Here is a 67,364-nt window from a genome sequence, read left to right as displayed (position 1 = left end):
AATCAATACGAAGATGATCACACAACGTTTGAGTCAGAACTAGAGCCCCACTACGATGACCTCACACTAGCACTATCTCCACCCCGAGAGAGAACACATGTTTCTCATGGAGAAGAAACATCGAAAAATTCTCAACCGTGGCAGATTCAATCAGAGGTCCATCTACCTGAAGATGAAGAATCTCTGTATCCAACAGAGATACTAGGTTTAGTTCACGGTCACCGCGGACAATTAGAGAAATTCAAACTGAAAGCTGAATGAGAACTACAAGCAGAACGAAAATTGCGAAAACAATCGAGCATATCGAGAGGAAATTCTTCTGGGAGGTAAAGATTTGTTTGTTAAAGAAATCATACGAGTCAAGGTTTCAAGAAATTTTAAAATCCCGACATGGATTTCTATAATAAAACTACCGATCCAAGACACTATCATAGCAACACCATCATAGCTAAAGGATATTTACAAATTTATATATATTAATATTAATATTTAAGTGAGCGGTTAAAATCTTAACCAGTTTTGAGTTAGTTATTTGTTAACCAGTGATATATATTTATGTATGTGATGGTTAGTGTGTGAAATGATACATTATGCCTATTCACACAACAAATAAAGAGTTGTGACTATTCACACAGCAACAAAGGGTCACAACCATTCAACATGGTACGTGACTTCTAGTTATTCATGCAACACATATATATAAATATCCCTTATACTCAAAACGGACAAGAGAAAATTGTTTTTCTTTAAGCCTTATTTTCTCCTTCTTCTAAAGTTCAAGAGAGTTAAGAATTTCTTACTATTGCTAATTAAGAAATTCTTAGGTTTCATTGTATCCTGGGAGAGTATTGTCATCAACCCTATAGCAACTAAGTGTGGGGGCAAATATCTCTCTAAAGAAAGCGATCTAATCGTGCCTTGAAACCAATACGCAAATATAAGATTTTGTCATCTTCTCATACTATATACACAACAATTTTAGAGAGATATTTGTTGAAGATGGCACAAGATCAAAACACTACGTTCAAGGTCATGAATCAAGAGTTTGTCAAATTAGATCGCTTTGATGGAACGAACTTCAACCGTTGGAAAGACAAGATGATGTTTCTTCTTTCAGTTCTCAATCTTGCATATGTGATTGACCCAAAGACTACACCAATTGCCGATGCTGCTGAAAATTCCACACCGGAAGAGAAAGAAAAGATTGTTCAATTGAAAAAGAAATGTGATGAAGATACTTTTGCATGTCGAGGTCATATTCTCAATACTTTATCCGACCGACTCTATCATCTCTACATGTCAATTCAATCACCATTAGAGATTTGGAAATCTTTGGAAGAAAAGTACAATACCGAACGACAAGGAACAGATAAGTTTATTATGATGAAATATTTTGAATTTATTATGAATGATATTATGCCTGTCATGGATCAAATTCATGAATTACAAATCCTTGTAAGTAGACTTCGTGATCTACAAGTGGTGATCCCTGAATCATTACAAGTTGGAGCAATTATTTCAAAATTGCCTTCATCTTGGAATGGTTATAGGAAGAAACTTTTACATCTTGGTGAGGACTTCACAATTGAGAAATTACTAAGGCATATACGTATAGAGGAGGAAACTCGAAAACGTGATGCTGTGTATCTTTCTCAAAGTTCTAAAGTGAATCATATTGGTGAAAACAACACCAATAAGAAGAAAAGAAAGTTCTCTAAAGATTCAAAGCAAGATAAGAAGAGACAAAGAGAGTGTTATCATTGTCACAAGAAAGGACACTATATCAAAGAATGTAGACTTCTGAAAAGGGAAGCACCAAAGACCAACTTAGTGGAAGAGAAGGATCTAATTGCTATGGTTGTAGAAAAAGTACAAAACATGCATATTGGCATGGTTACAGAAGTCAACATAGCAACACAAGGAAAATCACTTGAGTGGTGGTTAGATTCTGGAGCTACTGTTCACGTTTGCAATGATCGCAACCAATTCAAAACATATGAAGAAGTGAACAATAGAGAAGTCTTGATGGGCAATGACAACTCAGCCAAAGTTTGTGGTCAAGGAAGTGTGGAATTAAATTTTACATCTGGAAAGAAATTAAGTTTAATAAATGTACTTCATATTCCAGATTTGAGAAAAAATTTAGTTTCTGTGAGTCTCTTATGTAAGAAAGGATTCAAAGTTGTAATGGAATCCGATAAAGTGATCTTGCTTAAGAATGATATATTCATAGGAAAAGGATATTGTACTGAAGGCATGTTTAAACTTAGTATTAATAAAGTGAATGTTTCCTTGTATGTTGTTGATTCTTGTGATTTATGGCATAGTAGATTAGCACACTTAAATTACAAATCAATTGAATATATGCAAAAGAATAACTATATTGATCTTAGTAACAAGGATTTTAATAAGAAATGTGATATTTGCATACAATCTAAAATTACTAAGAAACCTTTTCCTAAGGTTGAAAGAAATACACATTTATTAGAATTGATTCATAGTGATATTTGTGAGCTAAATGGCAATATTACTAGAGGAGGAAAAAGATACTTTATAACCTTCATTGATGATTGTTCTAGATTTACTTATGTGTATTTGCTTAGAAATAAAGATGAAGCTTTTGAAATGTTTAAGAAATATAAAATGGAAGTAGAAAATATGCATGATAAGAAAATAAAAGTTCTTCGTAGTGATCGAAGTGGAGAATATTTTTCTAATGAATTTGATCACTTTTTTGAATTACATGGTATTGTGCATGAATCTTCCGCTCCATATACTCCGCAACAAAATGGTTTGGCAGAAAGAAAAAACCGTACCTTAGTGGATATGGTTAATTCAATGTTACTAAATGCAAAATTGCCTTACAATTTGTGGGGTGAAGCATTATTGACATCATGTCATATCCATAATAGGATACCATCAAGACATAGAAAGGTTTCTCCTTATGAAATTTGGAAAGGAAGGAAACCTAATTTAAATTATCTTAAAGTGTGGGGGTGTTTAGCCTTTTATCGAGTTCCTGATCAAAAGAGAACTAAATTGGGGCCAAGAGCCATAAAAGGCACTTTTATAGGATATGCTCAAAATTCTAAAGCATATAGAATATTAGACTTAGTGTCTAATGTAGTTGTTGAATCAAGAGAAGTATAATTTATTGAAAATAAATTTATCAATAATTCAACTTCTAATTCAAAGTATCCCCAAAATGATACTAATATTTCACAAGAAATAAATAATCAAAATAATAAACGTCTAAGCGACAAAGAGTTTATTGAACCAAGGAAGAGCTTGAGAGTAAGAAAAGAAAAGGACTTGGGTCCAGATTTTATTTCTTCTCAGGCTATCACCTTTTTGGTAGAAGGAACTAGGAATTCTGTAACAAACAAGATTCCTATTGTTATGAACATAGAGGGTGATCCTCAAACATTCAAAGAGGCTATGGCTTCAAGAGATTCTGCTTTTTGGAAAGAAGCAATAAATGATGAAATGAACTCAATATTATCTAACAATACTTGGGTCTTGGTTGATTTGCCTCCAGGATCAAAGCCTATAGGATGTAAGTGGGTATTTAGAAAAAAGTATAATACTGATGGTTCATTACAAACCTTTAAAGCAAGGTTAGTGGCCAAGGGGTTTAGACAACAAGAAGGTCTAGACTATTTTGATACCTACGCACCTGTGGCAAGAATGACTTCTATTAGGGCTCTTATAGCATTAGCATCTATACATAAGCTTCATATACATCAAATGGATGTTAAAACAACTTTTCTAAATGGAGATCTTAATGAAGAAATTTATATGGAGCAACCGGAAGGCTATGTGCTACCCGGAAATGAAAAGAAAGTTTGCAAATTAATTAAGTCTTTGTATGGGCTAAAACAAGCGCCTAAATAATGGCATGAGAAGTTTGATTCAGTGGTGTTATCAAATGGCTTCTCACATAATAGTGCGGATAAATGTATTTACTCAAAATTTACTAAAGATTATGGAGTAATTATTTGTTTATATGTTGATGATATGTTAATCATCGGAACAAATTTAGAAGGAATTCGTATAACGAAGGAGTATCTAACTTCTAAATTCAAGATGAAGGATTTGAATGAAGTTGATACAATATTAGGCATAAAAGTGCATAAGAATGAAGTTGGCTTTACTTTAAGTCAATCTCATTATATCAAAAAGGTATTGGAAAAGTTTGATCATCTCACAATTAAAGAATCCAATACGCCGTATGATCCTAATCTTAAATTAGAAGGAAACATGGGAAGACCTATAGCACAATTAGAATATGCTAGTGCTATAGGAAGTTTAATGTATGCAATGCATTGTACTAGACCTGATATAGCATTTGCTGTGTGTAAATTATCAATGTTTACAGGAAAGCCTAGCAATCAACATTGGAAAGCTATAACAAGAGTTCTTGGTTATCTCAAGAAAACTATAAACTTGGGATTACATTATAGTGATTATCCCGCAGTTTTAGAAGGTTATTCCGACGCAAGTTGGATTACAAATCTTAGTGATAACAAATCCACTTCAGGATGGATTTTCACCATAGGTGGTGGAGCAATAAGTTGGGCCTCAAAGAAACAAACATGTATTATACATTCTACTATGGAGGCTGAGTTTGTAGCTTTATCAGCCGCAGGTAAAGAAGCGGAATGGTTAAGAAATTTGTTATATGACATAAAGCTGTGGCCACAGCAGACGACAGCCATTTCAATCTTCTGTGATAGTGAATCAACCATGTCTCGAGCATATAATAAGGTTTATAATGGAAAGTCTAGACATATAAGTTTGAGACATGAATTTGTGAGGCAACTAATAGATGATGGTGTAATTACCATCACTTATGTAAGATCTCAAGAAAATTTAGCAGACCCTTTGACTAAAGGTTTGTCAAGGGATAAAATCAAAGAAACTACTGCTAAAATGGGATTAAAACCTATTATTGCTAAATGATGGGAACCCAACCTTATTCTAGTAGACCACTAGTTTCAAGGTTTAATGGGTAATAACAAGTTATTTAGCAATTGGAGCTCTAAGGTATAGGATTTAGTGCTATTTACAATAAATTAGGAGGGTGAGTTTAAACTCTTAATGGAATGATAATATTATCTATCAAAAGATTCCACCTATATGAATATAAGAGTGGTGCCGCTCTAATCGAAAATTTTAGAGGTTTTATTCTCGTAAATATTCATGAAACCAGGATGAGCACAAGGCCATACAAGTGCTTAAAATTGTAAACTCTTGAACTTGGAGGGTATAAGTAATGTGTGTGATTTTTGGTACTAGCATATGGAGTATAGGTTTAATCGATTAGACACCTATTACTTCGTTAGAACTTTAAAATTTACACTAAAAGAATGTTTAATCTTAGTGACACATTCTTTATGCATATACTTGTATGGTATTTAAATTTTGTAAATAGTGGGGGATTAAAGGATATTTACAAATTTATATATATTAATATTAATTTTATTAATAATTAATATTAATATTTAAGTGAGCGGTTAAAATCTTAACCGGTTTTGAGTTAGTTATTTGTTAACCGGTGATATATATTTATGTATGTGATGGTTAGTGTGTGAAATGATACATTATGCCTATTCACACAACAAATAAAGAGTTGTGACTATTCACACAGCAACAAAGGGTCACAACCATTCAACATGGTACGTGACTTCTAGTTATTCATGCAACACATATATATAAATATCCCTTATACTCAAAATGGACAACAAGAGAAAATTGTTTTTCTTTAAGCCTTATTTTCTCCTTCTTCTAAAGTTCAAGAGAGTTAAGAATTTCTTACTATTGCTAATTAAGAAATTCTTAGGTTTTATTGTATCCTGGGAGAGTATTGTCATTAACCTTATAGCAACTAAGTGTGGGGGCAAATATCTCTCTAAAGAAAGCGATCTAATCGTGCCTTGAAACCAATACACAAATATAAGATTTTGTCATCTTCTCATACTATATACACAACAATAGCAACTTCAAAAGTTAAATGTACTTAGTCGATACTTCTTATGTTATACGTTGCAAAATCTTCATGACGATGCTGAACAACGCCACAATGAAGTGATTTCATAACTTACCTCCCCGGTCAAAAAATTGTTGTCACATCCTTACTCCAACACATCTTGCTGCACCTTTACTCAAATTTTTTCACCAAAAATCGTGCGTAGTGTGAATATATTTAAGAGTGCTAATTTTAATCTTTTAAATTTCAAAATCTATAATAATTAACTAAAAATCTAAAATTTAAAATTGATTTAGCCTTCTTTTTTTAAATCAGTATACCTACTCACTATAAATATGGAACAATATAAGTAGATAATGAAAATTTTAAACAATGTGAACAATATATATATCAAATGTTTAATTTAATAGGCGTACGGATGGTTATTTTAATATTAAAATTTAGATGATTAATTTGGAGGTACAATATATTTTTATTTGATTAGTGGTTGTTCATATTGTTCAACATAGTCATTGTTTACTTAGCACTCTCCTATCAATATGGAAAATGCTACTTGTACAACAAAATTCAGCCTTTGATCAGCCTTTAATATTATTTATTATTTTTTAATTAAAACATATTCCTATTTTTTAGGATACACATTTATAATTAAGATTAATTTAAATTTTAAAAACTAAAATTTCTCTAACTTCCTACCCACTTCATAGTTAGTTATTATTTCCTTGTTTTACGTTTCTTCTCTCTTTGTAACACAGTTTTTTTCTTTCTTCTATTCTACTACAATATTTCAATTTGTATCTGCAGAAAAAAAATTCAAAATCAGTGTATTTAGAAAAAAATTAATCCCTTACTTATTGTACCTTTGATAAAATGTAGAATCTAAAATTATATACACAAACTAAAATATTTTCAATTGTAGTTTCTTTTTCAATTGTAACACATCCAAAATTATTAAGTTATACAAAAAATATTTTTAAAACACATCCAAAATCATAAATCTAAAATTTAAATTTAAACATTAAAAAACAATTGTAACACATCTAAAATTATGAAGTTATACAGAAAATATTTTTGAAACACATCCAAAATACGGAAATCGCACATACAAAAATAATTTAACATTGTAATATATATGAAAATCTCTTCAGGCCATTTTATTCTATTTTTTGTTTCAAAAAAAATCAAAAATTTATACTGAATAATAAGAAAAGTAACGGTGTTAGAGACCCAACCAAACCTTAGGAAAGTTTTCGGCGAGGTTGATGCGGACGAAAGAGGAGGAAGACGGCGACAAAGATGAGTGTTAACGAAGGAGAACGTGGCGTTGTGAATGAGCACCGAGAAGGAGGAATGCAGCGTCGAAGATGAAGGTGGCGCCAATAAATGACGGCTGAGAATGAATTCTCGATGTGCGCTTCTGAATTTTTCATGTGAGCCTCTGAATTTTCCATGACTTCTCTGCTTCTTTAAGTGTTTAGTTAATAATTAAATGGTTTAAAGTTTATTTTATAATTTTAAAATCAAAATTTTAAATTTTAAATAATTTGATTTTTAGATATGTTTTTAATTATAATATATTAATAATTAAATATATTAAATCTGAAATAGAAATTTAAGATTTAAATTTTAAATTTCAGTTTTATTTAGTTTGTATTTTGAATGTGTATTTAATTTCAAAACGACAGTAAATCTATTCATAATTTTTAAATGTATTTGTTTTAATTTTTTTTAATTATTATAATAAAATGCTGAATATTATACTATTTTTAAAGCATATATAGTTGAATTGTATCAATATATATACTTCACCTCAGCTCCTTGAAAGACGCAAATCCTTATTGTCTTATGAGTTATGAGGACGAGAATGAAAGACCTTGAATACGAAGACAATCTTCCAGGAGATCTGATTAGAGAAATTTTGCTGAGGCTTCCAGTGAGGCTTCTCCTGCAACTGAGGATTAGGATTGTATGCCGTTCATGGAACTCCCTAATCTCCAGCCCTGAATTCGCCATGCACCACCTTCAACGCTCAACCCTAACTCATCCGCCGCCATTGCTATGTTGGAAGGAAGCGGCACAGAGGGGCGACATCATGCATTGCTCTTCACAATCTCTTATTCTTGATCAGTCACCTACATTCGAGTCACATCCGGCTGACGAATTATTCATCGACGGATCTTGCAACGGATTGCTGTGCTTGTCTCAAGGCTTTCCCTTTGAAACTCTTACTCTTTTCAATCCCAGTACCCGTTCGGTATCCCCATCGGTTCCGTTCGAGTGCTCCCACGAGTGTGGAGACGATGTTTTCTGTGGCTTTGGCTATGATAATCTACATGACCAGTACAAGTTTGTTATGGGTTGTACTACCTCGTCTCTTATCACTGATTCCAAGGTGAGATCTGGGGCTATAGTTTTCACTTTTGGTGCAAATCCTTTTTGGAAAACTGTTGCTCATCCGGTGTTTCCGTATGATTTTCTTTGCACAATAAACGGAATATTTGTGAGCGGCACTCTGAATTGGATTGTGTATGATCCTACTATAGATTATGATGAATTGGAGTGGTTCGTTCTTACCTTCGACTTGGAAACGGAGTTGTTTGGTCGGTTGTGTCTGCCTTTTTCTAGAACGCGCTCTGACGTCATCCACATGCCTCGCTTGCAACTCCACAATAACTGTCTTTCTGTTTGTTACAGCACTCCGGATATGCAAATTATTTGCACTCTTTGGATAATGAAAGAGTACGGAGTTGAAGAGTCTTGGATTAAATTGATCGAAATCCCATTCCGTGTTGGAATGAACGCGCCATGTGATTGGGTAGCACCCCTGTTGTATATCTCACAAGATCATAATCTTTTTGCAATAGATGAATCTGATCGCAAATTTCTTGTATATAATTTAAGTAAAAACCAACTAGTTTCTCAGGTGGCTAACGGGAATAATTGTATGATTATATTCTTTTGCCATGAGAGCTTGGTCTCACCGTCACATTATTCATCTCCACTCACCTTCAACTCATGCATTGCTTGGGAACTGGACACAACTCAACATTCGACATAAGTTACGTTGCATTTGATTTCACGAGATACTTGAATATAACAAAAAATTGAATTAGAAATTAGTATTTTGTATTTTTGTTCGACAGTATGAATAATTAAATTTTCTTTTGGCTAATGACACTTTTTATTTAAATATTTTAGAGTTTTTTATTCATTAAATACACTCTATATAATACAAATTCTAAATATTTAAAATTTTAAATGCAAATTTATTATATTATTATCTTTATCAAGTGTCTTAAGAGAAAAAGAATTGTCAAACTAAAAATTTTCTTGTGATAAACTGCAATTTAACAGGTAATTCTAATTTTCAAAATTTACTAATAAAGATGGTTATTTTGATTGGTGATATTGTCATTAGAAATTAAATATGGCAGCCAATGCTACTCAATCGGAGTATAAAAAGTGGAGAGGTATAGTAGAGGACAAGAAGATTCTCTCATTTTTAGAGGAAGACAAGTAAAAATTTAGTGTTCTTGTAAAAGTTGGATAAACTCTATGGATTGTGTTTTCACTAGTAGCACGTTGAAGGCTACAATTTTTTCCACATCTAGAGGAATTAAGGATTTTGGATAACAAAGAAACTTGTTTTAATTCTTTTTTTAAAGAAGAAAAAAATGAAACGAGTGAAAAATATCGACTTTTATTATTTTTTCAGGTATTAAAATAGGCTTAAATCCAAGAAAAGAAAATTAATTTAAAATTTAATTTTGTTAGATAAACAAAAGAAATTGTGAATAATTTGAACAATCAATTGCACTTTTGATCCATAAAAAGTGAAAAAAATACTTCACTCTAAATTACACTCTTAAAAATACTATTTTCACTTTTGACACTTTAATTATCCACTTTCTAATCTTTTTATCGCCACACTCTAACTCTTCAAACCCTAATTGCACTGTCGTTCCCTCTCTCACCAACCAGTCTCATTGCCGTCAAGCTTCTTCTCCATCAAGCTATTAGTGCTGTGCTGAATTGCCTCTCGAAAAATTGTTGTTGCACGCTTATTCCAAGGCACATTGCTGCATCCCTATTCAAAATATTTCACCAAAAACCATACGTGTGAATCTGTTTAAAAGTACTAGTTTTACTATTTTGTCGATTTTTAACAAATCGATGATGATTCGATTCTAATGGTTTGCATTGAATTTAAACAAAGTGATAAGTTGCCTTCGACTGAGTCGAAGGACTTTTTACATGGGAATTAAAAATGTTGAAATGTAAATTTGACAGGAAAATTAAAGTTGCTTAAAAGATAAATTGAACATGAAAAGTAAAATCTTTGTAGAAATTGTAAATTGAAACGATAAAAACATGGAAGGAAGAAAAGAAACTCGAACGCAGAATCATAAATTCGCTGGGGATGTGAGTGTGCTTGAGTGTTTTAAATTCCAAACTTTATGATTTCGAGCCTTCTAGTATTTATAGAATTTTTATGGAATAATTTTTTCACTTTTACGTATATAGAATTAAAAAGAGAAAGAAAACGAGTCTGGTTGTAAATGCATTATTGATATTGAAACTTATTTGTGTAAACAAATGAGAAGACAAATGACATTACCTTGGGGGCTTTTTTCTAGTGTGGAACAACTAATTTGTCTTTATGCATATTGATGATCATGCTAGGCGCTTCAATTGAACTTTTGGTTGGTGGAGTTAACTCAGATTTGATAATATGATATGTTATGGCACTGCAATGCAAGGTTTCTGGGAAGGATTACCAATCATGCTGTACTTTTAGCCATTCTGATTTTATTAGTTCCACACCCTGCTCCCTTCTTTTATCACTTTGTGTCCTTTTTTTCTTTGTGTAGCATTTTGATTTGGCAGTGTTATTACTTACTAGGTTGAAGAATTGATTGGACAATTAGTGTGATCAAGGGAATGGGAAGGAAGGAAGAAAGAAATAAACAAAACAAACATTTATTTCCCATTGCTTGCCTTGTGACAGCGTAAATTTGATTTTGTTGTTATGGATTTAAGTTTGTCTAAATAGAAAAAGGTTTTTCTTTTTTTTCATAGGAGTTACAGCTTTAGTGTTTTTTATCAGTTTTTTTCTGCTAGTTGCAAAGGTGCAAAACTTGGGTCTCATTTTACCTTTGTGTATGCGAAATTGGTTCATTCTTCATTCAATGTATAATGTATTCTTGACTTCAATTTTCTGTATAGCAGTTAATGATCTATATGAGCCAACGTCTTTCCCTGTGATTTTGATTATTGATGAAACGCTGTGTTTGCTGATGTTGCATGAAAATTGTGTGCTGTCAATAAACTTAGTTTGTGCTGTCTTTTAGAGAAGAAACTCTTTGTACTCATTTTCCTTCCAACCCTAAACAAACAACCCTTCTTCACGGTTGGATTGGATGAGGATCTATCCAATGGTAAAGGGTGTGTGTGGACACATATCTTCCAATTATTAACCATTACAGTGATTGAATTATTTTTCTATTTCAGCTATCTTACAGGGATGAGGAGTTGGATGCTATTATACTCTCTGCTTGTACAACAATCTTACATCTGAAGCACTTAAATGACTTGAACATTCTTGAAAATCAAGCTGTTGTTGATAACTTGAGGATTGCTTCGTAGCTTGCACTTTTCATGTCAGATCATTTTAGAAGCAGTAGTAGAAAAAGTGCACCTGGATGCATATGTTCACTTTGGAGGAATAAAATACAAATGCCATTTTATGATTTTTGTATTATTTTTTTCAGTCCTGCTATATTTCCAAGTCATTTTGTCAACTAAGTTCAATCAAATTGGTTTAAACCTAACAAAAACCAGTTTTATTAGTGAAAACGTGTAAACACGCTCTAACTTCTAGCCGCATCGCACGCTTCTTTTTCGCGTTCTTTTTCAGTCATTGGAATGCCTTATGCACTTGTGAGGAAACGATAAAACGTTAAATATTCTATGCAATTAAAATTATATGCAATTTTGTATAAGTATTATTTAATATATGCTAACACATAAAATATAAATTAAAATGATATAATGTTAAACATATAAATACACATTAAAATATAATAGTTGATTTTTGGTGTGTAAAATATTTTCATATTTGTAGAATGAAAATTTAAAAATTACCTTAATAATAAGAGATAGTATAATATTTATAAAAGCAAAATATTTTTGACAACTAAACGTAAATGAAAAAATACGCATATGGTTTCTGTTATAAAAGTTATTCTATTTATTTACCTTGGGTTTCTATTTTCTAACAATTGATACACTACTATAATACATCATCCAAAATAAGATGTGTTTGAAAGACAAGAGGGAGAGAGCAAAGGAAAAAAAAATATGGCTTCATGTTCCAACTTGTGGACTAACTTCAATTCTATTTGTGCTTCTAATTGACTACATAATAGGGTCAGGGATCAAGAAGGTGCTGCTTAATTATTTTTGTTTAGCTAATGCAGTAGATAAGCAAGCACACCATTATTTTCCACTTAGTTTTTTTTCCCACTAACTACTAATGTCTGCCGTGGTTCCATTTCCTCTATTCTTATCACCACTAGTGCATGCTCTGTTTCCGTTTCCACAGATTCTGCCAACACAGTAGCCGGTGGTTCCTTTTTCTCTCGTGGTGCCACCACCGTTGCCTGCTGTTGTTCCTCCTCAATTACTTGTGCTTCTCTTTTTTCTAGTTGTTGCACAACAGGTTGCTTTAAATATCTAAACAATATCAGTTGTTTTTTGATGATTTATCTGCTATAATAACTGAAAGTAGTTAAAATCAGAACTCAATAATAAGAATTCAAGATTCAACAACAACAAAATTCAAGTAAAACAAGATGCAGCGTAGCAAAATTCAACTGAAAATTTTAATAAATAAATTCAGTTCAATGTAGTAGAAAAAATTCAATCATACAGATTAGTAACTCAGAAGAAAAATTCAATACAACACAAGTACAACAGATTGGATTTATAAATCAATCTCAACAGCACTAAGCACTAATTCAATATCAATAAACTGAATTCAAAATCTATAAAAAAAGACGTTTTGAAACATTTTTATGTAAGTGGTCTCCTTTGACTAATACCTACTTTTTTAAATTTCAAAATCCGATATAATTAATTAAAAATAAAAAATTTAAAATTAATTTAGCCTTCTTTTATAATCCGCTTCCGCTATACTTTCTCAATATCAATATATATACTTCACCTCAGCTTCTTCAAAGTCGCAAAACCTTATTCTCTTATGACTACGAGAATGAAACACCTTGGTAATCTTCCAGCAGATCTGATTAGAGAAATCTTGACGAGGCTTTCAGTGAGGCAAATCCTGCAACTGAGGATTGTATGCCGTTCATGGAACTCCCTAATCTGCAGCCCTGAATTCGCCAACCACCACCTTCATCGCTCAACCCTAACTCAGCCGCCGCCATTGCTATGTTGGAAGGAAGCGGGACGGAGGGGCGACATCATGCATTGCTCTTCACAATCTCTTATTCTTTATCGCCAGCATCAGCCAACTGCATTCGAGTCACATCCGGCTGACGGAATAGTCATCCAGGGATCTTGCAACGGATTGCTCTGCTTGTCTCAAGGCTTTCCCTTTGAAACTCTTACTCTTTTCAATCCCAGTACCCGTTCGGTATCCCCATCCGTTCCGTTCCAGTGCTCGCACGAGTGCGGAGACGATGTTTTCTGTGGCTTTGGCTATGATATTCTACATGACCAGTACAAGTTTGTTATGGGTTGTTCTGCCTCGTCTCTTATAACTTATTCCAAGGTGAGATCTGGCGCTTTAGTTTTCACTTTTGGTGCAAATCCTTCTTGGAAAATTGTTAATCATCCGGTGTTTCCGTACGATTTTGTTGGCCCAAGGAATGGAATATTTGTGAGCGGCACTCTCAATTGGATTGTGTATCATCCTACTATAGATCATTTTGAATTGGAGTGGTTCCTTCTTACCTTCGACTTGAAAAAGGAGTCGTTTGGTCGATTGTGTCTGCCGATTACTAGAACGCGCTCTGACGTCGTCCACCTGCCTCGCTTGCAACTCCACAATAACCGTCTTTCTGTTTGTTATCGCACTCCGAATATGCGAATTATTTGCGCTCTTTGGATAATGAAAGAGTACGGAGTTGAAGAGTCTTGGATTAAATTGTTCGAAATCCCATGTGGTGGAATGATCTCGCCATGTGTTTCGGTGTACATCTCAGAAGATCATAATCTTTTGGCATTAGATGAATCTGATCGCAAATTTATTGTGTATAATTTACGTCGAAACAAACTAGTTTCTCAGGTGTCTCACGGGTATCATTCGATAACTATATTCCTTTGCCATGAGAGTTTGGTCTCACCGTCACATTATTCACCTTCAACTCATGCTTTGCTTGGGAACTGGACACAACTCAACATTCGGCATAGGTCAGGTTGCATTTGATTTCATGAGATACTTGAATGTAACAAAAAAAATAAAAAAAAAATTGAATAATTAAATTTTGTATTTTCGTTCGACAGTTTGAATAATTAAATTTTCTTTTGGCTAATGGCTAATAACATTTTCTTTAAAGCTTTTTAACAGGTGATTCTGATTTTCAAAATTTACTAAAGATGATTTTTTTTTTTATTAGTGATATTGTCATTTGAAATTAAATATACTAAATCGGAGTATAAAAATTGGAGAGGTATAGTAGAGGAGAAGATGTATAACATTGAAGGCTACATGGTTATATAAGTGGGAGCTACTCAAATGAAGATGTAAAAAACATCTTTTTATGAAGATGCTTTGTATAAAAGTGTGATTTATTGATTTGGCCACATTTTAAATAAAAACAACACTTTTATAACATATCAAAATCTAACCCTACAATCTATCATTTAAGGGTTAAAAAAAAAAAATCATCACATGAAGACAATTATAATATCTTCATGTGAGTATCCACCTATATAAGTTGTCTTGGTACTCATCTGAATTATAGGATCTTGATTCCTCTCATAAACCCATTTCTACTGTATTTTGAGGAACTAACAAAAGATAAAAATTCATAGGTAAAATTCTATCATAAACCCATTTCCTAGCAAAAGAGAAATGTTTGGGGGCATCCAATTTGAAAGGGATAAACAATTTAAATAATTTTTTTCGAAAAAAAAAATAAAATATAATCATAGCTTATAAATAAATTATTTTATGTTAATTTTTTAATTATAAAAGTACTTATTTTAAAACTATAGTGTTTGAATAAATGATTTAAAAAATACCATTTTTTATAGAGAATAGATATTAAAATAACGATGATAATAAATACTTTTTAATATTAAATGTTAATTTTACATAACTTCATTATAAAATTCTAATTCACAATAATCTTGTTGACAATAACAAAGAAATTATGGTGTTGTTAGTGTTTGGTATTTTATTATGCATGATATAATAGGTAACAATAAAAAATAAATGTAAAATGTATGTTATGTATATTTTGTTATTCTTTTTTATTTTTGTTATTCCTACTATAACTCTTTTCTCTTTTATTGGGTCAAAAATTTGTTGTAACAAGTAACAACTATTAAAAAAAAACTATATAAAAAAAACCACATGTAAAAAAAAAGAATTAAAATTGAGATTTTATACCACATATAATATTAAATATTTAAATATAAATTTATTAATAAAAATAAAGTAATAGAATGACAATAAAAAAATACTTGAAAGTGATGTATGGAGCAGAAGTTTCATGTAGAACATTGTGTAAAAATGGTAGTAGAGGGTCAGTACTTCTATGAAAAATTAAAGTTGACGATATTACTCCTAGGTTTTTTAGATTTTGGAAAGCTAAATAAGTAAAGCAAAAAAAAATTCCATTACATAACACACACATAGTCATAAACTCAAGAATTAAATAAAAAAATATATCTTGACAAAAAAAATAAAAAATAAAAAAATATACATGCCTATTCTTAAATTGAATGATATTTTTATTTTAAGATTGAAGAATATGTTTATGCCATACATGGAATTTTGATTTGTAAAACATTTTTTTTAAATTTAATTTAATATACGATGAATAAAAATTCACATAAAAAACATATTTTAAAAAATTTATAGATGAATATTACCGTTAAATAACTCTATTCTAACAAATTGTAAGACTATAATTTATAACAAAATAAAGTTAAAATAGCAATTTAAATAAAAAATACTAAAACAAATAAATTTAAATTTATAGAATAAAATTTTAAAACAAATTTAAATAAATAAATTCACGTAGAACTTAATATTAAATTTTTTAGATTCATTTTACTCCTTTATTATATGTAATTGTTCATATTTAAATTTAAAATTTAAAAATTAACAATCTTATAAAAATTTTAACACAATTTATAAATTATTTTTTGTTCAAAAATAGTTATAATTTAAAAATTAATTAATTAATTAATTAATTATTTTAGTTCTACAAAGATCAATCACGATCAACAAATTAATTAATTTGGTAAAGAGCAGAAAAAAAGTGTCAGAAGCAAGCACAAGAAAAAAGAGCCTAGTTATTCATTTTGGTGTTGAGGTTTCATATTTAAGATGTGATTACATGGAGCATACACTATATAATAAATTTATTCACCGAAAACCGATTTTGTTTAACAAATTAAAATCCTTGTTAAAATAATAATTTAAATAAAAAAACTAAAATAAATAAATTTAAATTTATAGAATAAAATTTTAAAACAAATCTAAATAAATAAATTTACATAGAAATTAATATTAATTTTTTTAGATTTTATTTTACTCATCTATTATGTAGAAGTGTTTATATTTTTAAAAAAATAATTGATTATCCATGGTTGATTTCCAATTCAACAAAGTTGTTTTTGGTAAATTTGTCATCCTTTTCATGAGTCCTTCACTTCTAAATCTTAATTTCAATAAGATATTCAATAGTATCTAAAATAAATTAAAATAAAAAAAATTTGTTGTCAATAAATTTGTTAAAAAAAATACAATTAAAATTATTAATAAATTAAATAAATTTATCACTGAATTTATTTTAAAAAAACTATCAACTAAATAGGTGTAATCAAACACAAAATTTTAAAACTCACAAAATTAAATCCATATTGTAAAATATTTAACAATTTTAAAGTCTACACAAAATTAAATTCATATTGTAAAATATTTAACAATTTTAAAAGTCTACACACATCAGTACTTAATTTGAATTTACTACATATTTATGATGTGTAGGCTTAAAAATTAACATGGTGCTCAACATCAAAATATATAATCTAATAAACTTTTTTTTCTCTCAGTAAATTCATAAACTAAGACACAAAAAATTTTTTAACTGAAGTATTATGATATGTATTTTTAACTCGTATTTTTATAATTCACTTATATAAAAAAATTTTAAAACCTGATTGACTTTATTTTAAATTTGATTTGAATTTATAGATAAAATAAATAAATTTAAATTATAAATCCTAACAACTATCTAACTTAACATCATAGATTTTTTGAAAATAAAAAAATGTTGAGTATTGATAGTGTGGAGACGGATAGTATGGAAACAGATTTGACCACAACCGCGGCATACTTAATAAGTATCACTTTTTTTTTTTTACCAAAGATAGGAGACTCGAACTCACAACGTCTTAATTGAGTATGGGAAGTCTATGTCATTTGAGCTATTATTCATTGGCACTTATTAAGTATTACTTATTATCTTTTACTTAAGTTTTTAAATAAAATTAGAGTAAAGTATAGTTTTTGTCCCCAATGTTTGGGATAAGTCCTATTTGTGTCCCTAACGTTTAAATCGTCCTATTTGTATCCTTAACGTTTATAAAAGTGATTCAATTATATTTTTCAATTATTCTCACTTAGATGTATTCATTCTCAATTAAGTCTTAATTGGATGTGTTCGATTTTAATATTATACCCACTATTTGTGTTTAGATTCAATTATGTCAGTGAATTATGTAAATGTTGTAGGAATTAGTTTCAACATTTGATGAGTTATTTTTTGGAGTAGATCATCAATTCTATCCTATACATTTGTATTCTAACTTTAAGAAGAGATTTTTAAAACTCAAACTAAAGCGCTCATGATGTGTAATTGACGACATGATAACATTGAATCACTTTTACAAACGTAGGAATACAAATAGGACGATTTAAACGTTAGGGACACAAGTAGAATTTATCCTAAACGTTGGAGACAAAAACGATACTTTACTCGTAAAATTATTATTGTTATTACATGAACTTATTAGTAGCTTTTTTTTAAAGAGTAATGTTATTATAATAAGAATAAAATATAACTATAATTAAAAATTTTAAAAATTACAATTTAATTAAATAATTTATAATTTATAAATAATTTTTTAAATTAATTTAATAATATTAAAAACTAAATATATAATAATTTAAATAAATATATTTAAAAATTTTAAAAATAACAATCTAAAATTTTAAATAAATAATAATTTATAATTTATGTACATGCTTAAGATGAAATTTTTGTATTCTAAAAATAAAAAATAGAATAATAGTCTTGTCATATTTAAGAATTTGAATATTAGAAGAATTATATTATATTAGTGTTAGATATAAAGAAAACCAAGTCACCAAAAAAAAAAAAGATATAAAGAAAACCAATAATTTGTAATGACGATACTCATTCAATAATTAGTATTTAATTTTGAATTTTAAATTATTAGATCTATATTTTAGTTTATTTTGTTATTAAAGTATTAAAAAATTAATTTGTTTATGATTTATTTAATAATATTTTTAAAAATTTTAAATTTAAATCAATTCAATCTAATCCAATAAAATAAAATCAAATTTAAATTAATTTATCTTATTTTATTTTTAAAAAAATTTAAATTAAATTATTTTATCTTACATTTTAGAATATGATTTTGTTAAGTAAACAACTACTTTTTTAAACAATATAAACAATGAAATTTAAAATTAGAATAACTGTACTTTTCCTTTAGAATATATAGGCTTTGTTTGGTAAAACTTGTCGAGGAGGTACTTGAGTTTTTTAAAAACTCAAACTCCTCATTTTGCGTTTGATAAATTAAAAAGACCATATATTTGTATTTGTAGTAGCTTTTAAAATATTGAAGTACTTTTAAAAATATTTAAGATAGAGCTTTTTAAACTTGGCCTACTTTTTAAAATTTAAAAGTCCGCTATAATCTCATATGTTAACTAATTTTTAAATTTAATGTTTGTAATTATATTTATTATAATATTTTTAAAATTTAAAAACTATTTTATCAAACATCATTATTATTACTTATGTTTATTAATAATTATTTTTAATTTAATTTATTAAATATAAATATTACTATTTTTAAAAAGACATTTTTTAAAAATTAATTTTTATAAACTATTTTAAAGAGAAAGTATAGGGAATCAATGGCTTAAGCGTAGAATGTGTACAATGGAGGTTTAGGAAGTATTAGAGATATGATCATTAGTGTTATATTGTCCTGTCAGGCTACGCTTTTGGGATGAGTGGTTTCAAATATGGTATTAGAATTCTAGATCCGAAAAACTCAAGAATTCGATCCTTGGTGAACCCAAAATCAGTATTCATGGACCAAAAATTTAGTCAATTGTACACATTGTATGCTTAGGCCATTCGTTCCCTAGCACTACTCTTTTAAAAAATAAAGCAATAGACTCTTAAAAACGCAAAGCCTTATTGTCTTATGACTACGAGAATGAAACACCTTGAATACGAAGAAGATCTTCCACGAGATCTGATTAGAGAAATCTTGGCGAGGCTTCCAGTGAGGCTTCTTCTGCAACTGAGGATTGTATGCCGTTCATGGAACTCCCTAATCTGCAGCATGAGCCAATTATTTGCACTCTCTGGATAATGAAGGAGCATGGAGTTGAAGATTCTTGGATTAAATTGTTTGAAATCCCATCTCAAACGATCAAGCCATGTTTTACAGTAGGACCCCTGTATATCTCAGAAGATCTTAATCTTTTGGCACTAAATGAATCTTATTTCAAATTTGTTGTGTATAATTTACGTCAAAACCAACTTGTTTCTCAAGTGGCTCACGAGTATCATCCGAGAACTATATTCCTTTGCCATGAGAGCTTGGTCTCACCATCACATTATTGATCACCTCCAGGCTCCAGCCCTGAATTCGACACGCATCACGTTCCAACTCATGCATTGCTCAGTTGCTCTTCATATCGCCTGAATCATCCAAGTCATCCGGGGATCTTGCAACGGATTATTGCGGTCTTAAAAGGATTAAGTATTAATTGTTTTGTTTCTTGTATTACTTATGGTTGAATTTGAAATGTATTGTTTTTCAATTTCGCTACGTTACCAACAGCATTTCTGCCAACTTTTATTTATAACTGTGTTTAATGGAAGTGTCTTTGTGGATGTGTCTAATAAAAATGTCTTTTTTATGGTTGTGTTTAACAGAAGTGTCTTTATAGATATATTTTCTGGATGTGTCTCTTTATATATGTGTTTAAAATATAATAATTAATTATTATTGGCAATAAATTGATAGATAATATGTTGGTATCTTATACTTTTTCATTATTTTTTGGAAGGATTTAGTTCATCTCCCAAGCTTGTTGGAATAATTAAATTAAGTTAAAATTTTAGATGCAGTTAACTTCACTTAAAGTTGATAATTAAAAATTGTTATATAAAAAATTTAGTTAAATCAATCAAATCATTTAATGGTTTGACGGCACATGAATTTTGATCTTAAATAAATATATTATATTGCAATATTCATTCATTTTATGGTAATTAAATAAATTGGTAATTTATTTAGACCAACAGGCATGGGAGATCAAATACATTCCGATACAATTGTGTTTCCAATAGGGATGTCAATGGGGCAGGGCGGGGGCGGGGTGGGGGATGCCTCCCTGCTCCCCATCCCCGCCCTCAGATTTGCTCCCCATCCCCGCCCCATTCCCCACTGTGGGGGAATATTGCTCCCCATCCCCATTCCCCACGGGGCCCCATTCCCCGCGGGGACCCCATTCCCCATCTACATAATAGTTCTAACTAATTGTTAATTTCCATATGAATAGAGCTGCAAGTATCTATCTTATACAAAAACTGTAAGATTTTATACAAAAAGTCTAAATGATACGATGGTGACTTCTCTCGAAATAACGCAATAGGGGGACGCGACGACGAGTCAAAGGACAAAGCAGTGGACGAGGTAAGAGACGTGGCAACAGAGAGGAGAATGGACACGACGGCAGAGTTATGAAAAAGAACGCCGCAAATAGAAATTACGACGCGGTAAGGGTGATGGCACGGTGATGTGTGACGATTCGGTGAGAAGGGTGACGAGGGGGTGGCTGCAGAGAGGTTAGATGGAGTATGGACAGCCTTAGGAATTTCTGAATTGAAGAAGGGTTATGCAAATAAAGATTAGGAGTTTTGGATTTCTATAAATGTGTGTGTGAGAAATGACTAAAAAACATATATGAGAAATAAACTATTAAGGATAATTTAAGGAATTCATAAATTTCGGGGAATAGCGGGGACGGGGCGGGGATCCCCGCTCGGGTCCCCGTGCCTGCTTCGGAGGAATTTTGTCCCCCATTCCCATCCCCGCGGGAAAAATTCCCCACAATCGGATCCCCATTCGGGGCAGTCCCCGCAGGGATCCCCGCGTCTCGGAGAATTTTGCCATCCCTAATTTCCAAGTCGAAGGAAAGACCAAACCACTCAAAATAATCATCTTCCATAATACTACTAGGATCATACGCAATCCAATTCAGGGTTTACACTTTATGACTTTACAATGCATGGTAGCTTAAGATGATAATTTTATTCAGTATCATACCTTGAAGAATATTAAATTATTAATAATAAAACATCGTGCATTTCTTTTCCATAGGAGTATGCAAGAATTTCCAATTATTAACATTTTTATAAATAATTTATTATAAAAAAATTATATAATTAAAACTAAAATCTTAAAAATATTTTATAAAATCACTTGTATTTAAACAATATGTGAAAAATATAATTGAAATTACCATATTCAAAGATATTGAAAATTTTAAATTTATAAAAAAAGAAAATAAACTCTTAAAAGGATTAATTTGATGCACGATATTTAATTTTAGGGACTAAAATGCATCATTTAATGATCTATAATAATTTATAATGCACGGACACAAAATACGGCTATGAAATACGGACACTTTCTTGATTTGTTGTGTCTTGTGTGTCGGACACATTTTGGATACAACACTTCTCAAGCTTAAATTGATTTTGGGCCAATATATGATGACAAATATTTCTTGGATTAAAGCCCAAATGTGTTTACTGTGTATGTTAAGTGTTGGAGGCCCAATGTTAAACTCTCAACCCAACATATTGCTTCAGCATTCTTACAATGTCTCAAGTCAATGCACAAGCCCAATCTACCCATCAAGCATCGTTCGGCAAATAGATGGCCATGCAATTGCTAAAAGAAAAAGAGGCATCTGTCTACACCATAAAGAAAGCAGGACAGCTGGAAGAAAAAGGAATAAACAACACAACAAGGACATCAATAAAGAAAAATTAAGAATGTGGGAGAGCAAAACACACAAGAACAGAAGCAGTAGAGCAACTCCTCGGATAGCAGAGGTAATGGAGCAGAGGAAGAAAGAAATGCATGCCAAATATGAAAACAACTCCAAGGACAACGGTGGTGGAATGGTTCCTCAACTTTGCAAGTTAGTGGAGCAAAATGGAGCAAGGACTGTATGCTATCAGAGACAGCTCCAATGGGTAGCTGGAACAAGAAAATGGAAGAGGCAAATTGGAGAGCAAGCTGATAATATAAGAAGTATCACTTCAATATTTGAAGACAAGAAAAAAAAGAGCACATTCAAGAGCATTATCTCAACTATTGAGCTGAATTTTTTTTCTTCTACTCGAGCTTCATTTTTGATTTTTTGTTATGACTATCTTGAGTCATCTTTTGTATTGAGTAAAAGGCTGAAAATGTGAATGAAAAAGCTATGAGAGAAAAGGCAAAAAGATGCATGAAAAAGCCATCAAAATTATGTGTAATTGAGTTGTTGAACTAAGACTAGTTTTCCTTGCCAAGTTGGGTTAGCACTTGGTGAGTTTGAATTTGTTTAGATTCTCCTTCCAAGTTGAGACAACACTTTGGGTAGTTGAGCTTTGGTAAGGAAAGTTTAGTGGTAGATACTAATTGAATTAGGGTGTAATTCAATAGTATTGGTGATTGTAATAAGTGAATTATAGTGAAAATTCTACTATGGTTGTGGTGGAGACCGGACATAGAATTCATGGCACTTAGAATCTGAACCAGGATACATGTTGGTCTCTTTCTCTTTTTTCCTTCTTTGTTTATGTTCTGTACATGAGACAAAACGAAAAACTCTCCCGCATTTTTAGCTTCTGCAAAAACAGAGCTTGAAACATTCACGTTTGAGCTAACTTGATTCAACCCCCCTTTTCAAGTTCAATCAGTTCCATCAAACTGTGTTTTAATAAAAAATAAAAAAAATTTCGGATACGTTTGGACACACTTAAATATCATCACGTGTCAGCGTATCCAGCATTATTCTTAATATGTATTCTTAAAATGAGTTTAAAAATAGTATATATTATTAATTATTAAAAGAAAAAAATATTTTAAATATTTTATATAATTTAAAATAATATTAAAAATTAATTTATATTTTAATAACAATAAAATACTAAAATATCATTACAATTTATCTAAAAACTACTTTATATTTTATATATATATCGTATCCCCAAATTTTATAAGAATTTTAAATTCGCATGTTCAGGTGTCCCGTATTATACTTTATTCCGTGTTCGCATCAGTGTACATGCATCATAAATTATTATAGATACACCAAATTGATCCCTACCTTTACATTAAGTGATGCATTTTAGTCTCTAAAATTGAATATCGTGCATCAAATTAATCCTTTCACCAATTTATTTCCTTTTTTTATAAATTCAAAATTCTCAATATCTTTGAATGCAGTCATGAACGAATACTGTTGTGATATGTGGCACAAACAGATACATAGTTATACCATTACACTTGACCAAATCATAGAGTGACACATGTTACTAACAGTCCATGTCATCACACTGTTAACAGAATACGGGTCGGCGACTAACGTGGTGCATTTTTGTCAATCACAGTAGGGGTGAACGCGGATCGGATCAGATTGAATATGGCCAAAATCTCGATCCGATCCACACTAAAATCATCAGATCGGATCCAATATCCGCAGTTTTTAAGCTTGGATCTGATCAGATCTGCACATTTGCGGATCGGATATATTCGCAAAACACACAAATATTTTTAAAAGCTTATTTTTATTAAAAAATATCAATAAAATTCATTTTTTCTACTCTTTTAAATATGTTTATTCTTAAAATAATATTAGACATACTTTTCTTAAATAATATAATTAAAATAATACAACATATATGATAATTATTAGTTGAAATAAAACATAAAAAAAATATTTATTTATTTTTGATCCGCGGATATGCGGATACCTACATAAAATCCGCAATTCGATCCTCCAAGTATGCGGATCGGATCCGATAGTCGTGTGGATCGGATCCATATTCGTAGTTTTCGGATCAGATTTGGATAAATATAGCTGATATGCGGATCTGATTCAATCCATAAATACTCCTAAATCGCAGCGATGTAAGTAGTGCAATTAAAATTTTAGAGATAATTTTTATACAATTTACTAATTTTAAGGATCAAAATGAGATTTAGCTCTTATTAATTTACTAATGAAAAAAAAGATCAAACATTGCTAATGTAGCATGAAGTAAAGAAAACAAATTTTTTAAAGTGAAAAATTGATCAAATAAAAAAGTTAACTATTATTAATTTTGTAATATTATCTTATTATTTTAATTTGGTAGTACTCAAATATTTACCTTTTCATTCTAACATTTTTATTTTTTACAAAATTTTTAGTATGGTAAATTAAAGACTAATTCGTCGTAAATCTGAACTTTATTTAAAAATTTATCGCTAACCAATTAGTGGTTACACTGCATAAGATGGGATTCGAATTCAACTCAAGCGAACTAATAAACTGACTATTAGACCAACCCAAGTTGGTTACATTCTTTCTTACTCTATTAATCTAATTCTATAATGCACAAATACTGATACGGATATATGATACAATACCTACAGGACACGCAAAAAAATTTAAATTCTTATAAGATACGGGAACATAATATATATAAAATATTTTTTGGATAAATTTTGATATTTTATTAATATTAAAATATAAATTAATTTTTAATTATTCTTAGTATTTTTTTTAACTATATAAAATATTTAAAATATTTTTTATTTAATAAATAATAATATATATTATTTCTAAATTTATTTTAAAAATATATATTAATAAAAAACTGAACATACTAATATATAATAATATTTAAATTGTGTAAAGTCTAAACATGTTTAGAGATTTTTTTATTTTTTGTTAAAATATAATTAAATAAAAAAACAAACATCAAATATTAGTGAATATCCTGACATATGGTAGCGTTTGTTTTGAGGTACTAGGACACAGACTAGGAGACTGACACAGTATCATGTTTGTTGGCTCAAAGACTAGTACTAAAATTTTCTGTCTTTATCTCTAAAATTTCAGTATTTTAGTACCTTCAAAAAGTAGGGACACATGGGACTGAAATTTGTAAAAACGAAAATTGAAATTTTAATAACATTTTATATCTAAAATACCCTCGTTTCAATTAATTAATTCCAATTTTATTCTTTATGCAAATTAAATTAGAGTTTTATTCTTGTTTTAATTTCTGTCTCTCACTTTGCACCAAATAAAATACTAAAATTTATTTCAATTTCTATCTCTTAATCTCTGTCTCTCAATCTCAATCTTTCAGTCTCTATCTCTCTACCAAACGCTAAATTTAACAAAGAGTTGGTACTTCGGCTTCTGCTCACGAGTCAAGTGCACCCATCATAGAGCGCACGTTAGCACAGCACACAAAGTTAGCCCATAGTAAGCACAGGATGAGGATGTTTTTTTCCACGAGGTAATACAATTTTGGATAAGAGCTAGCTACGCTATGTGTCTGATCTCTGATGTTAACAAATCTGAGATGTAGAGTAGAACTTCATTTTAGAACTAGAAATTATGATATATATTTTTTGTAATTAGTTTCTGAGATTTCAAAAATAATAATTTACATTATGAAATTATATCTTTTTGTTCACTTAAATTATAATATTTCTAAAATTTTAAAGACTAATTTAAATTGTGATGACCATCTCAAAAATTGAAACTTGTACTCATGACTTCAAGAGATATTATATACAAAAAATTTGGTGTGACATTTGTTGTTTGGATAAGCATGATTGGCCTCTTGATATGGATTGCTACATAGGAAAAGAAAATGACAATTGAGTCATTGACCAGTGCAGTTTATCACACACAATGCGCCAACCTCATCTCTAGCCGTACAATATTCCACGTGGCATATAGCCAACAAAAAAGAGATCATAGTGTTCAAATCCAACGGTTGAAATCTAAGGTATAAGATAGTGCATAGTGAAGTGTCAGTAGAATCTAGAATCCTTGTATTCAGTTATTTTATTGCATTGGAATGAGTAAAGTGAAACTGATTATAGATCCTAAGCTTGTCAGCATTGAAATTCATAATTGCAGAAAGAGAAAGAGAAAGAGAGTGAGAAACTTGAGTGTTGGTTATGGCTGCTACAATGGAAGATAGTCCAAGAAGTCCAGAGGCAAAGCTTGGAATGAGAGTAGAAGATCTTTGGGATGTTCAAGAACCACAACTAAGTCCTAATGAGAAGCTCAATGCTTGTTTTGAAAGCATACCTGTCTCTGCTTTCCCTCCACCTCCTTCAAACCAAGGTTGTGTGATATTCAGATATTGTTTTCTAACTTTGTATTTTCTGTTCAATTCACATTTAAATTTAAAAAAAAGAAAGGATTTTGATTATACCCAGATGAAGATTAGTTTAGTATTTTGATGTTTTCAGAAATTGAGATAAAATCAGATGCTACCTTAGCTGAAGCAGTTGAAATACTAGCAGAACACAACATCCTGAGTGCACCTGTGGTGGATGTTGATGCACCTGAAGATGCCAGCTGGATTGACAGATACATAGGGATAGTTGAATTTGCAGGAATTGTTGTGTGGATTCTTCATCAGGTTAGCATGTGAGATTTTCATTAAGTTATCTTATCTTTACTTGAATTGAATGGCAAGTTTTCTTCCCACAAAGGGAAAGAATTTTGCATTAAAAATGATTTAGTAGCTGAATGTTGAGAAATTTGTTGGAGGAAGTAAAACTTATGACTGATATATATCATACCTTGGACTTGGTTATTCTTGAATTTTTTTTTTTCTCTTGGGGTGCTTCATTATTCACACTAAGCTAATTAATTAATGTGAGAATTGATGTTGGTGACATTGCAGTCTGATCCTACATCTCCTAAGAGTCCATCAAGTAGATCCAATGGAACTGCAATTGAAGCTGCAACTAATGGCATGGCTTCTCTACAACTTGAGGGCAAGGACCTTGGATCTTCTACAACAACTTCAGGGAACTTCTTTGAGGATCTCACTTCTTCTGAACTTTATAAGAATACCAAGGTTGTATACTTTTGTTATTTTTCTATAATGTGTGAAGGGAGGTTAGTTTAAGTGCGTCAAAAATCATTAAGAGTAGTATAACTTAATTTTAAGATGGTCCTAGAGAAACCGAGACAGAGACCGAGACAAAAACAGTATTAAGGTAGCGTTTGTTTTGAAGTACTGAAATAGAGTCTGGAAGACTGAGACTCAATATCATGTTTGTTAGTTTAGAGACTGGTACTAAAATTTCTGTCTCTGTCATCAAAATTTCAGTATTTCAGTAATCAGTACCTCTAAAAAGTAGAGACACAGGAGACTAAAATTTTTAAAGATAGAGATTGAAACTTTAATAATATTTTATAACTAAAATACCCTCATTTCAATTAATTAATTCTAATTTTACCCTTTGTGCAAATTAAATTAGAGTTTCATTCTTATTTTAATTTCTGTCTCTCACTTTGCACCAAACAGAATACTGAAATTTATTTCAATTTCTGTCAATCAGTCTCAATCTTTCCGTCTCTGTCTATCCACCAAACGCTATTTTTATAGATTTCAAGTGTGTATATCCCAAGGTTGCTAAATGAGGCTTAACTGGTTTTATTGTTCTTTTAGGATTAAAGTAACTGTCTTAATTCTTACCAGTTTAGCAAACACAGGTTAGAGATATCTCAGGATCATTTCGGTGGGCCCCATTTCTAGCACTGGAGAGGTCAAACTCATTCTTGACCATGCTATTGCTACTCTCAAAGTACAAGATGAAGAGTATTCCTGTGGTGGACTTAGGTGCTGGAAGAATTGATCAAATCATTACTCAATCTGCTGTGATACACATGTTGGTTGAATGTGCTGGTCTTCAATGGTTTGAGAGCTGGGGAACCAAGAAAATATCTGAAGTTGGTCTTCCCCTAGTCACACCAAATCATATCATCAAGGTATCTACTAATTAACTTCTCCATTAGGTAATTATGAATGTTTCTTTATCAGCTTGATTCACAATAGATGGTAATTCATATTTTTCCAGGTATATGAGGATGAACCAGTGCTTCAAGCCTTTAGATTGATGAGAAAAAAGAGGATTGGAGGTGTGCCTGTAGTGGAAAGGGGTGGCAACAATCCAGTTGGTAATATAAGCCTCCATGATGTTCAGTTCTTGCTAACTGCCCCAGAAATATACCATGATTATAGGTAACTTTTATTAAAGTAATTATAAGCAGTTGAGAGTTAGAAGTTAGTACATGAATATTTACGAGGTTAGTTGATAATATTTCTCTCTTTATATATATATTAGAAGTTAGTAGAGGTTAGTTGATAATATTTCTCTCTTTATATATATATATATATATATATATATAGAATCCTGAAGAAAAAAGTAGGGCGGTTAAACGGATTAGCCCGGCCCATTTAGATCCGGCCTATTAAACCCGTGAGTTAAATAGGCTGGACTGTTTAAGCCTGCTTTATTCGCGGGCTATAATTTTTCAGCCCGGACCGTTTATGGTCAGCCCGTGGGTTAAACGGGCCAGCCCGTTTATTCTTTTATTTTATTTTTTAAAAAATATTTTGACAAAAAATATTATTTTTAGGTCAAAAACCTTTAAAAAATATTTTTTTTTTTTAGTTGATGGGTCGGATTTTCGGGTCGGATCGAAAAAAATATCGACTGGAAGTGCTACTTTTTTTTAAAAAAATGTAAAAAAGAAATTAAACGGGCCACCTGTTTAGCCTGCGGGCTAGCCCGTTAACCCGCCATTTTTTGTGGGTTAATCGGACTCAACCCGTTTAGCCCAAAATTTAAACGGACTTAATTTTGGAAACAAAACCCGTCCATTTAAATGGGTAAACGGGCTGGCCCGATGGGTTTGGCCCATTTTGACAGCCCTAGAAAAAAGTGAAAACAATAGAATCCCGTGTTGTGTTTTCACTTTTTCCTTCACAAAATCCAGAAAACAGAAAATATAGAAAATAAAAACGCAAACCATTCTTAGATATTATCTTTCATTTTTATTATCCTGTTCTATCTATTATATATTAATTGCATATTTACATTGTATAATAGAGCAATTACTGCCAAGGATTTCCTAACAGCTGTTAAAAGCTACTTGAAGAAGCATGAAAAGGTTGTTTCTATGTCAAGGGGTTTGATTACTTGCAAAAAGGATTGTACAATAAAAGAGTTGATCCAATTGCTAGATCATGAAAAGATTCACAGGGTCTATGTTGTGGATGATGATGGAAATCTTGAAGGACTCGTCACTCTAAGAGACATAATCTCAAGGCTTGTACATGAGCCACGTGGCTACTTTGGTGATTTCTTTGATGGCGTTCTTCCCATGCCTCCAAATAGTAGGGTTTAATTTTAGGGTTAAGAACATTTTGCATGTTACTTGAACTTAAGCAGATAAATCCATTTTTAACTTTTGTGAGATTTTGTGTAAATGTAAAAGTGCTGATGGAATCGTACTGAGTTTTGTATCATATTTTCTTTTGAATAAGAGTAATCATAATACCCAAATCCAATTCAATCTTTTACTATTCTAATCAAGTTTTGATAGTTTAATAAGATTTGAACCACCGTAGCTACAAAGATTGTTAGAAAAAGTAGTGATATAAAAAAAAATTTTGCTAGGAAGCTAATGGAATATTTGTAAAAAATGAACATCACACATACTATCCATAATAAACATCTTATGTCATGAAATCACTCATTTTAAAAGCTTAAACTGATTTTGGGGTTTACCAAGGATCAAACTCTCAACTTTTTTGATCTAGAACTTTGAGACTATGTCATGACATCACTTATCCCAAAAGCTTTAAGCTTATAGGAAAATGTAACACTAATAGTTATATCTCTAATATTGAATCGGACATCTCTAAACCTCCATTGTACACATTGTACAAATATTCCATTGATTCTCTATACGGGTTATGCTACGAGTACACCAAAATCAGCCACTAAGTTTGAGTTTAGATGTTGTGACATAAACAAAAATGATCACTTTTTTTTTTTAAGGAATGATGGTTCATACTTGTGTAATCATAGAATACATTGTAAAACTCTAATGAGATTTGTTTCAGACATGGCATCCGGGCCTTAACGGGCCCAAATATAACCCGGCCCAAGCACATCTTGCCATCTTAACTATCCAGAAAAGTCTCCACACCGCCAATGAGCTTTGGCTCTAATGGCATTTCTTCCCCTTCTCCACCTCAAGGTCTAGGGTTCTAACCCTAGAGAATGCAATTGAGGAAAAATGTGATAAAATATGTGAGGAGTGTGTGGGTGTGTTGTGTACCTAGGATTGAGAGTTGTCTAATCCATTGGGGTACCTAGGATTGGGGATTGTCCAATCCACCGACCACAAAAAAAAAAAAAAGAGTAATTACCCAAATCAGTCCCCGAGGATTTTAGAATTGGACATTTTAGTCCCCAAGGAAAATTAATACATAGATCAGTCCTCAAGGTTTTACTCCGGCAGACAAATCAGTCCCCGATTCATTTTCCGGCAGAGTAATTACCCAGATCAGTCCCCAAAGATTTTAAAAACGGACATTTTAGTCCCCAAAAAAAACTAATGTACAAATTAATCCCCAACATTTCTCTCTATTAGACATAATAGTCCCCCGTCCAAAAATAAAATAAAATAAAATAATTATTATTATTAATTACACAATAATATTGTACTATATTTTTTGTATTTTTTAGACAAAAATAATGATAAATTTATTCATTAGATTCATATATATATATATATATATATATATATATATATATATATATATATATATATATATATATTCACTCAATAATAACAACAACAACAACAACAACAACAATAATAATAATAATAATAATAATAATAATAATAATAATAATAATAATAATAATAATAATAATAATAATAATAATAAAATTATTAGATATTATTTTACAAGAAATTCAAAGTTAAAATCATTTGATATTTTTGTATTTAATATAATCAAAAGATGTCCTATGTAAAAAAAATTATATATGTTTATATTAAAAAATATGTATTAAAACAAAATATTTTAATTTGAATTTATATTAAATACATATTTTTTTAATACAAACATATTTTTTAAAATAGTATATCTTTTGATTATATTAAATACAAATATATCAAATGATTTTAACCTTGATTTTTTTGTAAAATAATCTCTAATAATTTTATTTATTTATTTTTTATTATTATTATTATTATTATTATTATTGAGTGACTATATATATATATATATATATATATATATAAGAATCTAATGAATAAATTTATCATTATTTTTATCTAGAAAATACAAAAAATCATGGTATAATATTATTATGTAATTAATAATAATAATAATAAATAAAATTATAAGAGATTATTTTACAAAAAAATTAAGGTTAAAATCATTTGATATATTTGTATTTAATATAATTAAAAGATGTACTATTTTAAAAAATATGTTTGTATTAAAAAAATATGTATTTAATATAAATTCAAATTAAAATATTTTGTTTTAATACATATTTTTTAATATAAACATATATAATTTTTTTTTACATAGGACATCTTTTGATTATATTAAATACAAAAATATCAAATGATTTTAACTTTGAATTTCTTGTAAAATAATATCTAATAATTTTATTATTATTATTATTATTATTGTTGTTGTTGTTGTTGTTGTTGAGTGAATATATATATATATATATATATATATATGAATCTAATGAATAAATTTATCATTATTTTTGTCTAAAAGATACAAAAAATATAGTACAATATTATTGTGCAATTAATAATAATAATTATTTTATTTTTGGACGGGGGACTATTATGTCTAATAGAGAAAAAAGTTGGGGATTAATTTGTACATTAGTTTTTCTTGGGGACTAAAATGTCCGTTTTTAAAATCTTTGGGGACTGATCTGGGTAATTACTCTGCCGGAAAATGAATCGGAGACTGATTTGTCTGCCGGAGTAAAACCTTGGGGACTGATCTGTGTATTAATTTTTCTTGGGGACTAAAATGTCCAATTCTAAAATTCTCGGGGACTGATTTGGTTAATTACTCAAAAAAAAAAGAAAGAAAAGTCTCCACACCTAACCACTTTAAATTACCTTAAGTTGTGAATTGTGATTTTATTTTCAGGAATATTCATGCATTTGTTTTAATAGAAGAAGCACATTACTTGCTGTTTGTGCAACAGAAAACAAAATCAAAATTTTAGAAATTGGTAATGAGAACTTGGGAAATATAAGCATGCTCGCATTTACTCTTTCTATGTTAAGCCTTGAACATTTTAATGCACCAAGTCCAATTTTAAGTGATGCTAGAACTGGAATCACATATGCAATGTTCTTAATGTTTTGTTGTAAATTATGGAATACTATGATGTACTATGCATCTAATAATAAACCTAAAATTCTGTTGTATAAATTTAAGTTACCTACGTAAACATAAACATGGTACTTATTATTTGTTATAAATTTTCAGCAAGTATACATAAAGGAAATATCATAGATATGCATTTAGTTTTAAGATTATCATTGTAAACATGTCAATCTAGTTTAAATCTCACAAATACAAATTATAAATAGTTTCTCTTATCATGAAAACATATATTGATAGACTGCCTTACAACAGAATTTCATTCTTCAAATGGTGATAATTTGTGTTGGATATGGTCACATGGTCACTTTATCTCGGAAAGGTAAAAACTCACGTGTAGTTGACTTCACATGAAATTGTTTTTGGATGGTTGATACATGTTACCATTTGTTTTAAAAAAATCGGTTTATTTTATATAAATGATTTAATTAAAAAACTAATTTAAATTGGACCAAACACTTACTTTTATTCTCTTCTTCATGGTTATGCTTTTGAAATTTGTTCTCACCTAATTTTTCAAAACTAGTATCAAACTTTCAATTGAGTATGTTCGTCTTATTTATATTTTTTTAGTCAAATTTATTATTTTAAATATATTTCTTAATTTATGTTCTTATTCACTCCTCTATGAACACAATGAAAATTATTTAATAAATACGTAACTGTTGATGTTATCACACTATTTGACTATTTGATGTTTAGGATGAAATTTTATTGAATGTTGGACAATAATTTTAAAAATTTTACTATTTACATATTTGTCTAGAATCAATACAGAAATTAACTGAGTTGCCGTTAGTTCCCACATTCAAGTCATTATAGGTAAAGGCAAGGGGTGCACATGGGTCGGGTGAAACCGGGTTTGATGTGACCCAGACCTGACCCAAAATATACACCGGGTCTATTTATTAGACCCGAACCCGGCCCTAGACCCGATGAAACCAATACACTTTCGGGCCACAATTATACCGGGTAAAAACCGGGTGAAAACCGGGTGAAAACCGGGCCGTTAACATTACATTACGTTGATACCTTCTTGTAAGCTAGCATGTAAAAATATCCAAATTTCTAAGACTCCAACCATTATTTAACATGGTAAAATTCACTTAGAAAAATATAACAAGAACCAACCATTCTTCAAAATTAAAGCATAACCACAATCAATACTAATATTGTCTAATAATACCAAATATTTAAATCAATACAAATAACATAATATTATGCATTAGTCTAAAGTCTTATGCATTCTAAACATAAAACATTAACTTATAGTTTTATAACGACTAATAACACAAAATATTAAGATTTACAATACTTAAATTCCACATAAGAATAGTCATGATCCATCACTAATAACACAAAATATTAATTGTGTATGATGACCGGGTCACCGGGCCGACTTCGGGTGACCCGAGCTATGGCCCGGACCCGACCCGAAATAATGACCGGGTCTATTTTTGAGACCCTTACCCAGCCCTAAACCCGATAAAATCACACCAAATTAGCCCCAAAAGTGTTCGGGACCGGGCCGGGCCGGGTCTGTGCACCCGTAAAGCTAGTACCTTTATCATTGTTTCAAGAGTTATGTTTTTTCACAAACTCCATTTTTTCCTTCCATATGAATTCTATTTTTTTCCTCTTTCCTTTTGAATTCCTAATTTTTTTTTTGCCATTCTTATACAAACAAAAAAAACGTGATTTTTGTTTCTTTTTCAGAATACCAAACTTTACCTTTTCAAATAATTTGTATTTATATATTTGACGAAAATTAAATAAATAAAAATAAAAGATAAACTTAAAAAAAAGATTGGTCAAGAAAAATGAAAAAAAAAAGAACGTACCAAATTCATCATTTAAGAATTTAGTAAGACGCAGAATAATTAAAACCTTTTAAAGGTAGTTATTTGATTTATCCAAACCAATTTTTTTAATTAAACCATTTATATAAAATAAACCAATTTTTTTGAAACTAAATGATAACACGTGTCAGCCACAGCTATCCAGAAACGACTTCACATGAAGTTGGCATTGAGAAGGCGTTTGGGGGGAAGAGAGATACTCTTGGATGTAACTGATTTGGGAAATGAGTATTTTCTGGTGTATGCATTATGAACAATGTACAACGACGCTGAAAAGACTATCTAGTTTCATTAAAAGTGTTGGATGCAATTATGTTATGAAGTAATTTGCAACAACCAACACAACCAGCTCAGTTCTAACCTCATTGTCTCTCACAACATCAAGACTCAATATAACTATCTCTTTGTTCATCTGATAATCATATTAACATTTCAAACCATGTTCAACTTATGAACTCGAAAACTCAATTTGGGGATTCAAACTAGTAAACTCATCATCACAGTTCACAAGTTAAATCGAGAGTTTGATAACCTTGTTGAGCAGGCCTCGAGTTCATATCAGATATAGTTTTCCAGCTAAGAAACCTATTGTTCAACTTCAACAAATTGAAACCTGATAACTAAAATTGTAAACATGAAGATAAACAAAACCAGAATTTGAGTCAAGTTATAGATGAAGGGTGGCATTTCAAAACGTTTGGTGATTAATGAGAATAAAATACATTTTTTTATGTGCAAATATACATGACAGAAAAAACAAATGTTACAGTGTATGATGCAGGAAAAAAACAATTCTTTTTCATTTTTTTTTTCTGTTAGGGGATGGGGTTTGGGAGCAGATTTGAAATTCACAAAAATCCCATTCTTTTTAACATTAACACAGGTAAGCAACACCTATCCAGATACAATAAGATACATATGACACAGGATATTTTATCATCTAATCCTTCACAAAATGAACTTCACCTGTTATGTAGATCCTATACCCTATTGACTCTTCCTCCTTATATGGTGCAATACAGCAGGTGATCCTTCAAACAAATCCGATAAATAGGCCTCCAAGTCCTCTGGTGTATATTTAATGTACTTCCCGGCATGTCTTCCCTCGAGCTGACTCCGAAACCGCCCCACGAACGACCGGTATGCTGGAATCACCTTCTCTGATATAGAGATTCGGAGTTCTTCCCGGAGTTGTGGGTCCGGTACCTTCCACGCCGTCTGAATCCTATATATTTCCTCAAAGCATGCATTGAAGTTCTTGAACCTCTCCTTCAAAGCCATCTTTGATGCATTGTTAGAGCTTCCTCCAATCCCTTCATCCTTCAAACAGGACAAAGCCTTAGTCCAAGAGGCTCTCAGGTATCCCGTCGCATACTGGCGCACCTGACCGCGCCGCTTGCGAACCCAATCGTCTCCCAAGACATTCTGAAGATCCGAGTACTTCCGAAGATCTGAGTCCTTCCGAGGATCCGGTCCCTTCACCTTTCTCACCAGGTAATGGATGTTATTCATCAAAAATATACATTGTAATGCGCTATCTTCATAAAGCTTAGATTTCTCCTCAAGGTTATTCTCAAGCTCTGAAATCAACAATACCATTCGGCACCCCAAGGGTGAGATGTTCTCTGTCTGAGAGCTATTGCCGCCAAAACTATCTTGTAACCGGATAAGATCCTCGTCGCTAATCACTAAAAGCGAGTCCATAGGCTCACCATAATCCACAAGCAACTTCAAGTAATTCATCACATACCGGGGCAATGGATGAACGTCCCCGGTTATAACCGGCTTCTTAGAACTCTCATTTCTAAGACAATTCTCAAACTCGGCGAAAGTCCCCTTAACAGCCTCACCAAGCATCTTCAACACCCCATTGGCCTCATCAATCACAAACCCATCAGTGATCATACTCTCAAGTTCAGGCAGGGCATCCTTCAATGCCTCATACATGTCCAAGATCCTAAACAATTTCTCCGGCGACCGCTTGCAAATTGCGACGGCCTCACCGAAATTCAGCAACTGCATAACACAACCTTTGGCAGTCTCATTGAAACAGATCTCTCTAATCTCATCTAATTCACCAAAAACGCTATCACAAATCCTCTTCTCTCCAGTGAGAAGAACCCTAACAGAAATCTTAACGGCCTGAATCCATTTCTTCATTTTTTCATCTAAACTCTTCCATTCAACTCTTTGAACCTCTTCAATGCTCAATTTCTCAACACCAAGAATTGATAAATATTCATCCAAAACATCACGACGAACACTACTATATACCTGAAGGCACTCTTTCTCGTAACCTGACCTAACCATGCGATCAGCGATTTCTCTAAGTTCCGCCACCGCGTCAGCGCGGAGGAGATCGACAGAGATGTCGTCGCCGAGGCTGGCGCCGCGCTCGTGGAACCGCTGGGAGTCGCCGCCTTGGTCGTTGACCTCACCGAAGCTCTCGAGATTTTCGTCGACGGTGCCGCCGTCAGTGAAGGAGAGGGAGACACGGCGGATGGAACCGTGGAGGCTCTCCGCGTCAAGAGGAACGGTGTTCCTGACGAGGAGGTGGCGGAGCTCGTCCTCGAGGCGCGTCATAGCGAGCTGGATCGCGTTCTCGGCGCGGTCCATCTCAATCCGGTGGCGGTTACCGGCGGAGGAAGACGGCGGAGGAGGAGGGGCAAGGTTGAGCTGTTCCATCCAGTGGATGACGTCATCGACTGCGGAGAAGTAATCGGCCGCATCATCGGCGGAATCGAGGAGGAGCGATGAGGCGGAGTGGGGGTCGCTGGAGAGGGAAGAGTCCCAGCGGAGGATGAGCTTCTCAGCAGCCTCGAATCGTTCAAGCTCCTCGGCGGCGATGGCAGCGGCACCGTCGTCGTCGCGGTGGACAATATCGGTGATGTTAGAGAGACGGTTGTCGAAGCTGGAGAAGATGAGGAGCATGTCTTCACGAACATCTTTGGGAGTGTTCAGGCTCTTGAGGATCTGCTGTGCGGTCGCAAGAACCCTATCCTCTCCTCCTCCGCCTCCAGCTCCGCCGCCTCCTCCGCCATCAGTGGTGGTTGTTGCCGCCATTCACTTTGGTATGAAAGCACACACAAAAAATAAATAAAAGAAGATTGAAGTGTTGATGAATCAGAAGAATGGAAGTGGAAAAGGATTAGGAGAACAAGGCAAAACCAAGAACATTATTCTTAAGAATTTTTTTTTTTTTTTTTACTTTTCAATTTTTGTTAAGGAAAATCCAAGAAGTAAAGAGTGAAAGAGGGTTATGGTTTTTGCCTTGGGTTGAATTTTTTTAATTTAATAAAATCTTTTTGTTTGCATAATTATTTAATTAGCTAATAAAAAATTGACTATAATAGTTAATATATTCAAATATAATTGAATAATTGTTTGAAAAAATCTATCCTAACTCTTGTACTTATATAATTTATTAGACTTATAATAAAATAAAAAATACTAAAAAATTATTAAAATTTATTATTTTTGTTTATTAGTTATTAATATTTAAAAATATAAAATAAAATATGTTATAAAATTATTAAATTAAAAAAATTAGATTAATAATTAAGTCATAATCAAAATTAATAAGTTCTTATAACTCTTAGTATTTCTCTAATAAAATATATAAGATTAATATTAATATATTAATATAACAAGGGGAATGTGAAGTTGAAATTTGTTTTGTACATTTGTTTGAGACACGTTACACTCCTCTCTTTTTCTTTGATTCACACACGATGAACTCTTTTAGGCATAAGATATTTTGTTTTGGATATGAGTTTGGGTTAAAATTAAAATTTGTAAATAAATCATTTTTAATTTTAATATTTCCTTTTTGTGTTGTTTATAATAATCATTGACTGAGACTCATTGTGACGGGTTGCGTTATTGGACTCCATATTCTCCTCTCCAACCTGCGTTTGTCTTTGGATCTCATTCCCATGTCAACTCTCTATCTCCCTTTCTTTCATTTTTTTTTTCCTTTTTCATAATATATTTTTTTATTTTTCTTATTTTTTATCCTTCTAGTACATGTCATTATTTTTATATTTTTATCGATTTATTTTCTTTTATAAAAATTATTATAGTCATTGATTTTTTGGATAAAAATTTATTTGAATAACTTAAACCTTAATAAAAATCGGATTTATTAGAAACTAAAATATTCGTTCTTAATAGAAATAATTTAACTACAAAATTAATTTTGAATAATTCTATAGGTTTTGGACACACTCCAACATTACCGTGTCAGCACTCGAACTTACTCAACCTCTTGAACTAAGACCAAGTCAGCCTAACCATCAATACTTAGCAAGAAAGCTAAGAATACAAGAGAACATAAGAGAAAGGCTTTATTGCTCAAGTGTGGTTACAAATGATTCACACACAGTCAAACTCTAACTCTCACCTCTATTTATAGCCATCAACCTCCTCAATGGATGGTTAGGATTAAGTCTAATCAACGGTCCAGATTAATCATCCAGAACCTTCTTTACAAATATCTATCATACCACAACTCTCTAAATGTTTCTAGATTATTCCATACCACTCTTTATACTTCTATATACATCTACGCTCTTCTAGAATATTCTAGAACGTTCCGGAACCATCTAGAGTATTCTCAAACACTCCAAAAAACTATACAAACACTGTTAAATCTAACCTTCTAAAATTTACCGTGACAATTCGCTGCTTAAACAAAATGTAAACTATTTTGCATACAAAGAATATCTGTTGGTCTTATTTTATAATTAAAAAATAATGTGATATATCTAAATATTTTTATCAATTAAATTTAATTAAATTAATTTAAATTTAATAAAAATTATTTGTATGTGTGAATCACACACTTTGCGTTCTTTAATTTTTTTTCGTGTATTTTTTTATTATTATCGTTTTTATGTTACTGCATTTTTCTTTCATTTTCTTCTTCTTCTCATGTTTGTTACAATTTTTTTTTTGTAAGGGTAAAACAAAAAAATTATGAATAGATAAAATAAAAAGAAGAAGATAAAAAAAAAAAAGATGATAATAAAGAGGATGAAAAATTTTAAATTGTGTATAATTTATCAAAAAAATAGTACAATTTTTTTAACCGTGACATAAGAAGTGTTGATACATTGATTCACAATTCAGCCAAAGCTAAAAGCACATAAAATCTAACTTGTAGAGTCCAAACACACTCTAGTAGTGAGATCATAAAAATACTTAGATAAAATATGAGATCATAACAACTCTTAGATAAAATAGGAGAATAACTATCCACCAAGATAGGTGGATAAGCTATAGAAATATAACTTATCCTTCTACAGTTCTACTATATAAATACCTTATCAATCTCAGATATTTTTTAACGCTAATTTATACAAAATTGACCAAAAACTCTTACTAACTTAAGTATCAGAGTTCCTTGTTAACTTATAATTTATTTATAAGTACTGAATACTAAAATAAACATATGAAGATATAAAATTATATTAGATAATTAAAATATAAATACAAGTATTATATTTTAAGATAATAAATTAGTATATTTTAAATTTATTTTGACATGAGAAACACAAAAATATTAGTAAGTATTATATTTTTTATTGTTTATTAATTTTATAATTATATTTTTTATTTTATTTTTTTCTTAAATTTTGTATAATAAAAAAATTCATAATTTATTCTATTCTATATTTAATTTATAACCAAATAATATATAACATATTATTTTTGGAATTATTATCCTAATGGTCATGTTTTTAGTATTTTATTTTACTAAAAATGATTTCAGGTGCGACAATTGAATTTTTTATCGATTTAGCTTTGTAAGAATGATAAAACACTTAATGTACATGTAAATAATAGAACACTTAATAAATTAGTTTTGAATTTACGTATTTATAAATTTTTGAAATAGGTTATATCTTTGTCTTATTTTAAATTAATGTAAATTACTACAGAATGTAATGATTTATAATTTACACATAATCTGCTATAGAGTAGCACGAATTACATTGAAAAATGTGCAATGTAAAAATCGCTATAGGTTGCCGTAGTTTCTGAAGGAATTAAGTCATGCATAAACCACTATAAAGTTTAGCAATTTATGTGAAAACAACAACTACCGTAATCTGCTTGAGGGTGCCACGGTTTTTGTGGAGCTTGGCTATAAAACCGCGATAGCCAGCAACGAATTCTTCATTTAGTAGAGAGGAAAAAATTTTGTTGAGAGAGAAAGTTGTAGTTTGAGAGGGGGAGGAGGAGCTGGAGAGAGTTTGGAAAATTTGGAGAGGCCATATCCAAGTAGGATCATGACGGACAAAAATCGCTTGTATCCTGTACTCAATTCTACGACGGGTGCTATAATCCTTTACACTCAACATAGCTTCCTCTTTACTCTAGAAAGATTGGCCAATTTGAAATTTCGTATGAGCGATTCCATCATGCAATTCTTGACCTCCAAATGTAGGATCTACGTCTGGCTGTTGGCCAATGGCTTCCAAGTTTAAGGTTGAAAAATGTGGAGGATGTTGCTGTGTGCGAGAAGTTGATGGGTCATACTTTGTAGGTTGATTGCTCCAAGTACTCTCATTATTGTCCCCAAGTATGTCAACAGACTCTTCGTCCGAATCATCATCTCGCATCAATTTTCAACTAGATCTGGTTCACCATTGCCTGCAAAATCAAGAATCAGACGAGGTAAACTAGCCATCTAAACTGCAATAGATGGGGGTTCAACCACTGGACAAGCAGGTGCAACCACAGGTGTCGAGGTAGAAGCACCGCCAACGAAGTCGACTGGGGATTCGGAGCTGATGCCCCAAAACTGTCGACACTATCTTTCAACTTGGCATACAACTCGTGTATTCTCACTACTGGAAAACTTCGTTGACAATGAAACAAAATTGCATATCTTCATCGGACCCTATCACAAATGTATCATACTTCACACTAGTTAACACAACAGCAATAGGGGTCTTGTAAAATAACTTCTTCACCCACTTGATCCCATACACCCCAAGCTTTTGCAATGTACTGATTTTTAGCTCTGACAAGATATTCGATGACCGAATAAAAATACTCAGTAGTTCTCTATCAGTAAACTTAACACCGTACTTTTTACTTTTTTGAATTTTTTTTAGAGTAATGCACTAAAACTAGAAAACTCTCCTCACTCTCCATTGTAAAAATGACACTCTTCTTTTTTACAATTGTCGTCCATAGATATATATAGAGAATCTACGTATACATAATTTACCACAGACCTGTTTTCATATAAACCGCTGGAGCCTATAGCAATTTATGCATGACCCGATTCCTTCAGAAATCGCGACATCCTGTAGCAGTTTCTGCATTACACGCTTTTCAATGTAATTTGCACTATCCTATAGCGGATTACGTGCAAATTGTAAACTACTACACCTTATAGCGATTTACATAAATTTAAAACAGACCAAAGATGTAACCTATTTCAAAAAATTGCAATTGCGTAAATTCGAAACTAATTTGATCTAATTATATAAATTGCCCGTATAAATAAGAGAAAATGCTCGTAAAAAATATACTAAAAAATAAAAATTTTGGATTAAGTACGATTTTAATTTTTATGATTTTAGTCAAAAATTAAAATCATCTTAATTTTTTTTTTGCATTTAAAATTGTCTCCAACATCAAACTTTATTTTAATATCATCATTTTCTTAATTTCTAGATACAAGTACTCTCATCTTCCCAAAAAATACATCTTTTCCAAAAAAGCCAAGAGATTATTTGTCCTCATCTACTTTCTCAAGACAACATAGCTCATCAACCAACTAAATTAGCGGCTTGTCACCACTTTTGGGATTTTTTGTGGTTCTCGTTGCACCTATCTCATTGCCCCTACTTTCGCACTGATGAACTCTTTGGTCGCGCCTCCGTTTCTGCCACTCCGCCACCAAGTGTTGCCTCCATTTTTTGACGAGCTGCAGTTGTTTATTGAAACGAATCTCTACAGCCACCAAGCTTGCCTAAATAGCTATGGATGTCCATCCCTTCGGAACAGAAGCTCAGACTCGTGCTTTTGGAAAAAGAAGAGAGAATGTACGAGGGTAGTGGTGGGGTGTGGGAGGAGTGTTGCGCTGCTTCTCTCCAATCTCATTATGCTTCTTTGCTTCTCGTCATTCTCGCTGTGCTGCTCTGTCGTGGTCGTCGAGCTGCTTCTCGCCCTCGTCGTCTTGGTCTCGGCCGTGCTGCTCTGCTTCTCGAGGTTGTCGCTGAAATTCTGGTAGTTGAATTGAGTCCTCTCTTATTAATTTGTTAATCAATTCCGCTAGGGAGACAATGAAGAATCTAAACAATGTGAACAATAGACTGCAGATTTAGCCCAAATACATATAAAAAATAAAAAAACACTCCACAAATTATCTAAATAAAAAAATCCACTCAATTATTCCGAAAAAATAACTATCTCAAACCCTAATTTATCAAAGCATTTCACTCCAATACCCTCTTCTTTCCCAACCGGCTGCCACCCCCACTTTCATCAATAATCATCCCACTGCACTGTTGCTGATTGGCTTGCTACACTTCGCCACCGTCATCGCTCACCCATAGTGAAAATAACCATCTACTTAAGAATAAAAATAATCATTCGTCTACCTAATAAATTGAATATCCAACATATTTTAATTATATATAACTAAACCCAATCCAATCAAAATAATAATCCATATAATAATTAAAATAAGGGTTAAGTACTGAAATCGTCCCTAAGGTAAGTGGTGAAAATCAAATTCGTCCCCGACGTTTTTTTGCTATTAAAATCATCCCGAACGTTCAAAAACACTTTAAAATCATTCTTTCCCAAATTTTTGGACCAAAATACCCTCATCATCATCATTCTCCTCTTCACCACCACCACCACCACCACCACCACCACCACCACCACAGACACAAACACAAACACCAACACCTTAACCCCACTCCGGTAACCCCCCACCCCTCACCGCCCCCCCCTCACCCACTCCCTCACCGTAAACCCCCACCCCTCACCCCTCCACCCCCTCATCCCCCACCCCTCACCCACTCCCTCACCCCCTCACTGTAACCCTCCACCCCCTCACCCCCTACCCCTCACCGCCTCCCCCTCACCCCCTCACTCACCCCCTACCCCTCACCGCCTCCCCCTCACCCACTCTCTCACCCCCTCACTGTAATCCTCCACTCCCTCACCCTCTCACTGTAACCCTCCACCCCCTCACCCCCTACCTCTCACCGCCTCCCCTTCACCCATTCCCTCACCCCCTCACTGTAATCCTCCACCCCCTCACCCACTCCCTCACCCCTTCACTGTAACCCTCCATCCCTCACCCCCTACCCCTCACCACCTCCCCCTCACCCACTCCCTCACCCCCTCACTGTAATACCTCCCCCCTCCACCCCCTTTCTCATGCCCCTCTCTTCATGTTCATCATCATCATCATCATCATCATCAACAAAAAATTCAAACATGCACAACAAATTTTATAAAAAATCCAGTCCACAGATTCAACAAATCCAGTTCACAGAAGAAAAAGAAAAAGAAGAAGAAGAAGCGGTGGTGCGGTGCGGTGCGGGGGGTTGGACCCACGGTGCGGCAGGAGGGTTGGACGCGGAGCGGCGGCGGGTTGGACGCAGGGGCGGCGGCGGTGAGGGGGTGAGGCGGCGGCGGTGAAGGGGTGAGGGAGTGGGAACTGATGATGATGATGATGATGATGATGATGGGATGGGATGGGATGGGATGGGATGGGATTTGGGGGTGGGTGTAGGAGGAAGGAAAATTGGGGGGTTGGGGAGGGGGGGGAGAGAGAGAGAAGCGAAGAGATGCTGATGGGTGAGGGTGGGGGTAGGGTTTTTATTTTTATTTTTATTAATAGTCAAGGGTATTTTTGTCCAAAAATTCGGGAAAGGATGATTTTAAAGTGTTTCTGAACATTCGGGATGATTTTAATAGCAAAAAAACGTCGGGGACGAATTTGATTTTCGCCACTTACTTTAGGGACGATTTCAGTACTTAATCTGCATACCTACTAAAATGACCATTCTAAACTAGCCATTTAATTAATATTAAATGGTTGAGAGATATTGAATGCACAAGGTCTCTCCATGTGAATTAGGTAACCCCATTCTTTATGCCTTCAAATATTATCTTATTCCCAGCTTCCTGTATGTCATGTCATGTACATGTATGTTACCATGTTTTTCCAATCACAAGCTAAATGAAAACATGAAATTTATGGAAGGGTTACGAGAATGAGAAGTGAATAAGGAAGATTACTTGAGAAAAAGCTGGAATGTTACCATGTCACATCCGGCAGCGGCAACCTGGACGACGGGATGAACGAATTGATGGCTCCATCGATGGGTCATTCTCTAGTGGTTTTTATCGAAAATTACGGCGTCTCAAAACGACAAACCGGCACGATGCAGCAGCAACTCCACGAGAGGGTTGCGCAATACCGCAACAACGCGGCCAGGGGAGAGTGGCGCGAAAACAGCGGCAGCAGCATTGGGTTGAGCGCCGAAGGGCGAGGCGCATCGGGCTAACCGGTGGAGGTGGAGGCGGTGTCGGCGGGAGGCTGCGACGGCGTTGGTATGGGCAACGGGGAGTGCAGCAGCGCAAGGTGAGGACCGGAGAAGATGACGGTGAGTTTTAGACGTGTATTGGAGGTTATGGTGAGATGAGGAATAACCGTACGTAGTGTAAATGAGTTTAAATACTAATCCTAATTTTTTAAATTTTAAAATTTAAAATTAAATAATTAATTAATGATCTAATTTTTAATTTTAATTTTACCTTTTTTTTAAATTTATTGTTCACAATTAACATTGTTTTTCCATAATTTTTCTTTGTTAATTTGTTTGATTAATTTATTAATTTAATGTCAAACATGATTTTATGTGTACAGAATTCTTTTAAAAAATTTTTTTTTGTGAAGATGAAGAGCAGAAAAGTATGATAAAAAAGAAAGAGAGAATAATAAATATAAAGGGTTTTTTGAATGAAAAATAATTTTAAAATAAAATTCAATTTTCAAAATGATTTCAAATGCAACAAAAAAAAATTTTAAAATGATTTTGATTTTCGACTAAAATTATAAAGACCAAAATGTTACTTAATCCTAAAAATTTATCAGAATAAGTTGTATTCTACTATTAGTTTGCGTTTTATTTATTTATTTATTTTTAATATATGAGTAACTTTGCATACAAAATATGAGTCAATGATAATAATCTATTAACTATATCTATAATAATTAGATAAAGTCGCTATCAAAGTACGATTTTAATTTTTTTTTTCCAGAATTCCAATTCTCGACATTGTACACAAGTCATTGTATTACTCTTCCTTAGTTACTTTAATTAATCAATCAATAGTTATATTTGAATTTGGATTTAAAAAAAAAAAAAAGAAAAAAAAATATCCTCTTTCGGTTTCTTCTTCTTTTTTTTTTGGTCAGGCGCTTTCAGTTTCAATCACGCCCTAACTGGCTATATAGATTGGTAACTTTATTCCAAACACTTGATTGTTGATGACAAAGAAGAATATTATTGTGATTATACCCAAAGGGGAAAAAAAGAAAAAGAAAAAAAAAGGGAAGAATATTGTGATCATTTAACCAATGAAATACACATCACATGACATCCCTCACGAGACTGCCACATTCCCACTGTCAAAAAAACCAAGATATTTCTGTTACTTACATAGTTACACATTATCACTATGTCTTTGCCAACAAGAAAAGAACAGAACCAAAACAGGTGGAAGAGTTCACTGGATCCCTACACAGCTGGTAAGATTAGATACTTAGATTTTTCAGAAAATCCAACGGAACTTTGTTCAACAAAGAGGTAACAAGATTGCACTTGATGGAACCAAACAAAATAAATAAATAAATAATAGGAGGCACCATTCTCACTAAATTTTAAACACACTATTTAACAAAAGTTTATAGCCTGCATATTGCACAACTATTATGTGTCTTGATAAGTAAAAAGAATTTCATATTTTACAATTACGTGTTAATTTTTGCTGCTAATACAAAAGTCAGTTTAGTAAATGATCCATAGATATCTGTATTTGCAGTTAAAAAAGCCGAAAATTTTATGCATTATTTTTTTTCAGTGCAATGACTAGCGCCAAACCAATCTAAACTTTTAGGCTGCGTTTGTTTGTTTATAGAGACACTAAGATAAGGACACAGAAACACAAAATTGTGTTTGGCAAAAGAGACTTGGACAGAGACAGTGTATCTAGAAACACTGAATTAGTGTATTTTGTCTCTATTCTAACAGAAAGAACACGGAGATACTAACAAGAAACATAACTTATTTTTTATTTTTTTTCTTTATTTTTGTTAATTTTTCATAATTATATATTTTATTATTATATTTTTTATCTCAAATTTTTTGAATGAAAAAAAAATGAGAATAAATTAGATTTTCATAATTTGTTCTAGTTTATCACCAAACAGAATACAAAAACATAAAATTTTGTATCTCTGTCCATCAGTATCTTGTCCTATTCTGTTTTCAGTGTCTTGTCCTGTCCTGTTCTCGCAGCCTTATATACTATTTTTTTTTTCGCGTTTGATAAAAAAATGCTAAGTAATTAAGTATGCATATTTATTTGTTGAAAGTTGAAACTTCTATATTCCCATTACAAATGGGGTTGTCACATCCATGAATTACGCAATAGAATAGCTTCTATCCAGGGAAGGAAACTGCTCTATCCATTAAACTATGACGTTATATTAACGCAAGTTGTATAAGATTAGAATGTTCTCATCTAAAAAGCACGACTATATAAACAATTAAAAATAATAATAAATACCAAACCAATCATCAAATGCCAAAGGTTTGGTCAGTTTTTAAGGATCAGTCCGAATCATGCTTCAACTACTCCCTCACCACCACCACAAATGTCAATGCAGCTTGAAGCCCCCTTCAAATACGCAAAGATCCAAAACTCAGATCAAGTTGAAATCACCATCAAGTATTAACTTTATAAATCAGACACAGCATCAACTTCAACCTCAGTATTTGGCAGATATTACACACTTCTATTATCTGCAAGATATCAGAAGTGACAAATTAGAGAATTTGAAACTAAATCAAATACCATATATATAGGCAAATGCTAATGCGCTTTGGAGAAAGTAAGGACGCCCCTTGATATAAACCCTAAAATTTAAACTATGAATTCTAAATCCTAAATTATAAATTTTAATCATTGATATAAAAAAATAAATGAAGAGCTAAGATTTGTTTAATTGGTAAATACAGCACTCTTTACTTAGTACAGAGTGTTTAAGGATCAGCCATATATATATACTCGAAATCTAACAGATGTTTACAGTTTTACATGTAATGATCTGGAGAGTCTAGAATCGACCCGGCAATTTTTATTTCCAGTTCTCTTGATCACTTGGCCATTGACGGGCTATTAAACATGTTATGAACCGTTTCTCATAGAAGATTACAGCTAATGAAAAGTTTTAACTTGTTGGGTAGAAACACAACACAATATAGTTGCACCCCTCCCTGAAAGAAAATTTCAAATATGTGAAGAATGCAATTTGATTTAAATATTTCAACAATGCTTAGGTTAAAATATCAATCAGATTATTTTTTGCCACAAAAAATTTGGCAAGCTTTAGTCTACTAAGGGTATGTTTGGTTGCAGATTGAACATAAGAAGGAAATTTTCATTTATGATTTTAATGTGTAAAATTACACGGAACTCACCCACAAATTCTACTTAATTTTTAACTTGACAACCAAACAAACCCTAAGAAAAGCAGCACACCGAGTTAGTCAAGCATACCATTCTTTATGACACATCTCGTGTGAAACTCCACTGGTTTACTGTTACTAATGGCCATTTGGTACCTCCTCCTAACAACATAAGACAGGCTAATTAAAATATCACAAAGCCAAAATAAAAATAGAATTCTATTCCTATCCAATACTATATGAAAGAACAAATTTCAGGAAAATATTTACTGAGGTTGAAAATTGGTCTCTAATACTGTGCATTGATTTCAGCATCATCTCTAGAGTGTCCGTAGCCAACCGGAACTTAACATCAAGCTCTCCAGAGTGAAATTGAGAATCATTTTGAAGCTGAAAATCATAAAGTTGAACTTGACCATTATACATTGAATACCATATGTGCAACTTTAGAATTTAATTTTATTGTATGACCAGCAACAAAAACAAAGTTATATGCATTGACATTCAACCATATATTTTCTATAATCCACATTAGCAAAAATGTTTTACCCTCAAAGATATAAAAAACTAACAAAACCCTTACAGGCACAGCTTTGGCAAATTAGTCTCTAAAATATAAAAAAAAAACTAACAAAATAGCCCCTAAAAGATCAATTGCTAACAATTTCATCTCTACTTGTGATTAATTTATCAGTATTTCAATCTTCCATGGACGAAATTAGTGATTCTCCCTAAAAAAGAAAAGAGTATTTAAAGAGATTGATCTTACTACAGTTGAATAGGTGCTATATGCCTATATACCTTCAAATTAATAACAGCTGCAGGGTCTGTTGAATCTTCATCAGCATTTGCCATATTCCATGTCATTGCCTTTAACCTAGGCACAACATTCTGAAACACACCACATACACACACACACACACTCCAAATTACAACAATCCTTAGAAAAAATCGCACTCATAATCAAAATCAGAATAAGTAAATGAACGAACCTTATCTTTGAGCACATCTTGTTGCCACAATGGCTGAAACTTGTGCAACAGAATCGTCAACAGCTTCTGCAGTTCTGGCAACACTTCATTCGGAAAGAGCTTGGTGATGTCGTCCTTGCTCGTGTTCTCATACACGCACCTCCGAATCAACATTCGAAGACACACCAGAAGCTGCAAATAGAAGAGACGAGAAGAAAAAGAATTCAGCTAAGCATTATTACAAACAGTTGGTGAGTTGAAATTGAAGGAAGATTAAAACGGCAGCTAACGGGGTCGAGGTCGGTGTCGTTTTGAAGCTGGAGGATGTCTTGGATGACACGTCGTTCTGAAGAGTCGAGACCGCACTTTCGCGTTCGCCAGAGTGATTCAAGAATGTATTCAACGGATTCCTTTGTGTTGGCCCTCAGAAGAAGCGGCAAATGACCCCACAGCGATTGCTCCATACTCACCACTCAACGCACTTCTTCGTAGCGCTGTTCAACTTGAACTGTTCTCTGTTCATGACCGGTTCAGCCGAATGTCAAGTTATGCGTTAACAAAATTAACAGTTCAAAAACCCGGTTCAGGTTATACTAATTCTACTATTTTTAAAGGGAAAATACGAGGAACCAATGGAATATTTGTACAATGTGTACAATAAAAGATTAGGGAGTATTAGAGATATAACTATTAGTATTACCTTTTGCCAGCAACTGAAATTTTTGGGATGAGTGGTATCATGACATAGTATTAGAGCTCTAGATCTGTAAGTTTTTCAAAAGATGTTTATGTACAAATAGTCTATTGACTCCCTATCTGAGCTCATTTTTAAATCCTTCAAAATCCCAACCATATATCACTGCGTTTTAATATTTTCCTCTTCAAAAGCCTAACCATCTATCATGCAAATCCCTTGCCTTTAAACCTGCTTTGTATTATGGGAAATAGAATTTGCCTGTTCTTCCATTATTCTGCACGAAGTATTTTTGCTCAGATGATGGCTTCTGTCAACTAGGGGTGCACAGATCCGGTCCGGCCCGGTTTCGAACACTTTAGGGATTAATTTGGTGTGATTTTATTGGGTTTAGGGCCGGGTAAGAGTCTCAAAAATAGACCCGGCCATTATTTCGGATCGGGCTCGGGCCATAGCTCGGGTCACCCGAAGTCAGTCCGATGGCCCGATCATCATACACAATTAATATTTTGTGTTATTAGTAATGGATCATGACTATTCTTATGTAGAATTTAAGTATTGTAAACCTAAATATTTTGTGTTATTAGTCATTATAAGACTATAAGTTAATGTTTTATGTTTAGAATGCATAAGACTTTAGACTAATGCATAATATTGTGTTATTTGTATTGATTTAAATATTTGGTATTATTAGACAATATTAGTATTGATTGTAGTTTTGCTTTAGTATTGATTGTGGTTATGCTTTAATTTTAAAGAATGGTTGGTTCTTGTTATATTTTTTTAAGTGAATTTCACCATGTTAAATAATGGTTGGAGTCTTGGAAATTTAGATATTTTTACATGCTAGCTTACAAGAAGGTATCAACGTAATATAATGTTAACGGCCCGGTTTTCACCCGATTTTCACCCGGTATAATTGTGGCCCGAAAGTGTATTGGTTTCATCGGGTCTAGTGTCGGGTTCGGGTCTAATAAATAAACCCGGTATATATTTCGGGTCGGGACTGGGTCACATCAAACTCGACTTCACCAGGCTCATGTGCACCCCTACTGTCAACAATTGAGTTGTGTGTGTTTTTTGCTTTTGACCAAATGAAAGAATAAATAATAGATATGATTTTTGGTCATAAGATAAATAATAGATCTTTTTTTTTTTTTTGTCAGTAAATTGGACAACCCCTAATTCTAGGTACCCCAATAGATTGGATAACCCCAAATTTTAGGTACACATCACACTCATATACTCCTCACATATTTATCACATTTTTTCCCTCAAATACATTCTCTAGAGTTTGAACTCTAGACCTTAGTGATGGGGAGGGGTGAAATTGAGCTAAGGCTCTTCGGCAAATAATAGATTGAGTTGCATTCGGATGTAGGTTTGTTTTTGCTCTTGTTTATTTTTGGGCTTACAAAACTTCAGAACTTTTAGTTATGCTCATTTTGGGCCTGAAGATAGTCCATTAAACGATTCTTTTCTCGGTAGCAAAAAGAGAAAGAAAGAAAAAAAAAAAAAACGTTCAAAACGACGGGGAAAGCGCCAAACTATGTATGTGTTCAGTATATTATTTTGTGTTGTGATTTGAGAGAAGCTGAAGGAGCGGCTCTAGCCATGGCACCGCACGATCTCCGCCGTCCATTCAAACGACCGTTGATCTCTGATCAAGAGAAGCGCAGGCAGCAGTCCCTGCTCCGGCAGGCACAGAATCGACGCGACGCCCAGAACCATGCTCGATTCCTCGCCTCCACCGCCTTATCGCTCGAACAACCGCACGAACTCGAACCCGAACCCGTATCAGCACCCGAACTTCACGACGAACTTATACCTGACTCTGAAGCTCCCGAGTCACCGAAGGAGCTTGACGTGGTTGAAGCGTCGAAGCTGAAAGGCGCGGAGGCTCGGAAATGGTTCGCGAAACAGCTGATGCATCCCGAATGGATGATCGACATTCCCGAAAATCTCTCACAAGACTGGTTCGTAGTTCTTACTTACTCTCGTTCCTAATTGAATCTTCTAGAAGTTTTCGTTTCAAATAAATTTGAATTTCAAATTTGATTGTCTGTTTATTGTTTTGCAGGTTTGTGTTTGCTAGGCCTTCTGGAAAACGATGCTTTGTGGTTTCGTGCAACGGCACGACGATAAGTCGTTTAAGGAACGGTTCGATACTGCACCGTTTTCCGTCGGAGTTACCGAATGGTGCGAGAAGAAAGGATTCCTCTGGTCCTGCTCAGTCTTACTCCATTTTGGACTGCATTTTTCACGAGGTTAGTTATTTCGTTGCTGAGTTTTCTTTAATTTTATTTATTTATTTTCAATTGTGATCCTCTAGTTTTACTTGTTAATGCAACTGTTCCATTTATAAGCAAAATAAGATATGCATATATATTAGTTTGATTCTTGTGCACCGATGTGTAGGTTTGCAAGAGTTGAGTTTGGGGGATGTTACTTTTACATGTGAAAACAAATAAAATCCTATAAATATTGTGATAATAGGGATCTCCTTTATTTGTATTGCTTAGCAATTTGATAATTTGTGTCTTTCACTTGTTCTCTCTGCACTATCTTGTTCTTGAAAAACTTCATTTGTTTTTGGGTTATCAGGTGGATCAGACTTACTATGTGATTGACATGGTTTGCTGGCGGGGCTACTCGCTTTATGATTGCGCTGCAGAATTTAGGTTTTTCTGGTTGAATTCCAAGCTTGCTGAGACTGGCGCTTGTGAACCTCCCTCGCATTATCACAAGTACAGGTTCAGTTTGGTTCCAGTGTACTGCTGCGACCAGAGTGGTTTATGTGCTGCTTATACTGGATCTGTGCCTTATGTCAAAGATGGTCTTCTGTTTTATAACAAGTAATCACAAGCCTTCCTTACAACGTATTCTTCAATCTTTGTATTGTTTTATGTGCTACTGCTGTGGATGTTGAGAGAATTTCGTAAGAACTTTCAATATCAAAACACATTCGTTCCGATTATGCTAACCTAGGTCAGAATGCATCTTAACAGATTTTGCAAATGGATTGTTTTGCATATTTGTTGAGAAATGTAGTCTTCTCAACTGTCATTCCTAATGCTTGAGAAATAATATGCAGTGAATTAATAACAGTGTCTGGGCCTTTTCTCACATATTACTTGTGGTGTCTAATAATGAGCTTTTGGTTAAATTTATTTTCCATTTTCATTTGTTATGCGCTGTTTTTTCTTTTTGGTGATTCCTTTTGATTTGGTTTATTTCTTAGGCATGCACACTATCAGACAGGAATTACACCACTAGCATTGGTTTGGAAGGATGAGAACTGCAGTCAGTATGTCATGGACACAGATAGCAAAGGACAGGTTCCAAATCATCAGCAGGTGCTGTTCATGCTTCCTTTTTATATTTTTGTTGTTTGCCTTGTCATTCCATTTCTTTGTTGTGTATATATTTCAGTTTTGTCTCGTGTTTATGGATTTCCGGCCCTTGTGACATAAATTGAATATTGCATGTATGGATTGACTGTTTGTATATCTTTTTATGCACACTATGAAACAATTTTCTTGCTTTATAGTTTATAGTTTATATTTCTTTGAGAGTTGTACAAATTTGATTTTCAAGAAAAAGTGTATATCTCATAAGACAACCTCATTGTGAAGTATATGCTTGCTCTGTTGGAGTTTTACCATATATAGATATAGTGTGATTTTGCATGTCTCCCGATACACTTTTTTTCTCCTGGTAGCAACAGTACTGGGTAGATGAAATCATGAAATTAAATAAAGTATATTCTTCAAGTCTGCATACTCATTCATTATTTCCTTATAAGATAATTTTAATGAGTGCTGATGGTCCAATGATGATCGATCAATTTTCTGGCTTACCAAACCAGGTGGTTTTGGAGCTACAAGAAGGTGGAAAGCTGTGCACTTCCGATGATCCTCCTGTAGTATTTGGATGTTTAGATGGAGGCTTTATGCATGAGGTTTGTTTGAAAGAGGAAATAATTGTGCTCCTGTATCTTTTACTTGAATTAATTGTGAAAATAAACAAATTCTGCATCTCTGCCACTATATATAATGTATCTTTACAAGGCTTCTAGAAAATTGATTTTCTTTTGAACATCATTCAATTGATGAGAAAAATAATCATTTGGGTGGAATAGTATGACAACCTTTCAATCATGAAATGTAAAAGCAAAGACAAGTAAATTAACCATCAAAAATCACTTTTTTTTCCAATGTTTTACCAAGTAATTTTTATACAACTTTCTTCTATTTGCAGTCAGAGTTGCATTCAGGATGTCTTGTACGGTTTGCAATTGGAGAAGGGGGACTGGTTTTGGTGGATGGAAAACTTGAGAAAGCTGATCTAAATTATCTAGGCAAGGCCAACCGTGCTCGTGCTTCTGCTGATAGTTTCTCTAAGGTAGTAAGGGAGTATTCTAGCAACCTTCTTAAACTAACCACAACTTCTCATTTCATTAAAACACCAATATTTGGGTACGGATGAATGACAAATCCATATGAAACATTAAAGGGAATGCAATCACAAGGTATACCATTTGATTGCCAGGGGAAACACTACTTATCCTATTTAACACAATCACTATAGATAATTATTGGTTCAACAATCTCAGGAAAAATTATTGATTCATATTAATTTTTTTATCATTCCTTTTTATGGAAATTTTGAGTGTAGTAGTCTTAATCCAATTGTCAATTTTTCAGGTTATGTTCCAATACAGTGTTCGACACTCTCCTCTAAGAATTGATGATTTGTTAGGATCTGTCAACTCAGCAGCTGATGAAAGTAACAAAGTTTGTGATATTGAAATGGATGGTTGATAGAAATGTATAAAGGCTTTCAAGTGTCAGTATCTTGCACTGAGTCCAATTTTAACAAGTTTCACCTAAAGTTTTGGTTTGCAATGATGTTTATGCTTTTTGATGGCTTCCATAACTTATATGAAGGATTTGCAAAATTGCTAGCTTCCCACAAGTTCAGAGAGAGGGAGTTGTATTTGTCATGTCTAAGAGTGCAATTTGCCAAATGCCAACAAAGTTTCTTTAACCAAGATGGTAGCAGGTGTGCATATTCGATTTCATTTTGTCTATGGTTCATTTGATGCTGATGTAATGTATCTTATGTAGTTTTCTACCATTAAGCAACATAGATAGGGAGCACATGAATGTATAGTACAGGCTATAAAGTTTTAGTGGAGTGATTTCCACTCATATATTGGAAGTTATGTGCCAGTCTTCCTCTATCTTACAAGGAGAGTAAATATATAAGAAGACCCTTATTATTTTGAGTGTTTTATTCCATTCCACTACAAGATCATTAAAAATCACTAAAAGCTCATAGGGACATAACAGTCTAACGCTCAGGTTGCTGAAGTGATTTTCTCACAACCATCATGCACACAGGCCAAGACATCCCTGTAGTCCCTATGAATGGTGAAGTAGTCATAGACCAAACCATCACTACTCTTCTTGTACTCAAACATGAGATATGAATGGTTGAATGCTGTCAACTTGCCAAAGCCGAAGTCACGGTCCCTGTAAATACTCCAGACAGGGGGTGACGCCACGAAGTCGGACAAGTGGCTTCCTCCACCGCCAACAACAACATGGATTGTACCATTCACAGTGCCAGAATAATGTGTTTTTTCTTCGTTGACACATTGATTCTGCATCATATCATAGCCATTTAGATAATTAGCATTCTAGCTGTGTCATTTTTACTCATTTCATTTGTCACTTATGAAGAGCGGACACTAACATTTCTCAGCTATATATATATATATATCATGAAGCAATGAAACAATGGTATGTCAAGTCATGCTTTATTTACCTGATAAATTGGGCATACTCTTTCATAGTTATGGACATGTCCATAGAATGCAATGTCTACTTTGTACTTCTGCCAAAGCTTCTGGAGAGATTCCCGTCCCATGGGTTCTTCAAATGAGCCCTCCATGCCATACCAAGAATTAGAGGAGTACCCAAGTGGACGATGAGCCGCAAATATCAGCCATGGTTGCTGCTTTCTGTCAACTGTTGCAAGACAATGCTCAATGAATTTGTACTGTTCTGTTCCCTCTCTCCAGTCATGCTCACTGTCTGCTATACAGAACCGGAACATGCCATAATCTGCTTTGTACCTGCATTTTTCCAATTTTTCATCCATAATCTGAAATCAAATCGAAAAAAGGTAATGATGCTTCATATATTTTGTATTTATATTGAAGGAATTTTACCAGAATTTGGCTTTGTTCTCAGCAGGATAATAATACATGGTTTCTGCTGGAACCCCGCATTCACCACCTGAATCCGGAGTATCATAAAATGATCCTGTGTTTGGCCAATCACGTTCATGGTTTCCACTGAACCAGATATTTTTTCAGTCTCATAAGAATGTAGAAAATGATAACTTCAATGAAATGTAATCAAGGGACATGCCAAGAAGCCAACTAACCTTGCAATCATGTATGGTACTCTTGCTGAAATTTCTTGCACTTGAGCTGTGAATTGGTCCCACTGTGAGATGTAACCATTGGCATATGGCATGTCCCCAATATGGAAAACAATATCATAATTTGCCAAATCCTCAATGAGTCGATCAGTGGTGTTAAGTGATCCAGGTTGATAATCAGCATATTCATTTGAACCATCACGCTCAGCCTGAAAGATTGCATGAGAAGAAAAAGGTTTTGAGTTCACTACTATTTTAAGTTTTGGTTAAAAGAAATTCTAATAGTTGGTACTACCTTTCCCATGTCACCAAATATAATAACACGTTGCAATGAATTCTGTCCAGGAAATGGTGGTGCCTTGAATGAAAAAGTCCTACTCCAAACGTAAGAGCCATTAGTCAGAAAATGCCCTAACGTGTAAATGTACCTGTGTTTTTATTTTTAACAAGAAAAAAGAAAAAACAAATTAGAACAAACAATGGCAAGTAGTGGTAATGCCATGAACATACGAATATGATAGTTGAATGCATGCAAACCTCAAATTAGGCCACAAGTTCTTAAGGAAGCTTGTGTGTATGAAACCTGGGTCACGCCACCCAACAGTTCGTGCAGGTTCACCTGTAAGAATTTTCGAAATTAATCACATACTTATTCGTTAATTTAAATAGTTGTATCAATAATTAAGTATTAATCAACTTCAAACAGATCATGAGTAATTAAATTCATACCACACATGCTGTTTCGATTAAATGTCAATGTTCCAGCAGGAGCACGTCTAACCTCTCCTCCATTAGAAACATATTCAACAAAGGGTATGGCATCTCTATGGTCATATCCACTTGTCCATGTGACTGTCATCTGCACTTATTTAAACATTTCTTTACATTGTTATCATCTATCAATGCTTAATTTATAGAATAAATGGTCAAATTAGTCACTAATGGATCATTCGTTTTTTTCAGATTGGTCCCGAAAGATTTAATCAAATTCGTCCTTTAAAGATTTTAAATTAGTCATGTTAGTCATTCTGTCAATTCCATTGCTAACGGCGTCAGAGTTTGTTGATGTGTGGCAAGTTAACGAACTTCACAACACACACCTAGTAGTCCTAATTGACTATTAATATGATTAGTTTATGAAATTAGATCAAACTAACTCTAAATTGAGAGATTTCAATGTCTCAAGTTCTTCCTTTAATTGGGTTTTGACTTGATCTAATTTCATAAAGCATTGGAATTCCTCAATTGGAGGTGGATTTGATCTAATTTCATAAACTTATTATGTTAATAGTCAATTAAAACTCCTAGATGTATACTATGATATCACTTAACGTATCACATTGGCAAATTTTAACACCATCGATAAAGAAAGTGACGTAAGGACTAACATAACTAATTTAAAATCTTTAAGAGACGAATTTGATTAAAAAAACCATTTGAAAATCAAATGAAAAAACGAATAATTTTTTAGAGACTAATTTGTTTATTTATTCTAATTTATATTACTCATGCACCAACTTACATAACCCCAGCATTAATTATAGCACAATAATTCAATCTTTTTTTTTTAATGATCATTTTAGTAGTGTAGCAAAAAATTATTTTTATTAACTTAAGGACATGTAATTAGAAATCTGTGTAAAATATTTTTACGCATATAAAATTTTAAGGACATGTAATTAGAAATCTGTGTAATTAGAAATCTGTATATAAATTTTAAATTCATATAAAAAGATATTTCAAAGCAATTTGATGGTAAAAATAGGATTCATTTTGATATGCTAAGAGTGTATTATATTTAACACACGAATTTAATTACGTATTATCTAGTTAATAAATATAACTACTTTTTAATATTTCATGTGTGAATATAGTCATAAAACCAGGTTGAATGACGTGGTAATTTTTTTTTGTATTTTATCCGAAACAAAACCAATTATCTAGATATTTACATTTACTAATACATACATCAAAATATAAAATTAATATTCAAACATACAATAGATTTTGCATCAAAATGAACTATTTGAAGGATGTTATTCAAGAACTTACTTCATCCCAAGACTTGCCAAGAGCAAGACGCGGATACACAGGTGCTTTAGGGTTAAAAAATCTCACGTTTTTTGAAACTGCCACAAGCTTTGGCTGCAGTGATCAATCACATGAATACCAGTCAGCATTTCAATTCATCTATTATTATATTTTGAGTATTATTAACATGCTTAATTAATTGATGAAATGGTATTTAATAATCATTACCAATGATAATCCTCCAGAAAAGAGTGCAAAGGAGAAATCTTCACGTTGATTAATCAACTGGAACTTCAAAACAGCTGCCCCAGTCTTAAGATAGTTTGAATTATCGTGATTTGCAAACTTGTACTGTCACATGCATTCATTCAAGTCATTTTTCACATTACAATAATTCGAGTAATATAAGAGAAAAAGACAAATAGGTCCCTAACCATTGAAAAATACTTTTAAATTCCTAACTTTCACAAAACTTGGACGGATCAGTCCCTCCGTCCAAATGCCTCCGTCAGGGATTGATCCGTCCAAATGTCTCCGTCAGGGACTAATCTGTCCAAATTTTGTGAAGATCAGGGACTTAAAAGTATTTTTCAATGGTTATGGACAAAAATATCTACGGAGCAAAAGATCAGGGACTTTTTTGTCATTTTCTCTAAAAAAAAAACTGCCATATCTTTTTTCAAAGTTAGGAGAGATACTCAAACCCCGAGACTTCTAGGTAAAGATAAAAAGACTATGTCATTTGAGTTATAGCTCTATCTTAGTTATATAAAATCTAATAGAATGATTAAAATAGCATTAATTTTAAAGAAAGTTAAGTAGGGTTTATTGTGTAATTATCCTTTTTTGAACAGAACCATTTTTGTTTATTCGGGAAAAATCCTCGAAAAACAACAATTATTTGTGGATGGAGGTAGTAATTAATAAAAAGGTATAATAAACCAACTCTGAAGTAGCTAATTTTAGTCAATTTTTTTATTATAAATTATTTTTTAATATTTTTTAAAGAATTTAGAATATATTAAAATTAAAAAAATTACTAATATTGGCTAAAAAAAAGTTGACTTCCTAATTGAATTATTAATAATATATATCACTGATTTATTAGCTTAGCTAACCTTTATTGGAGCTTGGCAAATGTATGGAGTCTCTTGCCAGCCAATGCTGTCTGGTGCTGGTGCACAATTTCCTGAACTGCATTTCATAATAAATTTACTTTCATTTATTTTGTTCAATCACATGTTCATATATCTTTGAATGACATATCCAGAAATTATTATTATTATCATTATACTCTAACCAATCTTATAAACATGGGATGAACATTTGAGTTGCACGAATGATTATTGTATTTTATTTTTTGGGCTGTATATATACTAGGTTACATCGGATTTATATATATGACTCAATTATAGTTGCTATTAAATTTTATCAATATTAAAAGAATATAATTTAAATTTAGGTCATATTTTTTTAATTATTTGACCAATTTTTAAATTTAATTATTTTTGTTTTTATTTTTTTAAATTAAAAATTATTACTAAATAATAAAACAATATAACATTAATTTTAACTGCACTTGTTAAATATTCGCAAAAAATTCATATGCATCGTAATCTCATAGTTACCATAATCATAATAACCTTTCCGTATAATCAGATACATTAAATCTGTCACTAAATTTAAAACGTACTGAAAGATGCTCTTATCATGAAGGGAATTTTTTTTTATAATTTTTGTGTCTAAAAGTAGAAATAAAAAAAATAGGACTCACTTTTTTATTTTTTAATTTTATGACTAAAATTTAGTCATTAATCATTATAAAATGTATCTATTGATTCCATTCATGAAATAGAGAAAGTATTATTAAATAAACGTTTTCGGAGTGGTAATTAATAAATTTTTTATTAATTAAAAATACATAAACGTTATTTATTTTTTTAAATATGAGATATTTAAATTTTTTTAAAAAATTAATTTGTCTTTATATATTTTAAACAGAAAAATTTACATATCTTATATTTTAAAAATTAAAGATGTTTTGTATTTTAATTAATTAAAAAATCTTATATATTCGAATTAAAATTTTAAAGATTTATTTGTTTTTTTTTTTTAATTTAATAACTATTACCAATAATACTGACTAAATTACTAACTTTTGTTCAGAAGAGAGAGAGAGAGAGAAGTAGTGCATTACTCGAATTTTGCAGGAGAAAAAACTCCAACCCAGTCATCATTTGATGGCATTGGATTTAGAACTTTCACAGTCACCCATGCTGTATCCTCGCCCTGCAACCATATTATAAACGCTTATTAATTATATTTGAAAAAAAATTGTTAAAAAATATAAAATATAAATTTAATATCAGAGAATAATAAATACATAAAAATATCCCTATTGTTAAATTAATATATATTTATACACAGTTATTGAAGCATTATTGATTTAGACTTGACTCTATCAGGAGAAAAAAAAACTTATTTATTAGATTATTAGATATGTCTAGTTGGATTTTTTTTAATAATGTATCATACCACTTTCCTGGTGATAATAATATTTTATATTAACACGTGATGATGCTTAAAATAAAATAGCAAAGGCTTTCTACCTGCTCCGGTTATTGATTAATTTATTAAGGGTTTAAATATCATAATTTATAGAAAACCCGACATTGAGAATATTATTATCCTAATAAGATTTTACTTTTAGACTTTTATAGTGAGTAATGAGTAGTGACAATACTAACAGGAATAATGAATAATTGAATATAATTAGCTGTTCATTCCTTCTATGTTTTTGTCCCCTAAATTAAACCAACATCCAATAAGCATTTTCCATTCACAAAGTAGGATCCAAGAGATGCAACAAGCCAACCACCAAATTAAAGTAAGTAGGAACGAATGTTAATGCATTTCGAAAAATATAAAGATGGTAGCATTTTTTGAATTTTAAAGTTTAAATTATAAATTTTAAATTCCGAATTTTAAATTATAAACTTTAATTCTAATCTATTGGTATAAAATATAATAAATAAAAAATAAAAAATGGTTAATTGAAAAAAATATAATGCTCCTTCCTTAATAATAAGAGTGTTTAACAATTTTACACATGCATCTAATCAGCGTAGGTGAAAACTCAGCTACAGTCGATTTCACGTGAAATTGATAGTTGAGAGCCGTTAGATGAAAATTTAGTCAAATAAGTCAAATCATCTAACGACTCTCAGTTATAACTTTACGTGAAGTCGACTCCACCTCGTAAGGTCATTTTATAAAAAAATTACTATTTTTGCTGACGGTGTGAATGGTCATCCAAAAGAACGGATGCAATTGCACGATTATATAAAATATTTTACGCCGTCAATGTATCAAAATTTAACTCAAATAATAAATCCAAATTAATAATTGAATATATTAATGATGAGAAACAACTAAAATAAAATAAAATACATAAATCAAAATCAAGATTAAGAATGATTAGATTGGAAATTACCGAAATGCCCAGCAGTGTAGGAGCTGCAGCAATGGCGGCCATATTGTCAAGTGCAAGAAGGGTTTTATGAATGGCAATCTTTGACAATGGCTGCACTCCCAAAACATGATTATGCCCTAAAACCATGCCCAACTTGGTGAACCAAAATAGCATCAAAATCATAATCATGTTTTGCTGCTTCAATAAATGATTACCAACACTACTACTCCCTTTCATTTTTATCTAATCTATATCCAAATGATGAAAAATAAAAGAGAGAATAAAAAGAAGCAAGTGATAATATACTATATACTAAGAAGCAAAAAGGGATTTGCGCAATGGAACTTGTTTTCGCTTGGAAAGAGACCTTGTCTTCGTATTTATAGAGTCCAATCAGTTGAAAAACAACTAATAATAAGTAATTAATAATGATGAATTTTATTAATATTTGTTCTAAAAAATAGTCATAATTCTTAATTTTTATTTTTAACAATTAAAAAATAAATTTAAATTTTATATTATAACAGTGTAAAAGAATTTTATTAGACAAATAATATATTATATAACATCAGCAAAAGTAATTTATTACTTATAAAATTATTTAAATATATCAAATTACCGTATACAATTTTTATACTCACAGTATTAAATTCTTATATTTATTTTTTTTAATTTTTTAAAGAGAATTTATGTATTTTTTATTTAAATGAAAATAGAGAAGAATGATTAACTATATATATACACAAAAACAAAACAAATTAACAGAATTTTAAATTTTAAACTACAAACTACGTTAACAAATTAACAAAATTTTGAATTTTAAATTTTTTTTATGAATTTCTGAGTAGCATAACTAACTTAGAAAAGACAAGCATAACAAATATTATTTTTTTTAAAAAAATAACAAATAAAAATAAAATAAGAATTTAATAATTAGGACTAACGATTTTTTTTTAATAATGTGATTATAATTATTCTTGAAATTAAAGTATTGTTTTTTCTCGCCAATGAGTTATTGTTTCTTATACTCAATTAAGAGGTTGCGAGTTCGAGTCTCTTATTTTTGGTTAAAAAAAAAAAGCCAATAAGTTATAACTCAAATGACATAGTCTCCCTATACTCAATTAAGAGGATGTGAGTTCGATCTCATTATATATGTTTTAATAATATATAATTATATTATCCAACATACACTCACAAATATAAAATGTAAAAAATATCCCTTTCTCTCCATGAATCCAAAGAACACTTTAAATTTCTCTTCAAATAGCGCTCAATCAACATCTATCAAACTTGTCATCTTTTGGATCCCACTAAATTAATTTCCTAAGCATCATTCTAAGAAGTATATTTAGAAGAACAACCTTACCTTCCAACAAATAACTCCGAAGCTTTTGTCATCTTCATCCCAATAAGGGGGAGTGGAGGTGGAGATCAGAGAAGAAAGCTAAAGTGGGATGTGTGTTGGTAGAGAAGCACCAATAGAGGGGTATTTTTGACATTTCATGTTATAATTAAGCGAGTTAGGAGAGCCAAGTGTATGTACTATGCATGTTGGACAAGCAGAAAAAAACACACTGCCATTAATTTAAAATATATTTTTTGTTGTCCACTGTATTTTCTAATTCGATAAGCTAATGATTAATTCGTCTTGGATTTAAACTTCATTTAAAGGTCTGCCATTGACTAATAGGTTGCTCCATACACAAGTCGAGATTCGAACTCCTTACACTTACTTAAGCGGACGAATGAGCTGACTACTACTCGAGCAACTAGGGGTGGCAAACGGATCTAAACCCGCCGGGCCGGCCCGCGTAACCCGCCAAAAAGGCGAGTTGGGCTAGAAAATTTGGACTGCCAAATAGCAAAAGCACGCTTAACCCGCACCACTTAAACCGCAGGCTTTAACAGGGTGGGGCGGACTTCCCTGCCGGACTTAGTATTTTTTTAGCAAGGGGTATTTTTACAATTTTTTCGCCAAAACCCAACTTCCCCCAACCTAACTTACAAGAGAATGAAGATGAAAATTGAGTGTTTTGAATTATGTTTATTTTGTTTTAGAGACAATATTTATAATTATGTTTTGGATTATGTTTATTTTGCTTTGGGAACAATATTTATAATTATGTTTTTGATGAAAACTTGGTTTATGATTATATTTATTAAATATTTATAATTACAAAAATTTTAATATTTGTGAATATAAAAATTATAATTTGTTTATACCTTTAGAAATTATAATAGTTAAAAGTAAAAAATATGATATTTGGCGGGCTTAGCCCGCCATTCTGTCAGCGCGCCATTAGGCGGAGTGAGTGGAATTTTGAGACCGCCTCATTAGGCGAAACGAAGCGAGTTAGCCCGCCAAAAGGCAAATTTCTGGCGAGACGGAACAGACTTTCTCGCTTGCCACCCCTACGAGCAACCCAAGTTGGTTTCTCAAAACATTTAAATTTAACAAGAATCAAGTATAAATTATTTTCTAAATTCACAATAGATACATTATAAATACTAAGAGAACGTTTATCCTAAATTATGCTATTTTTTCTTAATCTTATATCTCTTGAATCCTTACATTTTATATCGAATCCACTTATAATAACGGCACTCAATGTCATATATATAGTTAACATCCAAAATTCGTGAACCATAACAACTACGTACGTAACATCCAAAATTCGAATTAAAATGTGAAATCTGTTTTATTTAATAACAGATGTAATACACACGTGTTTCATATGTGACTGTTATAAATCTTTTGTTTTTGTTGATTTGGATTTGTTGTCTACGAAGCATTACTAATCTTCTTGATAATTTTTATTGCTGGCTAATAATTTTGATAGTAACTTCTTCTCCGGTCTAATAATTATATAAGAAAAGTAAAATTGAAAAAAAAAAAAAAAGTTAACCATACATTGATTGTCAAAAACTTAACAATAGAAGTAGATTTAAAACTAATCAAAAGCTTGGGAGACTAAATTGAAATCAATTAAATATTAAAGATATTTTTAAAATTTATGTTGTCCTTCATATATTATATGAATAAGGACCAAATTAAAAGATTATTTTTAATAAAAAAAAGTTAAAAAAAAAAAATTGAATTTTCTCCTATTAAAATATGTAATGAGTGTTTTTAATTAATTAATAGTTTAATTATTCTGTTAATTTTTATAATTTTATTAAATTTTTAATTAAATTTGTATATTTTTTTATTTTTAATTAAATCTCTAAATTATTTTTAATTTTATAATTATATTTTTTATATAAAAAATATTAAAATTAATAAAATATTTTTACAAAAAAATATTTAATTAACTCTAATGTTTTCTTAATAGCTAAACCCATAAGGAAAAAAAAAAAAAAGCTATACGCACTCTTCTCGTGGCAAATTTTTAATTGGCAAATTTCAGTGTTCAATGACATGAGAACGTAGCTATAAAAGTAAAATATTATTATTACTCTATGTTTCACTTAATTAAACGGCTAGATATATAATCACCGTACGTATTGAGATGAAGAACAACTAACCCTCATAATTGAGGAAAGAGAATGTAAAATACTAAACCTTTGTTTTTATCTTATTTTTATTTATTTCTATCTTATTTCTATCTTATTTTTATTTTTTATAAATAATACTTGTTCATACCCTGGCCCAATAAATAGGGCCCAGGATCCAAGCAAAGAAGCCCAACTCAAAGGGGTTGGCCCTCCCCCAGTACCAGCCTTCATCCCCAAAAGTCGGTACTGAACACGACCTGCTCCAAAGAAGTCGGATACGAGGGTTAGCTGGCAGATAACACTCATTCGAATGAGTAACTGTCCCTAGAAACTCTCTAACCACTTCGTAGAGCCATATCTTAACCTCCCTAAGATATGGGAACGGTTATCCACCTAAAAAGGTGGCACTACTTCAGCGGTGGTTATTGGTTCACCACTATAAATACCCTGACATCCCTCAGGTATCACTAAGTCCCAATACATTCCCAACTTGCTCACGCTCTTGCTAACTTAGGCATTGGAGTGTCATTGCAGGTACCACCCCCCATTCTTCCACACGCACAAGTCGGACGGAGGAACACCGAGTTTCAGGTGCACTCGATAGCCACCTCCCTCACGCGTTTGGGCCAACCAACGTCATCCGGCCCACTAATCTCTGGTTACCCACCGTAACATTGGCGCCGTTGCCGGGGAACCGAGAGATTAACCAGTGATGGCGGAAAGATCCCCTGAAGAAGGTCATGTGGAGACAGATTCTGATCAAGAGAATTTGAACACTGGAAACAATGAAGCAGATCAGAACCTCCACCAGGAAGCTAATGATCAAAATAAGGAAGGCACTTCCGGAATCAAAAATCCGAAGGTAAACTCCTCGGAGGGGCGCGAGTCAGAAAAAGAAGGACCCCCTCTCGCTAGTGAGCTTATGGGGCTAATCCATAGCCGCCTCGAGCAGCTAGAACAGGAGCGGGAACGACAAAGGGAAGCTGAAAAGAACCTAAAAGAGGAGATGGAGCGACGAAAAGAGTTAGAAAGAAAACTCTTAAAGTTAGAATCCTCCCTCAAGGGTCGGAATTCCCAAGGCGATAGAGAAGATTCTCCCTTAGGAGAGAAAGATCCGTTTAGCGAGGACATAATGAGGGCAAAAGTTCCGAGAAACTTTAGAAGCCCCGATATGGACCTCTACGATGGAACCACCGATCCAAAGCATCATCTGAGCAACTTTAAAAGTCGGATGTATCTGACCGACGCTTCTGACGCTACACGATGCAAAGCTTTCCCGACAACCTTGTCAAAAGCAGCGATGAAGTGGTTCGACAGTCTCCCTCCGAGGTCAATTACCAGTTTTGAAGACCTCTCAAGAAAATTCTTGATGAGGTTCTCCATCCAGAAGGACAAAGTAAAACATGCACCAAGCCTCCTGGGAATAAAACAGGAGGTCGGGGAGTCCTTACGGGCCTATATGGAAAGATTCAACAAAGCATGTTTGGAGATTCAAGACCTGCCCACCGAAGCGGTCATCATGGGGCTAGTCAATGGTCTTAGAGAAGGTCCCTTCTCACAGTCCATATCAAAAAGACACCCCGCCTC

At 32.3% G+C, this 67,364-nt stretch overlaps 7 protein-coding genes across 11 annotated transcripts; 4 read left to right on the top strand and 3 right to left on the bottom strand.

Annotated features, from left to right (window-relative positions):
• The first annotated feature begins 7,853 nt into the window (after positions 1–7,853).
• Positions 7,854–11,635, top strand: LOC112770626 (F-box/kelch-repeat protein At3g23880-like). Its single transcript, XM_025814954.1, has 2 exons — positions 7,854–8,876; positions 11,501–11,635. Exons 1-2 carry the CDS (start codon positions 7,854–7,856, stop codon positions 11,633–11,635), a joined length of 1,158 nt encoding a protein of 385 aa, XP_025670739.1.
• Positions 11,636–13,262: 1,627 nt separating this feature from the next.
• Positions 13,263–14,441, top strand: LOC112770625 (F-box/kelch-repeat protein At3g23880-like). The gene has a single exon (XM_025814953.1). The coding sequence runs from the start codon at positions 13,263–13,265 to the stop codon at positions 14,439–14,441; it is 1,179 nt and encodes a 392-aa protein (XP_025670738.1).
• A 12,036-nt stretch (positions 14,442–26,477) lies between these two features.
• LOC112770841 (SNF1-related protein kinase regulatory subunit gamma-1) lies at positions 26,478–30,189 on the top strand. Its single transcript, XM_025815266.2, has 6 exons — positions 26,478–26,942; positions 27,071–27,243; positions 27,511–27,687; positions 28,329–28,604; positions 28,694–28,857; positions 29,729–30,189. Exons 1-6 carry the CDS (start codon positions 26,774–26,776, stop codon positions 30,024–30,026), a joined length of 1,257 nt encoding a protein of 418 aa, XP_025671051.1. The 5' UTR covers positions 26,478–26,773; the 3' UTR covers positions 30,027–30,189.
• Positions 30,190–35,769: 5,580 nt separating this feature from the next.
• Positions 35,770–39,099, bottom strand: LOC112769391 (exocyst complex component EXO70B1-like). Its single transcript, XM_025813906.3, has one exon. It carries the CDS (start codon positions 37,983–37,985, stop codon positions 35,910–35,912), a length of 2,076 nt encoding a protein of 691 aa, XP_025669691.1. The 5' UTR covers positions 37,986–39,099; the 3' UTR covers positions 35,770–35,909.
• An 8,448-nt stretch (positions 39,100–47,547) lies between these two features.
• Positions 47,548–50,446, bottom strand: LOC112772802 (uncharacterized). Of its 2 annotated transcripts, XM_072224684.1 has the most exons (7): positions 50,330–50,446; positions 49,920–50,144; positions 49,651–49,821; positions 49,460–49,549; positions 48,929–49,048; positions 48,750–48,820; positions 47,548–47,992 (listed from the first exon to the last, which is right to left on the bottom strand). In XM_072224684.1, the coding sequence occupies exons 2-6, from the start codon at positions 50,091–50,093 to the stop codon at positions 48,797–48,799; spliced, it is 579 nt and encodes a 192-aa protein (XP_072080785.1). In that variant the 5' UTR covers positions 50,094–50,144; positions 50,330–50,446; the 3' UTR covers positions 47,548–47,992; positions 48,750–48,796. The 2 variants fall into 2 exon arrangements, with proteins under 2 accessions (XP_072080785.1, XP_025673593.1); XM_025817808.3 differs by lacking the exon at positions 50,330–50,446 and having other exon boundaries at positions 49,920–50,170.
• Positions 50,447–51,862: 1,416 nt separating this feature from the next.
• LOC112770849 (uncharacterized) lies at positions 51,863–55,621 on the top strand. Of its 2 annotated transcripts, XM_025815287.2 has the most exons (8): positions 51,863–52,299; positions 52,404–52,590; positions 52,928–53,178; positions 53,565–53,679; positions 54,192–54,284; positions 54,584–54,727; positions 55,030–55,171; positions 55,273–55,621. In XM_025815287.2, exons 1-7 carry the CDS (start codon positions 51,938–51,940, stop codon positions 55,144–55,146), a joined length of 1,269 nt encoding a protein of 422 aa, XP_025671072.1. In that variant the 5' UTR covers positions 51,863–51,937; the 3' UTR covers positions 55,147–55,171; positions 55,273–55,621. The 2 variants fall into 2 exon arrangements, with proteins under 2 accessions (XP_025671072.1, XP_025671071.1); XM_025815286.2 differs by having other exon boundaries at positions 55,030–55,621.
• Positions 55,479–62,644, bottom strand: LOC112770847 (nucleotide pyrophosphatase/phosphodiesterase). Of its 3 annotated transcripts, none has more exons than XM_072224683.1 (12): positions 62,301–62,644; positions 61,005–61,096; positions 59,926–60,001; positions 59,036–59,158; positions 58,829–58,921; positions 57,506–57,635; positions 57,287–57,395; positions 57,072–57,150; positions 56,780–56,985; positions 56,562–56,687; positions 56,156–56,465; positions 55,479–55,991 (listed from the first exon to the last, which is right to left on the bottom strand). In XM_072224683.1, the coding sequence occupies exons 1-12, from the start codon at positions 62,514–62,516 to the stop codon at positions 55,686–55,688; spliced, it is 1,866 nt and encodes a 621-aa protein (XP_072080784.1). In that variant the 5' UTR covers positions 62,517–62,644; the 3' UTR covers positions 55,479–55,685. The 3 variants fall into 3 exon arrangements, with proteins under 3 accessions (XP_072080784.1, XP_025671070.1, XP_025671069.1); XM_025815285.3 differs by having other exon boundaries at positions 57,314–57,395; XM_025815284.3 differs by having other exon boundaries at positions 55,589–55,991; positions 57,072–57,204; positions 57,314–57,395.
• Positions 62,645–67,364: the final 4,720 nt, after the last annotated feature.

The sequence above is a fragment of the Arachis hypogaea genome, chromosome 18 (assembly GCF_003086295.3).
Source record: "Arachis hypogaea cultivar Tifrunner chromosome 18, arahy.Tifrunner.gnm2.J5K5, whole genome shotgun sequence".
NCBI classification, from domain to species: domain Eukaryota; kingdom Viridiplantae; phylum Streptophyta; class Magnoliopsida; order Fabales; family Fabaceae; genus Arachis; species Arachis hypogaea.
Note: the sequence above shows the minus strand (reverse complement) of the source record. Positions and strands in the feature narration are given on the sequence as shown.

Bases quoted from the DNA above. Each gene is read 5' to 3' on its own strand.
- LOC112770849 (XM_025815287.2), top strand. From the start codon at position 51,938: ATGGCACCGCACGATCTCCGCCGTCCATTCAAACGACCGTTGATCTCT. The intron at 53,179-53,564 runs GTAATCACAAGC...TTTATTTCTTAG, and splicing joins GGTCTTCTGTTTTATAACAA to GCATGCACACTATCAGACAG. The intron at 54,728-55,029 runs GTAGTAAGGGAG...TCAATTTTTCAG, and splicing joins CTGCTGATAGTTTCTCTAAG to GTTATGTTCCAATACAGTGT.
- LOC112770847 (XM_025815284.3), bottom strand. From the start codon at position 62,516: ATGAAAGGGAGTAGTAGTGTTGGTAATCATTTATTGAAGCAGCAAAAC. The intron at 58,922-59,035 runs GTAATGATTATT...TGATCACTGCAG, and splicing joins TTTCTGGAGGATTATCATTG to CCAAAGCTTGTGGCAGTTTC. The intron at 57,205-57,313 runs GTTTGCATGCAT...ATAAAAACACAG, and splicing joins AACTTGTGGCCTAATTTGAG to GTACATTTACACGTTAGGGC.
- LOC112770625 (XM_025814953.1), top strand. From the start codon at position 13,263: ATGAAACACCTTGGTAATCTTCCAGCAGATCTGATTAGAGAAATCTTG.
- LOC112769391 (XM_025813906.3), bottom strand. From the start codon at position 37,985: ATGGCGGCAACAACCACCACTGATGGCGGAGGAGGCGGCGGAGCTGGA.
- LOC112772802 (XM_072224684.1), bottom strand. From the start codon at position 50,093: ATGGAGCAATCGCTGTGGGGTCATTTGCCGCTTCTTCTGAGGGCCAAC. The intron at 49,049-49,459 runs GTATATAGGCAT...TATGATTTTCAG, and splicing joins CAGCTGTTATTAATTTGAAG to CTTCAAAATGATTCTCAATT. The intron at 48,821-48,928 runs GTAAATATTTTC...TTATGTTGTTAG, and splicing joins GAGACCAATTTTCAACCTCA to GAGGAGGTACCAAATGGCCA.
- LOC112770841 (XM_025815266.2), top strand. From the start codon at position 26,774: ATGGCTGCTACAATGGAAGATAGTCCAAGAAGTCCAGAGGCAAAGCTT. The intron at 27,244-27,510 runs GTTAGCATGTGA...GTGACATTGCAG, and splicing joins TTGTGTGGATTCTTCATCAG to TCTGATCCTACATCTCCTAA. The intron at 28,858-29,728 runs GTAACTTTTATT...ATTGTATAATAG, and splicing joins GAAATATACCATGATTATAG to AGCAATTACTGCCAAGGATT.
- LOC112770626 (XM_025814954.1), top strand. From the start codon at position 7,854: ATGAAAGACCTTGAATACGAAGACAATCTTCCAGGAGATCTGATTAGA. The intron at 8,877-11,500 runs GTATATAATTTA...TTTCTATTTCAG, and splicing joins AATCTGATCGCAAATTTCTT to CTATCTTACAGGGATGAGGA.